This window comes from Trachymyrmex cornetzi, unplaced genomic scaffold, assembly GCF_001594075.2.
Source record: "Trachymyrmex cornetzi isolate Tcor2-1 unplaced genomic scaffold, Tcor1.1 scaffold1836, whole genome shotgun sequence".
In the NCBI taxonomy this organism is placed as follows: domain Eukaryota; kingdom Metazoa; phylum Arthropoda; class Insecta; order Hymenoptera; family Formicidae; genus Trachymyrmex; species Trachymyrmex cornetzi.
The window spans coordinates 1-62,938 of record NW_017296459.1 but is presented as its reverse complement, the minus strand read 5'-3'; the positions used below and the strand labels follow the sequence as shown (position 1 = coordinate 62,938).

Here is a 62,938-nt window from a genome sequence, read left to right as displayed (position 1 = left end):
TCTCTCTCTCTCTCTCTCTCTCTCTCTCTCTTTCATTCCTCTCCCATTCTCTCCTCGTCCCTCTCGATTCCCTCCCTTTGTTTTTATTCGCACCCCTGCTCCGGCAGAATGTCAGGGTGCGTGTCTGCGAAGAGCAAGCTCTAGCCACGCTAGCCCGCAGCGCTCGATGTCAACTCGTTGCCACGCATCTGCCTAGTCGGCTGTCACGCTATCGGTGAGCCTGAGAGAGCGAGAATCGAAACGATCTTACGTGTACGGTATACGATGAGGTCGAACGGGTTCTAAGAGTTTAAGACCGTTGTCGAACTTTTGCGAGATCATCGATGCCCACTTCAGATTTTTTCTCGATTGACCGTTACAAGTGGAATCGAGGGGTTCGCGAAGTGGCTACGAGCCATAACTTGCTGAAGTATTATAATGCGTACTCTAATCGTCTCGTTGCGCTCTCATAAAGTTTCCTTTGATTTTTAAATCAAATCGATCTATTCTTAATTGATAATAAAATAGTAGTAGATTACCTTGATTTTAAACACGTATTTCATGGTCAATTTACATTTTCTTGGGTTATTTAAATGAAAATGGACGGGAGACACAAAAGAAATATTAAAACGTAACGGGCATACTTCTTTGTTTACATTTCCCTAACGACTGCGAGTGACTCATATTTATATTGCAAATATTGCACAGTTGTTAGTGTAAAAAATTATCGCAAGAATGTCTAACCTTTTTTCTTTACAGGAAGATTATCAACTTGTTGCGGTGTATTCATTTTGCCGACGGTTAACACGTCATCGTTTAGAGAGCATATTATCTTATCGGAAAAAAAAAAAAAAAACGGTACACAAGACAACGTACGATAAAAAAGTAAAGTCGTAAATAAAGTTGTAAATAAAAATAGTGAAGAATATTTTAAGAAAAATATTTTATGCTTAGAAATTCTTATGCGATTTTACGACTGTAATAAAATAAAAAGTAATATATTATTCACACAAAACACACACACACACACCAATATGATATCGATATTGTTCCGATATCAAATCATTCTTCTCCTTTTCTCAGATTCATTGTATTTATATACTCGCGAAAACATTAATTACAATTACGCGTGTTAACTACCAGAATGAGATAATTGTGTGAAACTTTACAAGGTACTTCCGATACTCACAACGTGCGTTTTACTATTATATATTAGAAGAAGTACGAATATACAGAAAAAACTTTAGAAGTATTCGATTCCGCAAACCGCAAATTAGCGTAACGGACAAAATCTCGAACAACGAAGAGTTTTATACAATTAGGCAATACTTGTACAAATATCGAATTTATTTTACATGCAATCGATAAATATTAAATTGCGCATTTAATTATGCACGCAGTTATTCTATATTACTCCATATTCTCGATCCAAAAGTGATGAGCGAATTACGTTCAAAACAACAAAATAATTAAGGCGCAATGTGAGATACATTCGATTCTGTCATTAAATAAATAATTCACATTATCGCTACATAGATAAAACAATAATTCATAACTCGTCCTTTATCAATAAGTGGAATGAATAAATTGCGCAAAATATTTGCTTTGATAAATAGTTAATATATTTACAGTCGTTAATTACAAGAGTCAATTGATCACGTGGGCTAATAATTGCTGATTACTCATAGGAAACGCATCGCGTTTCGATGGGTAATGCGATGACACATGGAGTGACACGTCGCTACCTGCCGGGCTCGAGTCTCTTGCTGGGCGAATGATAACACAGCGGCGACCTTGCGTACTTCGCAACGGCACTTAGCATATCAAAACAAACACCACAAGACCATGCGCGCGAGTTAGTAAAACCGTCGTTTTAAAATATATTTTTTTTGTGTAACACATTTTATAAATTAAATCGTGGAGAATATACTCTTATTTCTAATTAAATTTTAATTAAAAGGTTATTACACACAAGCAATTTATTTTTGCAAATTTATTAGTCGACTAGGAAATTAATTTTGTTCCATTAAGAAAGCATTTTAAAATAGAAATATTATTAATTAAATCTCAATAAATGAGAGAATTTTATTTCAGTTTAATCTGTACAAACGTATGTTATTAATATCAAATTCTATAATTGTTACATACGAATTATTTAAATTTTTTTAAACCTATTGTTTATATAAAATAAAATTGATCTCGTTTATCGAAAAATCATTACATTTAAATTTGTATCTAAGAGAGAAATGAAATTGTATGATTTGTATATATTCTTTTCTACTTGAATGAGATGATTCTGAAGAAAAAGCGCGAAGATTCGTCGTGGTGAATTGTAGGGTTAAGAAGGTCCGGTAGAGGGTTAATGCCGTCATCTCTAACCAGAATTGACACGGCACTCATCCCCCTCGCAACGTAATTGGCCCCTTTGCTTTCTAGTCTGATGCCAGAAGGGATTTCTAGAAGTCAGTGGGCAAATCCTATTTCGGCGGCGTTTATATTCGACAGAGAACCCTGGGGGCCGGTGTTTATTGCTGATCTAATAAAAGTCCCTCGCCTGTCGATTGCCGTAAACGTGAGTGTACGTCGTTATATGGCGCCCCATAATTGCCACAATAAATTTGCGCAATCCCCGTCAACGTCAGTTATATTATCACCATGTATTGTTTTAGGAAGCCGGGATATAAACGGCTTTATCTCGGAATTTCTAGTTTACATACCTATTAAAATGTCATTTATTTGATATTTCTTTTTAGTACGTGAGTAAAGATAAATTATTAATAGATTACGGTTATTAATCTGCTTCATGTAGACACGATATATATAAAGCAGATTAATAACTGTAATTTATTAATAATTTTATCCTTACCTGCGTATTAAATGTAAATATCAAATAAGTGACATTTTAATAGGATAAACTAAAAGTGGATAGATTGTTTTTCGAAGTCTCAAATTACACGTAGGTACTTACGGCATTTAAGAATTATTAAATTATACGACATTACGATATAACAATATTATAATGAATGCTTATATCAGTTATTATTTAACGTAAATGAACTATAACTAGACATGTTCGTCGTCAATTGAATCCGTAATTACATCTTACTATTTTACGTAACTTTAATCGATACGCGAATACAGTTGAGATTTATCGTAGACGAACGGCAGGCGCCAGAGGAGATATGGCCAAGAGAACAAAGAAGAATTGTTCGGTCGGAAGAGACAGAAACGGAGTCGATGAGAGGGAAGCCAAAATAATTAGCGGGAGGCATCGGGAAGGTCGGGCGGAAGGTCGTGGCCAGGAAGCGGCGTGGGGAGTCCTGTGATCTTAGGGAAGTCACGGGTCAGCTATGTGTGCTTTGCCTGGTTTTTGCTGGCGAATATTACTGCGCGCAATTAGCCGCGGTTCATTAGTTACTGTCCAATCAATCAAGACACCCGACGGAAGGAAGAGACTTCCTTGTAAACTCATCAGTTTTATAGAAAGCGCGTCTTGATATTTCCTGAAACCGTTTTCTGTACGACAACCATGTGAAATGAAATTTTACAATGAGAGGAAGAAAGCTTCATGCAAGACAATATTTACAGAACGACTCTTGTTATTACACGTCCCTTTTTATAAAAATGGAAAAGAGTTTGAGTCTCTTTGACGCTTTGATGGTGAAATAGATAAACCTTCCAGGCGCTATAATTTTTTTAATGTATAGAATTAGATCTTGATTAATTACAAGGCATCGGCTTCGATTCACCTAATTTCCGAGAAGGATTCGATTGAGGTCAAAGACCAGATCGTGATGGTCCTCAATATTATCGGTAGCTTTCCTTTCTACATATAGATCACAGCAGATGAAAAGATATTACTATTTTTACTTGCACATTAAAGGAAAATTACAAATGTATAGTTACGAAATTTTTTATGTTCTACAAAATCAATTATAATAATTACATAACATTATGTATATGATAAAACTTTAACAATATTTTTCCATGTATGTTTTAAAATTAGCGGTATGAAAATCATGTTCAAAAACACAAGTAGATCATACTTGAATCTAATAACGCTATAATTCACGGCATCTATCTTCCTCAGTTTTCTGGTTGACCCTTTCCACGGGAGTTTAAATGAAACTCAGGTAATCTGCCGGGTGCCCGGACTCCGTAGGTTCATTAGTCAGGAGACTAAACGCCGTTGCCCCACTCTTGCTAAGTAAGCTGTAAGGTCTAGGGACGAACCGGAAAGTCGAGTGTCTCTTGTAACGATGCGCTCGATCGATTATTACTGCATGATCTTGCACAATTCGCTATTTCGCCACCGCGAGCTTCGGTTCTCACCTGACGCCGATACCGATAAATTGGCCACTTAAAAATCCATTAATTACAACGAGAAACGCGTGAATAGAATTTTGGGCAAAGTGACTTCCGAACAGGCTGCTCATTCATAAACGTATCAGACTCTTATGAATATTTCTTCCAACTGTTTACGTACCTTCCGTTTTTTATGTGAAATTAGTCTCTCACAGAAGTTTTTATTTAACGCTATTATTTCATTGTTTATTTATTAATACCGTTGTTAAAGTTAATATAAAACAACAAGTATCTAAAATAAGGCTTGGAAGAATCTATCAATAATAATAATAAGCGAGCCCATTTATTTTCGTGTGAATTTAACAAATCATATCAAAAAAATTAATTAATATACGTGTCGACCCCTATATTTGGGTCCTTATCAATATAAAAATTAAATCCGCTTACAAAATCCAACTTTGCGATACGTGACGATGCAGCTCGTTCTTCTTTATCCATTCATTTTTTTTCCATTTTTTTTTTACTATCCACACCACAAGACCTCTATGTCGGTTTTCAATATATGGCTACATTAAATCTGACAATTTGATGAGCAATGTGTTCTACTTTTTAACATAATGTATTGGACTCCGTTCTCATTTTATCTAATTCGGAAATTAGATAAAGAAGAACGAGTTGCATCGTCACGTATCGCAAGGTTGGATTTTGCGTGTATTATGTAAGCGGATTTAGTTTTTATATTGATAAGGACCCAAATATAGGGGTCGAAACGTACATTAATTAATTTTTTTGATACGATTTGTTAAATTCACACGAAAATAAATTGTGCATCCGAACAACTGATGTTGGCTTTGATGAGCTTGCTTATTATTATTATTATTGGTTAATATAAAATCAAGTACGCGAATTACTAGCCGTTTGCAATCTTTAGGAAAAACTACGAAAGAAGAAATTTCCTTCTTGATAAATGCATCAATATAAAGAACATAGGAAATGAAAAAAGCCAACGCTGTTATTAATGCATAAATCAAATATACTTGTTCATATAATGTTAATAAAAAACGCAACGTTGCGACCATCAGTTTTTGATCCTCATCAGTGCCACGAAAAAGAAAAATAATTAATAGTATTCAAACATGATCATAATGTATCTGCTCAACAAGTAAATATTAACAAGTCGAATAAACACAGTACAAAATTAGGAAGACGGTAAAAATAATTTATTTAAAATGCGCTGTACGTGTTGAGTAATTACAGGTGTTCGATGTGAGTAACAAAAAGTAACAAAAAAAAGTAAGTCAAAGCAATCATACCAATCCGATAGTCAGTAGTTAAAAAAATTAATTTTTTAGTCAAAGTAAAAATTAAATCGCTAAATAGTAGATAGCGATAAACAAACGTATTGATGACAATCTGCAGCGCAAATGATAATACAACAAATCGATGAGCGAAGTAACGAAACAATAAAATTCAGACATTTCGGATAAGAAAAGCATAAATATAAAAAAAATATATATATTAATTTTACTAGCAGCGTTGGCTCTTCATTTTTTACGTTAATTTATTCTCAGAGCCCCCCCTCTATATTTTATACTTTTGTCAACATAAAGACCATTAGGCGCGTAAAAGGAACGCGAACATGAATCAAATCCTCACGAATGACGCGAGACAATCGCGAGTCCACTTTCGACCCGTTGAGGAAAATTTTTTGTTGCCCGGCAGTGGGATGATTTAGACGGTGCTGGTGAGTGGCGCCAGGGGAAGGATTGAGGGCGCTCTCCGACTTCTTTTCTGGGCCTGATTGCGTAGCCGTAGAAGCGTAGCTCTGTCCGCGGCCCTCTGAGGGATTCGAGGAACGGGACGGCGGGAAGAGACAAGGTGAGATAGAAGAAGAACTTTCAGGGCACAGAGGCACTGGCGCCGCGCGCGGCAGCCTCAAAGGGATCCTCCGCACGCCCATCTGTCTCCGCTCCGCCCCTATTCCCGCGCACCATATACATCATGTACGACCGCGACGTACCCACACGACCACCGGGATCCGACATCGTGTCAGGCCACGTCACACATCACCGCCGCTGCGCGAGTGTCCCCTCGAGGGGTTGCTTTGCTCCGCGCCCTCCACGCGCTGCTACCTTTGTACCCTACCGGTTTGATCATGCCCTTCCGCGCATTGTAGATGGGCAGAGTTGCGATGGTGTAGCACCGTCAGACGTGTTATCATCACACTCGGTAACTTCAGTGCCAACTGAGTTTATTCGGTAACGCTCGAATCGATGTCATACTATATTTTCAAGCTAGATACAAATCAGATTCGCAAATTTTTATAATTTATCATGAATATCCTTAAAATGAAACCAAAAATTTCAATTAAAGAGATGTTTAAACATTTAAAATTTTTTCACTTATAATTGTTTTACATTTTTTAGTAATTTGCCTCCTTTTGCTAGTATCGTATATGCGTTGGTTTTGTGAAAATGAAACATTATCGCATTTTATGCTGTCTGTGATTATATTCGCATATAATGACAATATAATATGCGAAAACAAATAAAATTTTTTTTTTAACGATAGCTTTTTTGGATGTGCATAAGTTTTTTTTTATATAAACAGGACTATATACAGTGCTGAGATGTTTATAATGTGAATATAATTACTCAATTTATCTTATAACATGTTTAAATGTCTTAGGTCTATGTAATCCTAATTATACTAGAGACCTGCTATGTGGTAATCAATGTACTTAATTACAGGAACACTCTTACGCGCAATTCGCGTGTATCGTATAATCAGACGGTGTGCGGACTTCTCACGATATGATTGATTATAGTTCATATAACTGCAAAGATTCAGCTTTTTGCGTTTCTATGCAGTTTCATGAGGATCTCTTGATCGAAAAATTAAAAACGCTAATTTTATCGTTCAACAGTCATTCTAATTGTAACGATTTTATGTGATACTGTATACATTTCTTATAATAAAGTATTTTAAAATTTGTACATAAAATTAGAGACTATTTGAATTTTTAATTATATAATATAACACACAACAGAACGTGTCTATCTTTTAGCATAAATTATACCGCAATAAGTTTTCCTTTAAATAAATATGACTTCAAGGTCGCACGATTCACTCGATTCCATCTGGATTATTTTTTTAAAGCAGGCGAGCTGTCTACAATAAAAACCTTCAACCTATGGAATTAACGAGCCTAAGTGTATCCAACGAGGATTAGCGATCCGTCGATGGCAGCGAAGGGTGGGCATGGACGAGACACGAGAGGAGAACATAACGCCCACGGCAACGAGTCGTTTTACCGAGAAGTAGAGAGCTCGGTATAGTCAAGAATTTCCCGTGAGGCTCGCGTGTCCCGGATTTCAGGATGGGGCCCCTGCGCATCCTCGAGCATCCTCGATCTCTTCGGAAGAAGACACCTTCGGGGGGTTGACTAGTCGGGCTAGGATATATCCAGGATCACGCGAACCCCCTAAGGCACTAAACTGGCTAGCACGGAAACATCGGCTCGCAGATTTTTTGCGCTCGAGTTACAAGATCCACAACACAGAGCAGTTGTTAATACGAAAAAGTGCATATAATAATTTGAAAAAGTATTTAGTGTGGTTCTATTATTTTTATCGTTAACGTTAATTTTTAAAATTAAATTTTTGCTTAGGGCAGTAATATTAACTGTTCCAATTTAAATTTTCATCATTTTTACAGTTAATATATTATTTTATAAGAAACTTATATTCAAATAATAAAATAGAAAAGAATATATAGAAGCCAGGCACAGAAATTAGTGCACAAAGTTATTTATAAGTTAAATATAGTGAATTTAATAAAAACGAAAAAATATAAAAATATTTATAAAAATATAATAAAAATTTATATTTTGTAAAATATGTTTAACAATAATAAAATATGTCTAACAATAATAAGTAGTATAGTGCTAAATTTTGTTAAAAGCTCATCGATTTATATTTTATTATTACGAATGGAGATCTAAAGATGTCTCGATAATGTAGCCGAATGTAATCAAGTTTATATGAAAGCATGATTTAGAAGTGTTATTTTATGTAAATTGCAAATTCAACATATGCAGTGAAATTTTATAATATTAATGTTTTTTATCAGCGCACTCCTTATTATTTATTAAAATATATTTAATTCTATATTTTAAAGATAAAAAAAATTACGCTCCGTGCACGCATTATATCTATATCTATACAACATTTGTGGCGTACCATTTACGTAGCGCTCATTTGAATGGATGATTCAACCTTCGGTGCACAGGTAGCTGCAGGGACCGTCAAAAGTTGTCTAATAAATTACTGCAAAGGAAAGCACCGTATGGCAAATAATGACTGCGCGGGACAAGCGATTCTCTTAACGAGCGAGTAACCGATCTTTGAGATAGAGTCGCGGGTGCTACGTGATGATCCCGGATGGATTTAGCACCCAATAAAAATGTGTAAATATTTGATGCAAAAAGAACGTGTCTTCCCCTTGCCACGGCTCTTATGATCCAGGGCCACCCCTGACGAGATTTAAACCACCACTGCGCGGGTCAACCGGTCTCCGATTCTTCGCGGCGGCCTATCTTTGTAGTCCGACGTATCCTCGTTTGTGAAACAAGCCGGCTTACAGGTACCGCGAGACAAAGACCCCGTGTAGCTTGGTGATGGGTATTTAGGGATTCGGTTATAATTGCTTTCGAGATTTCTGAACCGGTGATATCCCGTGTTCGAGCCCGCTGTCCACGCGGCTTCGTTACGCTTGTTCGGCAAAGATGAATCGTCTTTACCGAATAAAAGATACCAAAATGCTGTCAGGTAGGACATACAAAGAAAAATATTTGCAGATATCGTATGCTTGAATGCTACTTTATTCACTCAAGATACTTTTATAATAAATTTATTAATTGTAATTTCTAGTATACATAATTTTCTCCTACAAATGTTTTACAAATATTATTAACTAATTCGTTTATGTGATGATACGATTTTATTGAATAGTCGATTTTTGAGAGTTTCTTAATTCTTTTTCTCTTTATTTTTAAAATATCTTTAGTGCGCAAAAATAATAGAATTGTTGTCGCACATCTTCATCAATAATACAAATGTTTATAAGGAAATAAAAAGTATCTACCACAAAAATTAATAAAATCATAACATCTTGTAATTTACAGCCTAACAGTTTAAGTATATAATTCTGGAAGCAATTTATTTCATAAAGAATTGTTGAAACAACGATTGATATCGTAACATAATGATTAACATCGTTGTTCAAAATTTTACTTGATTAAAATTTTTTGGTCACAGTCTATTTATTTCGAAAGTAGCCAAGTATTACAAACTAGCTTAATTTTCATAGCCCTACTTTACCTTTTATGAAATGTTGTACCTTGTTTCCTCTTCCGAGCGCCAGGCGCCAACGTTTCACGCCTCCTCAACGGTCGTCGTTTGTCTTTTTTCATTCCTTTAGCGATAGTCGTGATCGCCTATTCTCTGTAATTCTGTGTGAACATTGCCGTGCCTCACTTTGTAAAACAATTATTGCAAGAGGATTTGTGACGTAAACATAAATTTTACGATTATTTAAGATCATACTTCAACAAATAAAACTCCAAGTTTAGTATTTTTACTTAGACACGTACAAAATTTCAATCAAACATTTATCAATTTCAAGTTGATCAATACTTATTATCTCTCTGTTTCGACATACATTTACGTTAAAATACATAAAAATAAATATGTTCGGCTTATATGAAACGAGACGGTGTTTTGTGTTGGCGTTAAAATACGTATCTCGAAACCGGCCAGCCAAAGTATCAGACACACTATGTTAATAAAAATATCGCGCTGGCGAAACAAATTATCTTTCTTAATATATAGTTTCGCATTGGTTTACTGTCTTCGCCCGTGTTATCTTTTTCTCTCCTGTTTGGCACTCGTTTGCAAAGGCACTCTCTTTCTCTCTCTCTTGCTCTCTCTTTCTTTTTCCTCACCTATCCGCTTCGGTGCAAGTCACTCCAGAATAATTTATAACCCGAAGGATCGGCTAAACGGACCGACTAACTTAACTAAATGCCGTGCTAATTTCATTTAACGCCTATGCCTATGTCTTGTACGCTGACCACGGGGAGTTGTTTATCAAGTGGTCCGTGTACCTGTGTGGGCTCAGTCACCTCTTTCGCATCGACTGCTATTTAAATACGTTTCGATTAGTAGTTCTATGTATATAATAGAGGCCTTGGTATTTTTTCTTACTTTTATCTCTTTCAACAAGTTATAAATAATCTTTTTTACATAACTATATGTAACTAAACATTTACATCCTGTTCTAACATACAGTATCATAATAAATTTGAATATTTTAGAAATATTTAATAATATTTTTTATTTTAATATACAACTGTTGTAAAAAGTTTAATTTTATTATTATTCGGCGATCATCTATCATATATGAGATTTGCTTATTTAGTAAAATACCTTAAAACAGTCAAACTTTTTTCTTTAATATCCATTTAGCTCAAAAAACCCACCGTTGGCGTGAAGATAGTACTCTCGAGGTCTACAATCTCTTCATTCCTTTTTGGGCGGGTCTTTCGCGGAGACTTAGTGCCACTTCTCACGAGAAACGGGAGGAAAAAAGGTGCAGCCGATAGTTTCTTTCGCCACAGCAATGAAAACCGATTCAATGGCCTCATTAATGTAAAGTTTTATCGATTTGGGCCAAGCATAAATTTCGTGGGATGACGGTTTTTTTTTTCTTTTTTTAAAGAAACATCACAGAAATGTGCGATTTGACACCCAAATGCGCTTCAGGAAATTACGACGCTACCTCCCAAACAGTCAACGATATTAAGAGATTAGTTCAGCTACCGCTTCTCCAAAGAATTTATGAATCGATCATAGGGCGATTATTTTAATGATAATGTCTTGTGTTTAGAAAATACAAATAGTTTGGCGTTTTATGATTTCTTCCTAAGTAGAGACGATTTATTATCTCAGAAAAAATGAAACAAAAGGAAAATTTATGATCTGTAATTAAATCGTAAATTTAGCTTTATAATTTAAACATAAAAGAATAATATAATTACTTAATGCAAAAGTAAAAAAATTATATTTAACTAAAAATTGAACAAGCTACCTTTCTGAGTAGTGATTTAAATTGAATCCGAAGAGAGAGATGAACTTTCTAACTGAAAATCTGAAATTGATGGCATAAATCGACAGTAAACTCTAAGAGGATCCCAACGCTAAATTGCCCACCGCCCTCTTCGAAATAATCACTCTTGAGAAAAGGGACTGACTTTCGAAGATTCTTCCTTTTTTTTCCCCTCGAAGGAAACGTCATCTTCGGAGCCGTTTCCTGTCGACGACTAATGCGCCGAGTCAGGCGCCGCGTTGCTTTCTTCCATTCATGTTTTTCACGGGACGATTAATTGCCAGCGCTTGATAATATCAGTACGGTAGCGTTCTTTTGATGCTACTCATTCTCAAGGCCATCTCTAGAGTTAAAAAAAATTAGCTGCAAAGAAAAAGCAAGAAAATTTGGAAGAACAGAAAAATTTTGAAGTTCTTTTAATCATTTACGAAAATTGTGAGAATAATAAAAAAATTATATTATTCTAAAATAAATACTAGAAATTTAAAATGCCTATTACGGTCGAAGCTGGATCTTCATTGCTTTAAATAATTCAATCTTGAATTACTAGTATACACTATATATGTACTTGCATATATACCATATTGTAGTCTTTTTCAAACTGCGCGCCGAATTGTTTTTCCGGACTATAAACGCAATTAAAATTACCTTGTAATTGCGAATTAAATTGACAAGCAATTTAATAATTCAATGCTATCATCAAGCATCATATTATAAGGATGTTAATACGCTGAAACTGTTAATAAATTTCTGGCGAAAAATATTACCTCGGCCGGGACTTGAACTCGGATCTCTTGTATTCCGTACAAGCATCCTAAGCTATTAGATCACCAAGTACATATATAGTGTATATTAGTAATTCAAGATTGAATTATTTAAACAATGAAGATCCAGCTTCGACCGTAATAGGCATTTAAAATTTTTAATATTGTTTATATTACGTCGTCTAAAATAAATGTTTATTTTATGAAATTTATATCTTTATTATTTAAAAAAATATTATACATATATTTTTATGGCCTGCGTATATAAATGTTATAAATGTAAAGTTGGATTGGACTATGTGAGTGTTTTTGCTAGAATATAAATCTATAAATATTATTTGATTATTACCGGTTTTATAATATTTAAATATCAATACCGTAAGGAAGAGGACATTCACATTTCAATAAAAGTTCAAACGACACAAGTACTGACAATGAGAGAACAAGATCGACCATACCAACAGTAGCAGAGATATCTTTCGACTCCGTTGCAACTAACTGAGAAGGCTTTATCTCGGCGAGGTGGATAAAGGATGGTGATTGCTTCTTTTCCTTTTTCCCGTTCTCTCATCGAGTTTCTGCCCCTCCCCCCTTTCGCTCTCGCTCTTTCTTTCTCTTCCAACAGGACGTCGCGCATCTCCGCCGTCATTACACTGCATGACAAGGCGCCTCTGTTCCTGCTCCTCAACTTCTCGCCACTTTTTCTGCTCCCTATTCTCGCACCATCTCTTCACACGCTTCTGGACGCGTTACGCCGATGGGAAGACAACAGCCGAGACGCACAATGATTGTCGCGGATGACGCCTTGTATACGAAACGGCGACTTTCCGACCTTTCTTACGCATCTCTATTGTTAGAATCAATCGATGAGCCGGCTAAGCGTTGAAAAAATTCAAGCTGTTCGAATATATTCGCAAGATTCTTGAAATGTTATGCATGTCTCAGTTTCTTCATTTTTACATTTAAGATCTTCCAGTAAAGTTAAATTATATACATGTATAAAGAGATTGAAATGTAATGACTCTAATGAAATTTAGAGCTTTGTGTTCTAAAATTGTATTAAACATAAAAAAAAAATATTATTTTAGACCGTCTCGTGCAGAGTTTATCTCTTTTGTCTATCTATAGTGATTAGTTGATCGAATTATCACGGAAGCTAGTCCCCGATAATAGCCTCTTCTTTTGACGCATAGACAATTATAAGTCGAGGATCATGTCGTGCGGTTAGATCAGTTTGACTTTCATAGAAGTCTATCCGAGAGGAAGTCGGCACGGCAGGTCCTGCAGGTTTACGAGGTCCACACTTGTGTACTAATTGATCCGCGGCTGCCCGTCTGTTCTACCTGCGTGGATGAGAGGGCGGCACGCGGACGGAGGGACGGACAAACGGATACACGCAGGAGTGGAAGCCCGAGTCTACGGCCGAAGCCAAGTACCAGGAACTGGGTCCTGGCTGGCAACACACCACCACGTAGGACGATTACGTGCTTTAGAAGAGGCGCCAGTCTCTCTCTCCCATCTTTTTCCTCCTTTTCTCCGTAGTTTTCTCGTATTCTGCAATTCTAGGCGGAAATGAAATTGCTTTTATTAAAAAAAAAGTGAAGAACTCATAAATTTCCATATTGATATTTCCTACATGATCTAACAATGAATAGACCCGAAAATCTTTCCGTTTGTTCGTATAAGAGATATTAAATTGCGGGAGACTTAGTATTTTTATAATTAGAGTTTTTATCACTTTGCCAACTCTCAGATTACATAATAATAAACTGACATCCATTTTTAGTAGATATATCGAATATAGTTAGTAGATGTACTAACAGTGCTATGATCAGAAGTTACTGCAAGCAGAACGTTTCCGCCGTGTCGCCGCGGTTTCTGCACGTGGCGGTCTTTTTCTTTGTTCCTCCGTTGGCATCCGGACGGGCGAGATGCATGGAAGAAACGGGAAGGAAATAGAGAATAAGGTAAAATACAGAGGTGAAGAGAAAGAGAGACGAAAATCCGCGGGTCGGCAAACGCCAACAAGTTGGCTGTAATGGGTCGCCCTGATCGGACGGTGGTCTCTTTCTCCCTCTTCTCTCTCTCTCTCCCTCTCTCTCTCTCTCTTTCCCTCATAAAGCCACGGGTCGAGGAGAGCGAATCCGTTGCATGCCACAAATTGACTCAAATATTTACGCAATTGGCATGATAACCGCATTACGTGATTATGTACGGTTGTTGCGCGCGATCCCGATGCTCACCCTCTCGTCCCATCATCAGCACTCTCCGCCACCTCTCTCCTCTTCACCGTGTCTCTCGTGGCCCACCTCCACCTCCTCCATGACCTCCCGTATAAACGGCAAATCAGGGTTATTAAACGACCGTTCGCGGGACACGCATTGTTCGCGCTGGCCATGCAACTTCCGCCTCGAAGACCTTCCTGCTAACTTCGCCCCCTTGCTCCGCTTCGTTTTTCCGCCTGCACTCGCTTCTCCGCGGCAAACATTATTTTTCTGCATACGAGCCTGCTCGTCCTACAATGTTCTTTTTAAAGACACAGCCGATTCTCGGGATTGTGTTCGGTATTTACGTTATTATATTAATGCAGATAGGGGAGGATATACGAAAAAATTTTGCTAAAGCATCTAAAAATTTAAATAGATATAAATTTGCAAATAATTCTGTTGGATTTTCAAAATAATTATGTTGAAAGCTCAAAGCATGGTGAGTAATGCTGCAAAAAATTTTGACATTTTAGCAATCAGTTGGAGTTCTACATAATTATTTGAATAGTTGAACAAAATGTATTTTCAGATCTGTATCTAGCTAAATTTTTAGATACTTCAGCAAAACTATTCTTTCCACTTAAAGATCTTTAAGTATCAAAATAAGGCAATCTATTACTGCGTAAATCCGTTTATATTGATACACTGATCTGTCATTTATTTTTTTAAAGTAATGTTATAATCATTTGTTTAAGTTCATTTATTGTGTTTATTGTGAGCTATTTTAATAAATAATCTTTAATAATTATATATAAATTGTATTACAATAAGTAAATTAGCTTTATTCCTGCCGATTAATAATACTGTTCCTTGTTTGAAATTAACGTTTTACGTTTTGCAACAATAAATTATTTGTATAAATATCTATTGGTGGGATGAGAGAGTAGCTACAACATTCGCTCGCCACCTATAACGATTGTGCTTTTAACGTGTCATTTTCATTCCCGAACGGTGCAAAACATCAAGGCCGAAATGTAATAATCGGTCATTTGAATAGATTACTAAATACAACTGGGAAAATACCTACTCACGCAACATTGTACAGACTGCTGATCGGACTAAAGTCGACGGTGACTTGCAAAAAAACTATCACGTGATATTTTTTATTTCGCAAAAAGATACGATTAAACAGCGCACATATTAATGATGCGATGCGTTCGTACTATATTATAATCTTGAAGATATATGTAAATTACCGGTTGCAGAACTGGATCTAAGACACGTTCAATTGTATTGATAAAAAAAAAATAGGTGAAACGTATCATGATATTATTAAGAAAAATAAAGAAAATAGAGATACAAAAATGCATTTAGCAAAATAGGATTATTAGTAAATTGACTGATCAGAATTTATCGAAAATATTTATTCGACGAGATTCACGTTGTAGTCAGCAGATTTTCAGGATGATTCTAAGAATTGTATGAAAGCGGCCAATATCTCACATCCCTATCATCCCTGCAAAGCATGGCGGCTGCACCTTATAGGCTAATATAAGTTTTGCTCGGCGATTTCGCTTCGATAGTTGCTTCTTCGAAGATACAGTTACTTCAGCTGTCGATCTAGCGTCGATCCGTTACGTAACATTCTATGGAAACGTTCACTTGTGTTGGTTCGGGTCGGCACGGAGCGCGCTTTACGTGCGGTTTCCGTAAATTGCTACGTGCGAACCCGGCCGATCCGCGTCGCGCACGATGTACATACTCGTCGACGTGACGGCGTTGGTATCCTTAAGATGCGATCCCGCATTTAGGAAAAAAAGCGCCCCTCGCGCACAAGTTGGCACGCCGCGCCGCGGGGGAAATCGACTGCCGGAAAAATCGCCGCGCGGAAATCGCACGTGGCCGATGAAAGCGGCGGAGAAAATGACGTTTCGTGCACGTGCGAATTATGCATCGCGTATGATTATTATGCAAAAAGTGCCAGAGAAAAATCGGAAACGCATGAGGATGTTCCGCCGAAGGGATCATACTTGATCTCACGAATAGGTACATTCGGCGCACAATAAGTAATTAGCTGTTTTAAATAATGCACATAATAATTATTTGGAAAGTTCACGCCGATATGCATAGTAGCAGTTCTAAGGGATATTGATGCGCAGTTTAATTGCAATCGAGAGGGATTACTTTGAGAATTACGTATTCATTATAAAATAATTATTGCTATTGAGTAATACTTATTTCATCGTATGGTGGAAAATATCAAATGCAAAGGTCACTATACGTTCAGAAATTAATTTTTTCAGCATTTTTATTTATTTATTATATACCGCTGATATTCTGGAAAATGCAATGTTTTTTTATATATACAGGTTGTATAAGTTGATAAAACTTTCTTCAGTTTGAAATTATATATTGAAGATAATCTGCATCTTCTTACAACTGAGTAACTAGTAGGTACTACCTGTTATAGAGATAAACGAACCTATACTTGTATTAAATCACAAAATCATTGTAGCTAAAAGCTATACTTATCTTAAAAAGTAAACAGAACTATACATGCTTAGTTATATTTAACTAAAAAAGTGAAGCTATAAGATATACTTATATCCCTTGTATTCGAAACTTTTCTTAATTCATTGGTCTATAGAAATTGATTTATTACAACGCAAATAAAAATCTATAAATATAAAAATACAGTTTAATTATTGAATATGCATCTATACAATAGAAATAAGTTATAAGAAATATGACGGAAGAAAAAGAAAGATTCTTTCCAGTAATCATCCTCCCACCTTATGCTGAGATTTAGGTTATCATGGTAAGAGAGTGAATCGTTTCGCGGTTACCGCATAATGAATTAAAATTGCTGGTTGCGGCGACGAGACTTAAACACAAAGCATCGCTTTAAAGGCAAGAATTATTGTAATTACAACAATTTATTGTTACGGGGTACAATGGCGCAGAATATTGGTGTTCAATGGATCGATGGCGCTATCTAGCGATGTCTTTTTCAGACATGTACATCAAATGATCTAACTGGCGACATCTTGCGCTCCAATATGGGATACTCGATAATTCCGTTGAATTTCTATACATCGATATTTTATTTTAAAATAAAAAAATATTTTTATATTGTAAATTTAAACAAATACTTGCATTACTTACATTTACGTTAATATCTTACGATATTATTACCTAATCCATTTTAATAGAAAATGTTACAAAATGAGAAAAAAAAAATATATATATATACCACAGAACAACAAGTCACAACACCGCAAATTGATGTTAAAATAATCGTTACCGACTAAAAAGTAACTTTCAGTAATCAATTTGTAGTAATTTTAACGTCATTTTGATATCATAACGATTTATGTTTTGCTTAGGATAAATTATGTCAAAACATAAATATAAAAGTTGAAAAGATATGAATATTGAATTTTATAAATTTGTGATGAATTTAACTAATGTGTGTTTCAAAGTAAAATAATTTTTTTAATAAACTAACACAAAATGCACTAAAAAGACGTTTCTCGAGACATTTTCAAAAAATAAATCTAACATTTCCAGAGAAGAATTTGGCTTGAGGCTGAGGCTATTAATCTTTATATGATACAAGAATCGCAAGAGATTTTATCGACAGTGAAATGTGACAAACATTTATCCAGTGATTTCAAAGAGAAGTCTGAGAATGAACCCGCGTTTTAGATAAAACCCGTTTACTGGCGTCTCTGTGTGCATATAGAGGGAAGCCTAAGAATGGACATGCCATAGTGTTTCAAATGGAATCTGTTTACTGGCGCTTTACAAAACGTGCACATGGAGAACTATGTAGCCACGGATATTCCGGCAGGTAACATATCCACGATCTTTAAATTTGTTCTCTGTTTGTACACAAAATATAATTACGTAACATTGTTGATCAGTGTAATGCAAAAATAATAACTAAAAATTAGAATAATTTAAATTTAAAAAAGATATTAAAAATGTGAAATATTCGCAATAATAATAATAATTGGAATTATAATTTAACCAAAGAATTTTCAGACAAAATTTGTCTTTAGAGATGTAGTTTAAGTTCTATTTCTCATGATTTAATAGTGTAATCAGTTTATGAAAGAAGATCGTATTTATATTAATAGTCTTTGAATAGAATAGATATTAAATGTAATCCAGAGATATCTTTGATGAAAATATATTTATAAAAAAATAAATAAAGTCAGCTTTTTATTGAAACAATCACAAATTATTTAACGCTTCAAAATAATTTCAGATCGAGTAAAATCTGTTACCTATATTTAAAAATTATGCGAGCAAGCTGTCCTGCATTCCGCGGACTCGATTTCACCTCGATATGTTATATACTCGGTATCCATAATTTTAAAATAATTGGTTAATTTGACATCCGAGACATTACTGTGTCTCTTGATTGATTAACAAGTTGCAACTAACGTTTGTATTTATTTCTCGAAACTTTAAATTGATCGACAAGTTGCAATTGGCAGCCGAAAAATTCAAGCGCTATATAAGATTAATTTTTATAAAAATATTTACCAAAAGTTTAAAATCGCGTGGGAGTCTTCAATTAAATATTTTATAATTTCCATTTACGTTTGCGTTTACAGTAAAAAGTAATCGTGTAAAAAAGTGCTTTTAATATATGTTTTCTATAGAAACACTATATTAATAATTATAAGATATTAAAACACTTGATAATTTTTTTACATTTTTTAAATAGTTTGAATTATTTTATAATTTATCATTTTTATTTTTATAATTTAGTTTTTACGCAATTACCTATATTTTGTGGACATATTACGAAATAGAACTATATACGTAACACGGAAGAAAATCCAAGACCGTAGATTTGTTACTCTTTAGATATGTCCATGTTTACCCTCCAGACATATCCATGACTGTACAGGTTAATGTGTACGTGTTGTGCATATATTAGATGCTCTAATAAATAAGTTCCATCTAAAACTCGTGCACGTCCATTCTCAAGCTTCTCTCTTTGCAGGTACTAAAACGATTCCTTATCACAGTCCAGCCCACCTACGCTTGAATATCTCATGTCTGGGAAATGATCACATGTTCATAGGAGATTTTGCTCTCTCGTTAATAATAACCGTTTTCACCTCATACAAAGTCTAAGCTGTTTCTAATAAGAAACGATGCTCGCGATCGTGATAACCGGAGGTCACCACGCATTTATTATTACGAAAACTATATTTTGTCTATGAATTGCCTACCACTTTCCTATTTATCAGTATCTGTCGTTGTATATCTCTCATCAACATCTCGTACTCATCACATTAAACGATGCCTCGCGGTGTTACGTGCAGTGCGTCTCGAAATTTATTTGTCGGGGAATATGCATTTATGTATATAGCTATACTTTTCTTTACTAAAGGGTGCGTTCCATTTGACGCTCACACGCTCGCAAATATCATCTATCCTTGTTTAACATTTGATAAACAACAAGGATGAAATAATTTCACTGCGTTGTGAGCGTAAATGCAACTCAACCTAAATATTACGTCGATTTTCAGTTGTTACATGCACGTTTTCGGGAATTTTATAGAATATTATTATTTGTCGCACGACTGACGCGAAGATAAGGGGATTCGCATATGCAATTTCAGCGAACAACTGTCGCGCAAGTTGCCATGCATCGAAAAAGTTGGTCTCTTATAAGTATGGGTTCGTCGGCAATTTTCCATAAGTCGTGGAAATTACAAACACCCGTAAAAAAACACAGTGTATCAGATTAAGCAAAATGCATATAGAAAGAGGGAACGGAACAAATTTTCTCTGCAATTTTTGCAATCTGTTTCTATCTTAGTCTATAATTTCGGTGTCAATATATGTTATTGTATTAGGTACGCAGGTATATTTTTCCTTTATTTTCTCTTATAGTTAATTAATTTTACTTTATTACTTCTTTGTTAATAATATTATATTTATATTATATTTATCATTAATTATGATAGGTAAACATCTTAATTTAAATGTACCAAGGATTTTAAAAGTTAAACGAAATATAAAATTAAAAATATTAATTACATCTAAAATAAATTGTCTTTTTGTACATGAGATATATAATATGCTAGTAATGCAAAAAGTAATGTATAAAACATAATATATACTACAGAATTAATCGTAATGAAAAATTGTATTAGTTAAGTTTTCTATTCGGGATACTATAGGAACAAGAGAAGGAAAAATAAAAATTTTCCAGATTTCATTGCCTACGGATAAATATTCTCACATTGATAAGAACAATCAGAAAAATTGTTTGATTATGAAATGTACAATATTATTAATCTGCATTCTAGACAATTAGTATATTTTCTATTAGTAAATTGTCAAATTTTGCTAATACATTATAATTTGAAACAAATTAAGTCTTACAATTAATTTAAAAGATTGATTATTTATTGAGATCTCCATTTGGTGCAAAAAAATTGAAGAACGATGAAGCCACTTAATATTTACGTATTTATTAATTTTAATGATTTCCCGTCACCATATAATAACAAAAGCTGTATATTATTTAACTTCTTCAAAGCGACAAATAATTTCTGGTTTTTTATTATTTTGTTTGTGTGATTGCTGATCCAGTCCTTTTATTCCTCTGCCACACTTCATTTTCGATGCTTAAATTAATTAAATAATTATTAATAAAAAGTTCCAAAATTATTACATAAAACTCAGCGTGTTTCAAACAAACATCTCAATCTCATAAACAAAATATATACACATATGTATATTCTAATAAATTTTAATATTTTTTAAGTATTAAATTATATCAATTAGTAAATTAAATATTTTTTTCCACAATCTGGTTTTATAAAACTTACTCATCGCTACCATCTCTTGAATATCCAGCTAATGCTCGCCACAGTTCTTTTGGACCTTCGATTGCTAGAGGAAAGTTCTGCCAGGACCATTCTTCAACTGACAAGAAAAAACAAGGCGTAGGATTACTCAATTAGATATAATACGAAGAAATGTATCAATGAAATTGCTAACCTTTTGAAGGATAATCTATGCGCCTTTTAGTTAAATCGGAGTAAGTTTCCTGTTCGTTTTGCAGCAATAGAGGGTTGGTTGACTTAAAAAATGCAATTCAGGAATTATTTAGTATAATTATTATACAATAATTATTACATAAATGATCTTAAAAATATACAATAATACAAAAAAGATTGCAATAATTACGTCAGTTCCAATAATTAGATACCTGTTTGTACTGATTGCTTCTACCAATTCGGGGTATATGCTTCTCAGCTTTATAAAAGAAATCTTCAAATCTTCCGCTTCGACCTACTCTCGGCAAAGTTGGTATTTTGGCGATTTTCAAGAAGAATGCTGGTACTTCTTCCGCAATTGTGGTATTTTCACATATTAATAACATGACGGCTCCAATGAGAAAAGCTGAATATTCACATTGCACAAAAAATAATATTGAACATTTTAATATTTAAATAGATAAGGCATTATTCTTTAGACGTATTATAATTAGACAAGCACTAAACATACATATATCATGTTTGCAAATTTATACGACATGTAAAGATATTATTTTATTTACCATTAAAAAAGACACCTCCGATTCGTCGAGCACACACCCTCTGCAGCATCATTTCGAGAAAGTAACAGTTCAGTGCCTGTAATGAATCAAACGGAGTTCAGTCTTCAAGAGCAACTTCACCCTTTGCACATCACATCGATTACACGCTTTAGAATCAGACGCAACAATTAATTTAACAGGTGAACGTGTTTTAATTGACGTGGCATTCTCGATCACGGTCGACACATAAATGACTGCCATAGAAATCTGCCGATTCTCGCGGAAAGGATGCGCGTCTCGCGGGTATTCGGCGAACACTGAGCGATTTTTCGCGTACGCGTATGGCTTCTTCCATTATCTCGAAGAGTGGACCGGAGTGCTCGAGGACTGTGGGCGAAGGAGAATCGACGAGAAGTTTGCACGTCGTGAAACCTCATCGTATTTGAATCACGCTGACTGTTTGTCCTCTTTCGCGTAACACGTACAGAAATATTCAACCGTGCACTCGTGCGAGTAAAATGCATTCTATAGAACTGATGCCTCGTAGGATGTTTGACACTATGCAATTGCATGAATAGAAGTAAATAAAGAGTTTCCGTAATCGCCAACGCGCGATTGAACGTCTTCAGTGAGAAATTGGAAGTTCTATATATAGATATTTAATTTTTTCGAATAATAGAGAAAGTAACGGCATTGAAAATTAATCTATGGAATAATCCAGACCTTAAAAATAATTTTTTAAATAATATTGTTATTTCAGATAGTTAATTAAACATATATAATAATAGCTATTTTAGTTACAAGCGCTGCGAATAAAAATATTTATTTTAACTGTTAAACGATTTGCTTTAATATTCTGTAAAAAGAGCATATATTATATATTCAGAGATATAATATTTGCTCTTCTCTTTGAAAATCATGAGAAAGATATTGGTTATTCTAATTTAATATCACGGAGATATAATGTTAAGAACTGTAGATTTTTTTTGTAAAAATCGAAATTTAATAGAAAGATAGATCCATAATGACGAATCAGTATAATAACGAATCAGCATAATAACGAAAAATATTTCTTTACCTGAAGATAAACTGAATACAATGAACTTAACTCCATTAGGCTCAGCGTATTTATACTTGATTAAAGAGTAATTAAATATTTAGTTCATGTACGTCTTGTAAATTAACACCAATGTGTTTGTCTTTAACAGTACCGAGAATAAATTTCTCGGCTGGCTTTTATCAGCGGAATATTTATCGTCCACAAGTGAAGTACCTCATACTTTAATTTGACATAAATTCTTAACAAACTCTAAAAGAAAAATCATTTTTGCGCATTTTAACATACAATGCAATTTACATACAACCAATTTTCTGCAGAATATGATTATTGCTACATTACTTACTTGAAAATTAAATTTAATATTGTAAAAGCAAAATTTTTTTATCAACACGATTTTGTTACTGCAGTTGAATACTTATAAGTAGAATATTTATGTATAGTACATAAAATATTGTACCCATATTTATAAAGTGATAAAATCAAATATGTGTCAATACTTTTGCGGTTGCTTCGTATTGCATGTTTTTTCAGCAGTAGACAATAGACAATAACCCTTATTCGAGCAGGTGAATGGCACGTGCTTTCCATATCAAATTGCTTCTAATTTATAATTAACTGAATCGCAATGAACTCTTATAGTTATTCAAATTACTCAAATTAAACATTTCGTTAAATACATGCTTTATTACTTTAGATATTAGACTATTTTATAAGAATAGTTGGTAATTACTTTATTACATAATTGTTTAAAAAATTGTCGCTATATTACTGTGTAATAACTTAAATGAAAATAAAGATAAATAATTATTATAGTTAGTATTATAAAATAAATATTAAACCTTTAACATGAAATCGACAACATAAATTTGAACTCTTCCGTCAGCAATAAGAGTTTTCGAGAAACAGCAAATTTTTCATTGTTTCGGATATAAAAATCTAAAGAAATTCTAGTATACTTGTCAAAACAATGAATTTTTATCATCTTGGAAGTCGGATTGTATTTCATTTTTTTTTACAAACTTAAATTTAGCTATCAAAGTATTAATGGTGCTTTTAAAAACTTTAATTACCTGCTGAGAATTAGTTAATATTTTTATGCCTTTGTTTGTGTATTGAAAGATAGAAGGTAAAAATAATTTAAATACTAAATAGCTCTTGAAATCATAATACTTTATTTGGGATACTTTTGATAAATAAAGCTAGATCGTGAAAACTTAAACCATCGTAATTACAATATTGTTTATGTATAAAGTTACGATTAAATATATGACGCGTAATGAAACGATTATTGATAGAAGACAATGTGACGAACTTTTAAGCGCATGATTGCAGGTACTTTACAGGAGTCGGTTAGTTACATTGTTTCATGAGTCGATCAGAGTTGGCGAGAATCATGGATTATCTCGGTCGGTTTTTCATCTTCAGTTGGATTCTTGATGAGACAGCCAAGCAGTACAGGTTTCACTGGCGACTTCGCAAATCGCTGATAGAGCGCGGCTGGTAACTTCATAATCTGAAAAAAAAAAAAAAACAATTTATTGATTATTTTTTGGAAAATAATAAAAAATAATCAGTCTCAATATAAATTGATGCAATAAAATTCTGTAAACTGCAGTTATTTGTAAGCAAAAGGTATTTTAAGATCGATAAAATTCTTTGAATAATTTTTAACGTAAAAAGGAATTTATCAGATGAAAGAGGCACAGGAAATACAGATCTGATTTAAGTATTTTATATATATATAATATGCTATATAATAAAAATATATTAATTGATATTCTAATGTAAATCATTTAAAACAGATGGAGTTAGTTTTATCTATTTATGTTAAATATTAAAGTTTAACATAAATTTATTTCAAGCTTTAAAACTGGCCTTTTCTTTATAAAATTAAATTTTGTTATAAATATTTTATAGAGGTACTTACCAGTCACCGTGTTAGATCGTTTGCCGAATATGCTACCGTTGAAAGGTGGTTTTTTATACGCAGCGTTTGCACTGATGACGAAGGCTACCATGATAACAGCGAAAGTCAGGATAAGGCGAATGGAAACCATGTCGACGCGTTGATCTATTTTCGTCTGAAATAAAAAATGAAGAATTTAGTGAATATTTATAGGAATAATTTTTTATAATTATTATCTCATTTTATTTACTGTCATAAATAAATCATCAGTTTAATAATTAGAAATAAACAATAATAATAAATTTTAAAAAAGTTTATAATAAATAAAGTTCAATGTAGAACGAAAAAAGCTTACTCTTCTTTGAAAGAACGAAAAGAACTTGCGTGATTCTTAGAAGATTCGGTCACTGAATGTTACGAGCGACGCAAAAGCTGTGAGCTTTTATACTCGGAGAAATGACTCGAAGACAAATGTCTCTATCAAACGCAGTCAACCTACGTTATTTGCTAGTAACGTCACAAGTTCGTCCAAGAGGGTATTGATTTATCATGAAATATCAAAATTCGTAATAACTGACGATGACCAACTTGTATAAAAATAACACATAAAGTCACGCTATGAAATTGAAGAATTATTGAAAAATCTGAAATACTTTAGTTTGTGAAATCATAGATTCGTTCAAGTTTTACAAAATTTATACACAGAGGAAGAAAATACATAATGTGAAAATAAGAAAGACTATATGAATTTATATTTACTTATAATTATTATAATTAAAAGTGACGTTTTTACCTGAATGAACGGGGTGTATCCGAGAGACAATACTCGACTGATGCCTCTTCGATGGTTAGAACGGCTTTTATAAGAGAGTAGTCTATGTTCTAAGAATGTAGTGTGTGAAAAAGATAATAAGCTATCAGAAAGTGTAATGTGATTAAAGACCATCCTGATTGCCTTTTACTTCAGGGAAATAAAGATGTTCGAACGTATTACATAGACCATATATAATCGTGGAAAAACTTAATAAAGTATCATAGTTTAAGATTAATATCTACTTTTATTTAACACTATGGTTTTTATTAAACAATTGAATTAAAATACTTTACTGTAAAATACATTATTAACAGAAATTTAAGTTTCATTATTTTATTACTTATGAGCTTCTGGATAATAAAAAGTATAGTTCTTTTATTATTTATAAGAAATTAAAAGTTTAAACAATATATTTATTAAAAAAGTAATTTTTTAATAACTAATTTTTTTTTAACACATTGACATCTAATATGATTTAAATATATAATTAGAAAATATGAAGAATTACAAATTGTTTTAACTATTATTTAAAAAATTATCTTCTGGGTATATATGTACGTAATTTTGATAAAAAGAATAAAACAAATTATTGATTAGTAGAATAGAGGTAGTTGGATAAATAAAATTCTCTTCGTTTTTTTAAAATTTAATTTTTTAAATAATACCAATAAATGGTATTAAAATAGTATCTATATCTGTTATCGATATAACATCTCTTCTCAGAGTTAGCCATCTAATTTAAAAGTCCTAGGACTTATACCCTTCATCACAGATAAGTTATCATCGAGTACTATTACTTTTCCTAAGTATGATATTCTCATCGCATCGGTCGATAAAAGGCTTTACTATATTTTCAGCATATGATATAATAATTAGAACTTTCAATATTAATTTTTCAATATTATTTTTCCATTATAAACAAAAAAGATTATTTATTTAAAGAAGATTATTTTTCAAATTAACATTGTCGCAAATTTGTTATATTATTAGTCATAAGATACTTCAATTTTTGTTAAAAAAGGTAATAAAATAATAATAGAATTTTTAGATTTTGTTATAAATAACATATTTATTATTACATAATTAAGTAGACACAATAAACGTTTACGACATATATGTATATAATTAATAATATTGACGTGAGTAATATAAATATAATCAAAAAGGTTGTGTTTTAAAAGGAATTGAACTATCCGCATGAGTCAATGCATGAATATTTTAAGCAGTTACTTTATTTAATTTAAAAATTGTTTAAGATAATAGCGTTTCATTTAATATAACGCTATATCATGTTAGTTACAAAAAGTGATTTTAGCAGATTATATAATTATGATATACATGGGTAAAAATATGAGAGAAAGTGATACGACAACATTGTATTTTCCTTTTATGTTATTACAATATATATGCAATAGAGTAATAATAGACTAATACAAATATTTATATAAATATAATTATTATATGTATATATACAATTATAAGTAATCATATAAATAATTACATATACATTATAGTATAAGATAATCAATTATTAGAGCCAAATTTAATCACGCTCTCGATGATCAATCGATTTTTCAGTATTATTATACATACATAATTAAATTACAATTATAACATTCTTCTTAGACATTCAACAAGTAACATTCTATTTAATCATTATTCTCGTTCTCTTCATTTGTCTGCTGCTATTAAAAAGTTCTCAGAGCTAAAATGTGCGTGTGTTTATCGATTGAAAACTGAGAGCGCGATACGATTTAAAATACATCGTATAGGCATATTAGAGTCTACGTCTTATTGTCGCGTCACAACTTTTTCTTCTTAATTTGGCACGATAAACAAACACGTCGTCGATTACTCGCTGTACGATCAATACAAATAATTATTTATTTTACAAGGTTAATAGTTTTCCGATTGGAAACACACAGTCGATGACGATCGACGACGTATTGATGCCGGCCAAGACTTATCGCACTAAACAACGAGTAAATTATCTGTGCTTTATCAGTATACACTTATCGTTTAAGTAATATCATATAAAGCGGTTGCCAAGAAACAGTAATTTAACTACAAAGTGTGGAAGACGTGGATTTTGTTTCGTTTGCTTATTTACATATTGTATATATTATATCGTTGTATAAAAATTATTAATTGCTTTATGTAAACTATAATTAGCGCGAGAATGCACGTGCATATCGTGCGCGCATATAAATAGAATTTATTGCATAATACACATATCACACATCGATGTCCTGCTCACACGTCGCAAGCCTTTTGATTAAATGTTTATTATGTCTTAATATAGACGTATATATAGATATAATTAATTTGCTTTAATGAAAAATAGCAATTTTAAATACATAATTAATAAATTTGAAATGATTAACTTCATGAAATCAGTTTTTCACTGTTTAGATAAAGATTATCTATTAGGGAACAAGTATCCATCTTCCATTTATAATTATCAATTAGGAAAAGATTATTTGTTATTAGGATATTTTTATAAGCCAATTAATATATGAGAAACATAAAAGATATACAAAAATATTTTTATTTAAATTACGTATTATACCCAGTAGGATAAAAAGGCAATGTCTACGATATATTATAGAATATTGTAAAAACGTAATAATAATATCTATTAGGATACATTATTATAGTTTTTAATTTTTAGTTGTTTCTTAACATGTTGTAATAGTAATTAAACGAACGAAATGCATTTAATTGTACATTTTCATAGTGATCATGTTTCATTGCACTAGATTCCTTTGGAAAATTACATATTATCTGAAATACTTGAAAGAATTGTGTATTAATTAAATCACGCGAAATCGATGAAAATTCCAGCGTCGTATTTTTTGAATAAAAATAGAAAATGTAATGCAACCCCGTGTGAACTGGACCTGTGTAGAGCTGTCTTAGGCCTAAAGCGCGATTATAATATTAAATATTAAGTAAAAAATCTTATCATTTATATTAATCATTAACTTAATACTTTGTGATTATATTATTTTACACATAATTATATTCATACGTGCAAAGTTTGCCACTAACTTTCTTAGTTATTCTGTAATAATTTATTTTACTTTTATATTTTGCGTTAAACTTTTTGTACGGACTATATAAAAATGAGAGTAAAAATCAACAAATAAATATAAATATGTGTAAAAATATAAATACATATAAAAATAGAAGAATATAAAAGTATATATAAAAGATATATTAAAAATATAAAAAGATACAATTTTATTTATAAATGGAACATTATATGTAGAATATCAAATTAATATTTTTATATAGCGTTTGAATTATTAGCCTAACAATAATATTATGTAATTTTTAGAATTTTGCATGTGTAATAATGTATTACAATAGATAACAAATTAGTTATTAAAAAAAAAAATTTGTTAATTTCTCTTACGTATTATAATTATTATTATACGTTAAACTGCTGGGACAAAAATTAATTTGAATAACAAAATCGGAAAGAAAAATCATATATGCTTCAGATTACTTCTCTTCGATTACAATGAGAAACACTTTTACGTAATAAATTAATTATAAACTAACGATCTATGCAAGATATGAAAATTCGTGGTCTTCACGCAAACTCTCTCTCCTGTCTGTTATTTTTGTCTATGTATGTTCTATAATTGTTCAGCTTTTTAACTTATTTAACATTGACAGACTTCCTTATAAAAGTCGGTCGCACGTTTCTGCATGGCAATTTGGATTGTTTTCACTATGTTCACCTAATGTTGGGTTGTCCTGATCCTGGTGGGAGAAACCTTCGTCAGTCTGCTCTCTGGACAAGTCTAGATTATCGGGAAGTGGCGAATCACGTTTCTCCTGATGTCGTGGTACCGACTCTATGTTCTCATCCTTCTGCATATCTTCAACCAGTTCCAAAGGTCCGTCGTCATAGTCGAATTCATCTGTCTCACTCTCTTCGATATTTCGTTTTGCTCGTGGATGACTGATCAGAGTGTCTTCAGTTGAGTCATCCATGCTGGATGACTTCTCTGGGTTTGAACATATTTCGTGCAACTGTCCATGAATTATGTTGGCATCTTTGAACAGTTCATTACGGATCTCGCATAGGATGATTACGTCGAGAGGTGACTTTATAATCGTACTCATGATATCGCTCGCCAACTCCTTTACCAAAAAGTTGAGCCGCCAAGTTTCGTGAAGGCGCATAGTGTTCGGACTCAAGGGTGTTAAAGCATCACAATAACATCCTATACTTGCTTGGAGGGATGATCTCAGAGCAAAACAGTTGACTTCCGACGCGATTGATAGTTCGTAAGCGCACAGTTTCAAACAGTGGCTCATAATAGCAAACGACTGATGCTCGTTGCTGACGGACTGGAGCTTGCAGTTTACCTTGGGATATCGGGGAAATAGGCGCACATCCCTCTCTCGCTCGGATTCAGTCTCTGCCCCGGGATTGCAGAGCAGGGCGCAAGCGTCGACCGTGAGAGGCCTTGGTACGCTCGTAGCGCGGCCCACCAACGCCAACACCAACAGGAATATCCAACAGAACGTAGGCGTCATCTGAAAATGATGGCTAATCAATATTCTGAAGGGGATGCGGCTCCGCGTTCCGATGCCGGCTTATTGGAAGGGATGTATGGCTAAGGAGGAATTCCAGGAGTCTGACCACGCTCCCGCATGTATATATTCCAGAGAGTCAGAATGGGATTTCGGTAGCCGCTATGTGTATTGGATAAACGAGGATAGAGATGAGCTTAACAATTGCGGCATTTTAGATGATATAATTAACGTTAATAGACGAATGTTGTGGGTATTGAATAATGCTATTTTAGCGTCGTATATTACTTTAAGAATTTCTCATTTTGATTTTCAAAATCAGACAAATCATGACGATAAGTTTAATTTAATTGGAAAATCTAAATTGCTATAAAGAATATCTTTGAAATGGAATAAAATTTAATTGCACATTCTACTTACTTTTAACGTGGAAAAGACGATTAAATTTCCGAAACACTTTCTCCAAAACACTTCCTTTAACAGAGTTTTATTAGATCGTTTAGAAATAAAAATCTGCTACTGAAACGAATATTAATGTTCCTTTCAGTTTAAAGAATCCGTTGAAAGTGACTTTATTCACGAAGAAGTACACACATCGACGTTCGAAATACAAATATCTGTTACAGCGCTCAACTCTGATGGTTTTATAGTTTCATTCCAAGCAGGGCCGATCTTAGCATAAGTAGAGCCTAGTGCAAATAGATATTCTTTTTGAAAATACAGTATTAATATTTTCTAACTAGCAAAAAGTAAGAAAAAACGATTACAAGTGCTAGGAAAGAATATAACCCATTTACAAAGTAATAAAAGTAATATTACTTTGAGATACATTTTATATTACTAAATGATTTCTTCATCTGTCTATATTTATATAAAAAAATAAAGTTCTATATATTTAAAATAGTATTACTTGGAATAACTTTTAAAAAAATTTTTCAATACAGTACATTCTTCCGTAATTACGCTGTTATATCTTCAATAACGTAATTTATAGAAAATCTTTAAAAATTAAATTATAAACAATTTTTAGATTATATGATAAAGTCGCTTAATAATATTTTCTAAAGTAATATACGAGTGGCATAGTTTTTTTCAGTTCTGGAAAAATTTCAGATTGGTATTCTGAACTTGGTGCCTCAAATTCGGTTCCCAATACAGAAAGATTATTCGCACAGATTAAAAGTCTTTTAGGATATATTTAATCATAACAAACTGTTACTGCTCGCTTACAAAAAAATGTCAATATATCATAGCGAGCGAAAGAAGGCCAGAACATGATCGTTGATACGTGAATATTTCATAGTTTAAATTAGAATCATAAAAACATCAGACTATTTATCATTAATAATTTTTTAGATAACAGTTGCAAACGATGCCAAATATTCTAATCCGTTTTAAATCTCTTTTTAACTTGAATTACGAAATTACAGAAACACATTTTAAAGAAAAGTATTCTTATCATTATTTTTAGAAAGTATAATCCTAAATTAAATTAAAAAAAAAGTATTAAATTAAGAAATATTTATTAGCTAATAATTTTGTGCTATAAGGGCTATATGTTTTTATAATAAGACTTTATGATGGCTTGAAATAGTCGTAATCTTTTTATATAAAGAAAATAGTAATATTTATATGTTTTTTAACTAATTTTTTATCTGTCATTAACGAAACATTAATGTATTAGAGCTGGGTGTGTATTTGAAAAATAGTATTTGTAAGACAATTACATTTTGTATTTTATACTTCAAATACTAAGATTAACAATCAACTTATTATTTGAATTACAAAATACAAAAAACTTTTAATCTTTCAATTTTAAATACAAAATACGTAATACTTTTATGCGCTTCGCTGAAATAAAATACAAAGTACACTTGTGTTGCAAATATTGTGTTTTAAATAAAAGTATTTCAAATATATGATGCCCAGCTCTGAATGTACGTAAATGCTTAAGATCATGAGATGTTACTGGTCACGCTCTTTATGAGATAGAGAGTTAATCGTTCGTCTATTGAAGGATTATAAAAAATAACAAGACATGACCAAAGACATCTTATAATCTTAATAAGTGTACATTACTATAACGTTTCATTAATTATGGTTAAAAAGTTATTCGAAGCATGTATATATTTTAATGTATAAGCATGTACATATTTTAATGTAAACGCCTAAGTATACGATAGATTTTTTTATAAATAACGCGCACAGTCTACGGCGCTAATTCCCAATTGCTTTTTTTATTTCGTAATATAATTGTTCTTTTAGGAATCTTGTTAAATGTTGTTAATATTTGAATAATATTCATATATGTCAAGCACTACTAATAGCAAAATTCTCTGACGTGGATACAAATGTTTATAACTTGAGAAAAACACTAAAAAAAGAAGTGTAATTAAATTAATCAATGAATCATTAAAATAATTAATAATTATTTTAACTGAATAAATTATTGTTTGTCACTACTTACACGTACGTATAAATGTATCTCCGTATATTTTATTCTGTAAAGCGAGTTTAAATTAAATAAAGTTTAAATTAATAAAATATGTTATTGAAAATATATATTAGATATAAAAATTTTACGGCACATGTATGTGTGTTTCGCACATGTGTGTGTGTGTGTGTTTCAGATTTCAAATAATTTTAAAATTTCGAATTTTATTCATCTAATTGTGTCGTAATTTGTTACATTGCATAATAAATTTTTATAATATACTACAAATTACAAAGTTAATTTATTTTTCACAATAACATATATTTCACAATAACAAAACGCGCTAGCAAATTTCGGTTTAATCGTTTAAAATTAAACGAGATTAAACTTACTGATTCTATTGTCAGTTAAATTGTTTGAGTTCGAATACATAAAATATAAATATATATATTATAATGATAGCAGTCTGTAATCAAATAATACAATTAATTTATAAAAAATTACATCTATTTACATTCAATTATATTCAATTATTATACATCGTTTTATCATGAAATTGAGATTTTAATAAATAATCATATTTCTATGTATAAATGTATACAAATCTTTTTAAAAAAATTAAAAATTTGTAGCTTACTTATAAAGGATTTAATTTATCAATTTCTATCCGTTATATTTAAATTTATATTTCAAATTTATATTTTAAACACAATAAAACATTTAGACGCTATTAATGTGATAGTCTAAATATTTACAAGTATGTTTTACATTACCATAGAACAAACATTACAAAAGTTGTAGAATTTCGTAAGCTTTAATTTTGATTAGTTCGAAATTATTTATTATTATACCATTATATAATTTATTATTTTGATTTTACTATTATAATACTTGTTACTTTTTTAAATTTTAAATTGCGTAACTGTACAAATTAAATTTTGAAAATAAATTAAAATTACATTCCGTAAGTTTAATATTTTAATATTTTAATATTTTTAAAGCTGCTAAATTAAAAAATTTACATAATTTAACAGATAAAACATAAAGTTATTAAAATTATAGTTTTAAGAGCAAATACGAGATATAATTTATTATTTTGCCAAATAATAAAAATAAGTATTTAATGAACTAAACGAATTATGCTTTTTAAATGCACAGAAAAACTTATATATTTTATTATCAATAAAATATAGCTGTATAGTATCGTCAAAAATTATATATTGTTATATATTGATTTTTATGGCATCGTTAGAATAATAAATCGAGAATAGATAAATTATTAAAAATAGACAGTTTTTACATTTGAATCAGATAAATTAAACGTGACCTCCACTTGCCCGTTTAATATTTTTTCAGATAAATAAAGTAACGTACATTTTTTAGTAAGACATAACTGAGAAAAAAGATTGTATGTGCATAATTAAAAGATTGTAAACAATATTATATCTTATAAAAAATTTTCATTTATGTTTCCAGTTCTTTATTTTATTCTTTGCCTTTTATATTTAATATATCTACAAAAAAAAGTTCTTGTGTTTGACGATGTCGTAATAAATTTGTGAATAAATAAATTGTGAAATTAAATGCGCGTAGAAATGTGTTGTACATCATGAAATTCACATGTAAAAAATAATGCAAAAAGGAGCATAAATAGTTATTAATTATAACATAGCAATTTAACTTTTGACAGGAAATAAATTCTATAGAAATTGCCAATGATTAATTATCGAAGGTATTGGAACTTTCTAAAGACCCAATAAAAATACCTATTAAAATGTACTTACTATGAAATGTTTAACAAAATATGTTACATTTAATATGAGAAATTTCTACAGAAGAGGGGAAACGAGATATCACAGTAAATTAATGTTAACAAATTTTTAATAGTATAATATGTTTAGACAAATCCTTTTCCGAACGTTACACGGATTGTCAATTCGATTTTAGTTTCTCAAGAGATGAAGAATGGAAAGATTGTCAGAGCATTTTCGTGGTTGAGTTGCTCTCTTTTAAAGATGAAAGGTGGATGTGGGATCGATGCTGTCCGACTACGTGGTTCCATTAAATCGGCGACCTACTCCTTTCCCTGCCATAGTGCGAAACAACTTGGATCCCCTCTTTAAAACAGTCACCTCGAGTTGATAGTTGCTGCTTGTAGAAACTTCATGCTAAAGCTTTTCAAGCGGTGATAATGTTCCTTCTTGTTGATACATCATGACAACCGAGCTTGTGAACAGCGACATTGTTTCACACATAACTACTGTCTTCCACTACGACTGTAGGAGAATTCATATATATGACTATTTAATTGAAATCCGGTTTAATAACGATAATGTTATGGTTCAGTAAGATTAATTTTATAAGTATTACAATCTCCAGATGATAACATAATCAGTCAGATCAAATTTAACGTATTAGATTTTAATTGAATTATTTGTTTGTTAAAGAACTTAAAAGATTGAACAATGTTATTTTAATAAATTATAAAGATTAATGGAATGAAATTATTATTGGAATTAATTCGGGGCGCGCGCAATAATTTAATCATGTCACATAATTTACTTATCATATTTGGAATAATTACATTTAGCGGTAATTGTGTTTTATCGGCATATAATCGATACATTTACATCATATTATTATTTCAAAAGAAAAGAATAATTAATTAGATACAAAAATGCAATTATTACAAAACAATCGAATTAAAATATTAATATAAAATTTTTTGTGATATAAATATGTATGTATGGGATTTTTCATACACTTTATAATATATTCCTTAATTAAAAACTATTATTTAAAAATCTGTTTTGATACTCGTACAAATTCTGATTTCGATTTGTTTGTTGTAACGTGAAACATTGACACGGTATTGGAGAATAGTAAGTTCTCATGGGTCATGTTACATAGGTTGCACCCACATAGAAGATTTACACGTCTACACGAGACGCAAAGTATACCGATATCAATGAGAGAAGTACGCGTGGTACACTAGTTACGATCCTGGCCCTTTCTGGGTCTCGTCCTGTCCTCCACCTACAACGAAGGACGGAGGACGGTATTGATTAAATTCACCGACGGCCATTTTGTCCCAGCGTTCTATTGGTTGCCGTCCATTTTGTCCTTTCCACCCCCGCCGGTGTAACCATAATCGTTTCTTCCTCTTTTAGTAACGTTGTCCCTGTTTGCTACCTGTTCACGTTCTTCAGCCCCGATCCACCCCCGTTGTCGGCGGAAGACGACGCAAGCGTCGCGACATTTTCTGCGGAAGAAATCGGACCATCAGCAATTAGATTCTTCTATGGTAGTTCGTTGCGCACCCTAATGAGCGTTCCGTTTCTGTTCTAGATGTACCTGGAGATATCAACTTAACATTTCAACATTGTCCTCTGATTGGTAAATCGATGACACGTTGATTACTATTTTAGAGAGAGATTTAGTCTATAAGAGAATTATATAAAGTGATCTGTTTATTGATGTTTGATTTTATTTAATTTCTGGCTGACAAAAAATTTTGAAAGACTAAAGAGTGAGAGATAACTGTTTCTCTAATAACATTATTTTATATTATTTATAATAATATTATTATTTCTTTTTTAGTTTTACCTTCTTCTTATAATTATCCTTTTTTAAAATTCTTTTTTAAAAGGCTGCAAGTAGTACTATGATTTTATAAGACAATAAAATGTTTGATAAGTTTAACAGCTTGAATATTATTTTATTCTTAAGATTATAAACGAGCTAAAATTGCAACGTTACTTAAAACTGATAACTCTATGTTTTGTATAATACATTTAACATTTTATCGAGCATCTTCAAGTGCAACGATGTAAAGGGTATATGACATAACTGTTGAAATATGCATGCCTTGGAAGTTTATTGACATATCTCTCAGAATCATCTTGAACGTCAATCTATCTCCATCTTTCATCAGTAGTCTGGAGGTCTGGAGATCCTAAGATTCTTGTTTGCTGAACTCTTTTTCGTCTCAACGACCTTAGGTGAATTGAATAATACACAAAAGTATAGTAACAGATAGTTCTGTCACGGAAACCACACGCGAATACGATAAACAAAAAGGTTCCTGGAAACACAAAAAAACAAACAAAAAGAAAAATTGGCATATTCGCTTTCCTTTACACTCTTCTTCCCTCTGACGTCAAAAGTGACGTTCGCTTCGGGATTGGTGAAATGGTGACACGCCCTAGTATCCACCACTATGTTTTACCCTTCAACTCCCACCAGTCGTCTGGACACGGCCACGCCTACGTAAAAGCACCCCCGATTGGGGAGGGTGGCTGCGTAGGTTGCGCGAGATGAAACTGGGTCAGGCAAGCTCGAGGCAGGCCGAGTCAGGCCGAAGCTCGAGAGTCGTCCAGGCGTTTTCGACACGAAGCAGTCCCTTGGAAACCACCCTGAAGCCCGTCGTCGCTTTGCTACTCCGTCGGCATTTCACCCCTAAAACCTACGTTTGTTCCGGAGCAAAATCTAACCTCCGCTGAGACCATAAGTTAAGCCATCCGGCCGCATAGAAGATCCGGCGAAGAAGAAGGCAGGATTAGGTGAGTAGATGAAGGTTGTACTCTAATAAATAAATCATTTCTTCTTTCTATTCTGCAATTTTTTGTATAAAATTGTGATGTGTGTTATAAAATTACTGAGGAATGTTTGACTTGATAATGTATTATTTTGTATGTTAAAAAAAAATTATAATGATTTATAAAATTACAAGACATGGAATTGGAAAGAGTTTGTACATCTATATTTAACAAAATTATTGGAATCAAAGCAAATTAGTCAGCTAATAATAACAAAATTTGAATGTGTATAATAATTTAATAATGACTGTTAATGAAAGAGATTTTTTAAATAATAAACAAAAAAATTAATAAATAGAGTTGTAAAAAATTTTGACATTTATATATGTAAAGATAATTTTTCAAATCCTTATTATAATAATCTTTTTTCTGCAAGGATATATCATTTGCTATTTTGCTTTATAAAAATTCTTAAATTTCGAAAATTTAAAATTAAATTGTATCTACGGAATCGTCAGAAAAAAAATTGTAGAAATAATTAAAATGCAAAATAAAAAATAATATTAAGAACACAATACACACACATGATTTTTTGAAAAACGGATATTTACGTAAAAACTGAAGAAGAAATTAAAATGTGAAATAAAAATAATATTGCTAAAACACACACACAATAATGTTGCGATTTTTTAAAAATTATCAAATTAAAACACTACTTGTTAACAAAAGAGGTTTATCTATTTCTTAAACTCTGTTCGAAAATTTAATATAGCTTATATATACGCGTGTTTTTCTTTACTTTAAAATATAAAAAGCGTTTGTATATTGATAACAAATAAATAATGACAATATATCTTAGTATTTAGTATCATACACTCTTTCTTCCAATACATTCATTAATCATGCATGTTTCATAAACATTCTAATCTCTTCTTTACATTTTCTTCTAGTGCATGTTTTAATGTTATATAAAGGAATTGGTGGATCTCTTTCGGATTTTTTCCAGCTGATTTCTCATGCTTCCAGGACCGCTCTATTGATTCAGAGAGCAAAGCGATCTCTGATTGCTTGAGAAATTCAAGAAGGCTACCCTTTTAAATAAACTTAGAACACAAAGAGCGATTTATAGTCTGAGTTCACTCACTCTACGGTTAGGTATTTTTAGAATAGTTAATAACTGCGTTCATAAAAAAAGCAGCTTTGCAACTATTATAAATCTTTAATATGATTGGTTCATAATATTGATCCGTGAGAAAATAAGAAAAAGAACTAGTCATATTAAGTCTTACAACAATTACAAAGTTGTTTTTCTGCTGAACATAGCTAATGATAAACCAAATTTTATTCGTTGTTTGCTGTGTTCTTCAATTCTATGCCTCACGACTTTATATATGTATCTTATTATATTGTATCTTATTATAAGTTCGAATTCTTTTGTCTTCCATCTGCGATAGCACCCGTTTGAATATGATTGATCTGTGCTTTTTCAGTATCGTATTTTTACTTATTAAAATTTCTTTCTTTATTTTTTTCTAAAATTCACTTCCATAGACAATAAAAGCACGACTTTTAGCATATTCAAGGATTTTTTTAACCATCTTATGCACATGTTTTTATGCAATCACATACTCGATGTTATGTGCTGTTATATTATATTATTGTATTTTTTAAATATTTTTTATTAACTTTATTCTTTATATTTGAGTAATAATTCAATCTTTTATTTTTTATAATTCTTTACATAATAGTATAATTTTTCTTTTTTTAAAATTAATTTTTTATTAATTATTATTTAAATTTTCTAACGTTTATTTCTTTATATATTTTTATGTATGGTTTCAGAGAGCCTATTTTAAGCGTTACTGCTTTTGCTTCGAAAACACATGTTTGATTGAGAAAAGAATAAATATGGATCGGTTAGCATGGAATTTGCAATATACTTTTCGATATGATTATGAAAGTGCTAAAGCTTTGTGTTCTAGGAATTAATTAAAAAAGTCCACAAACTGCTCTCTGTCCATGTTTCTTCGGTCGCTCAGCCTATCGTGGTTACCACGACAATTTTCGCTTAACAATTTCGCAATCACGCTGAAACTCGCCGAAGACTCGACGCCGCAGTACGTCGTGACTGAAGCGAAATCTATTGTTGATTGTTGTAGGAACTGTTGAGGCGAGGGACACAAGCAGAGACATGGACAATGTGCAAATGATCGGCACTAAAATCACAGCGATCAAGGAATACTTATATGTAAGGCATCCACATTGCACGTCATTCATTACGTCTGCTCATTTAGATGCTCATAGAGTTCGATACGTTGACAATGTCTTTATCAAATACCTTTATTTCATTATGATTATGTCCTTGTTTTTATATTTGATCGGTGAAACCAATTGAAATTTACAAAGGAATATAATTCCTCAGATTCCACTCATCTTTCGAATACGTATTACATTTAAATTGTACAACACAAATCGAAACTTTTCATAATAGTACACGGAAGTTATATATCTCCAATGTTTATATGTCAGTGAGTGAATTGTACATATTGCATACCAGTCGATGGACATAATGTTGGTGGAAACATTGTCGACAATGTCTATCTCTCTGATTTCAATCGTAACTACAACTAGGGATTTTTAGGCTAACCGTGTTAATTTTTTAGTTTCCAGCATACGATTGCCGATATTTATAACAATTAATGGTTAATTTATATAAGATTTTTTAATTTAAATTAAGTTGATTAATACTCTAATTAATAAAAATATACTTTTAATATTTGCTAGAAATTAATCCAATTAAATTAAAAATTACGTACGTGTGCAAAGCGTATCATAAAAAGAATGTTGTTACTTTGGATTTCAGAACTTCGCACGAACGCATTCACCTACCAGACTAATGAGTTCCGAAAACACTTATTCGCTCTCTAAAGAGCATTGCAACTTAAAGTACTCGGGTAAGTGACACAATTATGAGAGCGTTTTTAATTAATATCTATTAGAGTATCACTGCATGATTTTGGTAAAAAGATAAATACCTCGCGGACAGCTAATAAACGTGTGGTGCATGAATGCCGCTTCTCACTTATATGTTAAACTACAATTGTAATAATAATAATAATAATAATAATAATTGTAATATTTCATTAGCATTATTTGGTACTCAAAATTGATACATAAAATAAAAAAAAAACAAATTACATCAATACATTCTATGTCACGCAAACGCAGGTTTGGCTTTTTGAAAGCAAAATCCAAGAGTCACAATATTGTCCTAATTTCGTAAGGCCTGTCGGTCGGAAGGGTGCATAATAATAGAGGATTTAGAATTATTCTAAAGAGGTTGGTAGGTGCCGAGTGGCTGAGGACAGATTACACGCCACAGAGAGACGGAAGGGTTTGTCATCCTCGTCGTTCGGGAAGTGTTAGCGACCGATAACGACACGCGCGTGCCGCTTGTAGAATTGTGAATATTTCAATGGATTCTTGCTTCGAAGAATAATTTTTATTAAACAATTAACGATCGTAAATCTCGCGCGAAAACGAGAATTTAATTAAAAAATGTAAGTGAATTACGTCGTAACGCGAAATCTGCGGTATTACTATAAATTAAGGTCGTAATCCGGCTTATAAATCGGCGTGACTAATTGCCACGTGTAACTACCCTCGAAAGGCACTTTGATTAAAGTCGAAACGCGAGGGTCTAGACACATCTGGTACCAAATAACTATACAGTAGATATATCGATTCCGAGCGATACATTTGAGAAAATCAATAAAATATCACGCGTAGAATTAGAATACGAGTAAAATTATCGCATTTAAAACTGTATATATTTGTTACATATTCGAACATACAGCGTATTACATATTCTAACGAAAAGTATTAATTAGTAAATAGAACACAGACACCAATTAGATGATGCCTATAACGTAATGAAATCTTGAGCGACTGCTACAGGCTTATTTGTATCTCGAAAAGTGCTATAAACCTCGAGAAAAAAACGGAGATCTTTGGACATTAGATTGATGGAGCTGGATTAGTTGAATCCGACCGCTGGAAGCCGGGGATTTTCCTTGTCTAACCATAGGCTCAAGGCAATTCACCATAAGTTTTCGTACGCCCTTCTTTCTTTAGTCTGCTTTTATTCAGCGTCCTTATGATCATGATTGAAAAAATACTCTTATCGATCGAAGAACGAAACTTTTCAGAAAAAATAGTACTGGTCAAGGACTGTCTTTTGAAATTTTTATTTTTCGAAAATATTTTTTCTCGAATATTAACTCGAGCTTAAGTTAATTTTTGTTATATATGATCAAAGATTTAATAAAATTGTTATTTAAATTTATATTAAACTAATAAAGCACAATAACGTATAAACTTAAAAAATTCTGGCATTTCTTTTATATAAAATGTTATCAATATATATTTTAAAATAATAAAATACAATATATTTTTACAATATTAAAAGATATAAAAATAAAAATGTAATTGCATAGTTTGTTAAGAAATCTTATTCGTATCTTACCGTCTTAAAATTCTAAATAATAATTTAAAAGCAAAGTCTCATAGTATAGCTCGGCTGTTTATCCATGGGATCACCTTAATGCAATAGGAAAACGAGGGGATGGTTCACTTCATGGGATACTTTATGGTTACGCTACGATAGAAAGACAGTTCAATTTACCGAGGATTTACCACGAGCGCATTAAAATGTTGCAACGACTTTGTTCTGTCTTCATTGAATCTGTATGATTCAACGATCCAACTAGCACACACATATACATATGTATTATTAGGGAACATTGTAATATGTCTTATATACTTTGCTTGCAATTGTGAAAATAATTTTGATATTTTAAATAGCATGTAAAATTTCAAAACCATATATTTGAATATTAATATATAATTTGATTACTAATTTTATAAATTTAATAATAAATTAAGTAAATTTAGTATAAAGATAGTTTTCAGAATTTCTGATATTAATTAAATAAAGGAATAAAGCTTATATTGAAAATTATATTTATTAAAATAATTTGTATCGTGCATGATAGCGCAATAAATTGCATGCTATTGTATTAATAGACAAACATAGTGTCAAGATATCAGACAGGTTCGCTGTGAACAGAGGAGAAGAGAGAAGAAAAATATACATAAGATGGTGTCATCCCACCAAACAAGTGAGAGTGTGTCAATATAGGTCTATACTTTCAATTGTTTGATGAGGTGAAATCATTCAAATTGCGCGTTGTCTTCAAGGATGCCATGCTATCAAAGATGGTAGGTTGAATGACGGCCGAAAGGAGTCTTGTCAATGCGGTATTAATTGCTATGGTAGAAGAGATTTCACTTGATCCCAACAATTAGAGAGTTATCGTAGTTATTGCATTGTATTGCACTTGAATTATTATATAAATATTATTCTATTCTATTTCTAAAAATTATAAAGATTAAATTTGATAATAAAGTATATTATACAACAATATTATATAATAATATATAATTTGTTTTGAAAGCTCATTAACGATTCAATCAAATCTATGCATGCATGATTGTGCCGCTCATTACATGTTTTTTTTATTAATGGTTATCGTAAAATCATTATTTAACAAGTGAACGAGACAAAGAAATCGCGCTTGCAATTTTTTATTTTGTTCACAGACATTCTGCCGCATAATGCAGAGGGTTATCCGGCGACTAGAGAGTTCTTGATGAAGGTGGTGGACATCCTGTTAGATTTCGTCAAATCAACGAATGATAGAAATGCGAAGATCCTCGACTTTCATCATCCTGCCGACATGATGCGTCTGCTCGATTTAGAAATTCCCGACACCGGATTGACTCTCCAACAACTCTTATTAGATTGTTCTACAACCTTGAAGTATCAAGTGAAGACCGGTAAGAATATTCGAACTATTTCTATTTTTTTTCATATTAAAACAAGTAATAAAATTTCGATCAAACAACTTTTAATTCATTAACCATGTCTGTGAATGAGTCGGCTATTAGCAAAATACTTATAATTTTGTAAATAAGTGATATTATAAGTGTATAATGTGTAATTTTATAAAATCTAATAATTAATATTTAAATCTTTTCAACAGTAGAGAATAAACTAATAGAAATTAGATTATATAGACATATAAATGTATAAATTACTTTACTGTTTTAATTAATGTTAGAGTCTTTACACTAAAAAGTAAATGTATATGCTCTGAAGAGAACCAGCCGTCACACAATTATTAAAAAGTTTAATTATAACTAACTTTTTTGGAAAAAATGACAGAGTAAAAGCTTGAATTTTTGAGAATAAATAAATATCAATATAAAAAAAATGAACAATTTTGAATTACTTTGCAAATTCAAGTTTATTACAATTCTTATATAATATAGAATATTTCGATTATGGTTATCCAATGTACGTGTTTGTAGGAAGATTTTTATTTTATTCGAAACGTCTTGAAATGTTTTGGAACTGAAGCATTTAGCGACGTTACAGAAAAACAGATATACTTGCAGGAATGATAAATATTTACGTATCAAACAGTCATTCGTCCGTCGCCGACTTTTATTACCGAAGAGTCTTTCTATTTTTTGTATTTCTATAGCTTTCTAAAATTATTTTATATGCACGCAAAGAAACTCTTAGTAGACTTATTTTTTACTGTTACAGTAAAAATATTTATGCGTCAAAATTATTCAAATTTATGTCAACGCTAAACACAAAATACACGACGTTGAGATAGTGGACCAAAAAATACTGCAAAAAGTGCAAGCATCCCTATCAAGAGTAGCATTTTAACGCCGTGTTATCGCACGTCTCTATCCCTTAGGGAGATAAGCCACATAATTTCATATTCAATTTAGCATACGCGTTCGCAAGGGTGAAGATAAGGTAGCGACAGACACTGCCAATGAAACTCGACAGCTATCGGCCAACCCTCGAAATATAGACACCGACGTCGTTTGTAATAAATGGACAGACGCACACGATAACTATAGAACAGATATTTCCGTGCCACCTCTTTTATGTCACATCCCGTATTATTGGAAATAATGAAACATTTTCTAGAAAAAGCTGCTATGTATATTTTTACTTCATTATTTTTACACTTCTGCATAAATTCTTTTTAAAAATATATAAGTTAGTTAAAAAATTTATTTTATATGTATGTATATTTATGTAAAGTAAAACCTTCTTTCAATATTTAATGATTAATTAGATTTTGTCACAAATATTTTAATAACATTTTAATAAATATATAAAACAACAAATTTAGAAAGTATATATAATTTAATTTTTCTACGCGCGCGTACATTATTTAATCTTTATAAGAGAATGTAATTCTTTTTAATTTTTTTTGAATTTTCTTGTCAATTTCGCAAAAATCTCTTATCATAAACTTTACACGATACAAAATAAATTATTCTTCAATCTTTTTAAGTAAAGCTAAGTTCACTTTAATAAAACACGAATAGCGAGATAAATGCATCCAATATACATGGACGAGTTTTAACTTACAGAATTTTATTTTAATAACGTCGATCTATCGATGCGACTGAATAGCAATATAAAGGCTGGATGGAATACCAAAAGTCAACCGCGAATCTCCCAGCGTGCGAAAGTTCGCTATCTCGGTAGGATTCGATTACCAGCTTGAATGGATGGTAATGCACAATAGGACAGACCTAACTAAACTTAGCCAGGAATCCCGTTTGTCCGCAGCCCATGTAAAAGGAAGCGAGGGCCGCGTGATCATCCCCCCGTTATCGAAGGGCGCGTGCACGATACGTGCCGACAAAAACTTGTTATTAGATTATATACCGCAAGATTCGGGAGCCCTTCACATATCAGGTTTGGAAAAGTGAGGGAGGGAGATTTACACTCGGCTATAGAAAAACGTTCTAGCCATGAAGAATGTCAACTGATATGTATCGATGTAGAAGTCGTTCTTTTAGAAGGACGGATATATCAGAAATACGTTGAAAGGTGTCGATAACGATATGGTATCGGGAATGGTTTATGAAATCAAATAATCTGTTAATAGATATCAACAATAATACAATTGATAAAACAATACAATCTAGATATTTAAACAAACATTAAGGGGTTACGCTTAGTCAGAAATTTTGAAAAAATCGATTTTTCAAAAATTATATTTTTCAAAGTATATGTGCTACATAATCCTGGAATAGATGACTGTGTTGAAAAATATTTAGTGTAGACTGCACTTGAAACTTCGAACGAATTTTTCTCGAAACTACTTTTTCAAAATCGCAAGATATCTCAGATACTGTTGCACCTTTTATATAAATCTATACATACACTCTCTCTCTTTAAAAAATTTACGAAAGTTCGTTTTTTTCGTGACTATAAGCGTAGCACTTTAAGGATAAAAATGTATTTGTAACGATAATATATCACATTGGAAGATATTTTTATTTAAAAATTGTAAATGACAATATCTCTAATCAATTTGTGATTGATTAATAAAATTTTTATGATTCGTATCTTTATGTATAAATATATTCAACACATATTCATTGATAAAGTATCGTAACAGAATTCAACACAAAACGTATGTTCGATATACTATAATCCACAAAACTTGTATAAACCCTAGAAATCTGTGACATATCGAAATTCTAGCTGCCTGAAAAGAAGCTGAAGGTTATCGGCTTGAATGTAACTTTTTTTCTAGGTCACATAACATACATACATACCGAATATTATTTGCAGGACACTCGCGTAATCCATTTCTGTCATCTGTATTTTTATTGTTATATATGAAACAGTATCGAATTGGATGATCTTTCTTTTATTCACAGATTACAATTGCTTGTGGAATGAAACAATTATAAAAGTGTAACATAAAGTCACAAATGATACAATAATACAATAACTTAAAAAATAATTAATAGATTAATTTAATTTTCTTACATAACTATAATTCAAAATAGAATTGTTTAAATTTTTTTTTCGTATTATAGTAGCTGTGATATGAAGATACCAACGTTATTGCTAACATAAGTTTGCACGTGGCACTATCGTGGCGAATTTCAATAGGATTGATGTAATTAAGAGCCATTTCTACATGATTTTTCCTTAGTAGAATGGAGGGGAAACAGTAAATAGGGGCGAAACCCAGCTGCTGAGGGTACAACGTGATATAGGGGTAGCGGTATTTCGCGAAGCTTTTGCACGGCAGCGTCGAACTGCAGCGGAGGAATTTAAATTGATATCGATAGTTCGTTGTGGAATGCGCAAATCGGTTCGTCACGGAATGCGAAAAACGCCGTATCACGTGGGAGCTATTCCGACGATGATGGTTTTTGTTAAAAAAGATCGAACGTACCAAGCATTTAAAATACGCAGCCCGCATTTGTTCCTATGCATTTGGCAGAATAAAAGAACATTGCACCTGATTTCCTGTAAGTTATCCGATTGGAAAGAAATAGTTTTATAAAATTTATCGCTATATAATAACGTTATTAGATATTAAAATATATAATTAGATATTATACATTTTTCCCAAAACGTAAAATAATTTACAGAGTATTCCCGTCTTTCAGTAGAAACATTTATATGTTTTAGTAATAAAATGAAAATTACAATTTTTCACAATATGAACAAAAGACGTAAAAGAAGCATATTACAATATAATATTTTGCAAAATGCTTTATAACATATTTTATAATATAACAGCAATGCCAAACACAATGTTACCTTCCATATGAGCAATATGATTGATTGCGCAATATTAATGTTAAGCCCGAGTTACACACTTCGCTCCATACAAATCCTGAGTCCTATAATATATCACCGCAGCCTGCTCAAAGCAGGTTCTCCTTGAGTTCTCTCTTTTTCCCGACTATGCGAGGGCAGGAGCAAATTAGTCGGAAAATGATTCCCTGGATAGCATAATCGCTACGAAGAACCAACCGCGGTTGAGACAAATCGTTTATTGTATTGCAACAGAAAATCGAAATCTATAGACACACAGTCAACGTTAAACATTTAGTTAAACGCAAACATATGATTGCAAAAAGAAATAAGATATAACCAAACATAATCTCTTTGAATTTATATTGTAAAACAGTTTATTACTCAAAACTTATTACATCAATCTTCGTTTCATCATCATTCTTATCATCCATATCCAAAAATTATGTAGAAATTATATAAATAAGAAACGAAAATATCAGCTAATAATATGAGAGTAGTTAATTCACTGTAGTTTCTACAAGAACTTGCTAGAACTTTATACAATCCTGAATTCACGACACAAATCTACATAACGCAAAGCGGCTTATCTTGCACCAGTTGGTCGTACGTGTTTGTTTTTCCTGAACGGTATGTACGCGTGCAGTCGTTTGAGAGCCTCTGCAAACAATCTAGTCGAGCAGCGACGCGTGTGACGCGCAAAATGCGGGCGCTTCGGACCATCGAATCCTGTTCCACCCTTGGCTAGAACGCTATTCTGTCGCTTCTGCCAGACGGGAAGAAGAGAGAAGATCGTCTTCTCGCAGACCCCTCGACCGGACGCGTGCCACGATCCACGGACCGAGATAATTGCGAATAACAGTACGACAAACGGCAAATACCACCATCTGATATCGTGTCTGAGGCGATTTTCGTGTCAAACCGTTGATATGTGCTTCAATCGATGATGGTCTATGTAGCTATTTACAAAGATTATTGAAGTAGTCGAAACTTCTTTCAAGATGGATGAGAAAATAATGTCTATCAGGTGTTTGCAATCGATATAAATTTTCAGAGCAGAAGTGGCATAAATTGTTAGTATTACAGAGATTATAAAAAGTATAGAATAAGTGATTATTCGAACAATTTCGAATATAGTACAATTCTAAACAAAACAAAATTTGGATCCAGTTTTCGAAGTTTAAGTTCGATAACTCTCTCATTGTGTGAAGGATATTGAAGGGTACCAAACAGGAAAAAATTAAACTTGAATCTTCGAAAATTGAATTCAAATCTTATTTCGTTCAAAATTGTACCATGTCCAAAATTGTACCACCTTCTCCTAAATTAATTATTTAGCAAATTATAAAGTATATATTTGATAAGATGAATATCATTCGTTTCGATTTATAGTCGTGATAATCTTTTTTAAGTAATATTCATACTATTTTATGCATAATCGTTTTCCATTAATGGAATTCCTTTAATGGAAATACGTGGTCCGCGTTCGTGAAGAGAATCCTCCGACAAGAATTGGAGATTATCCTACTAGGCCTTTAACGTCGGTTCGACTTTACCACGCGGCGAATCCCAGGCTGTTGCCGTCAGTGAAGGGCAATGTCCGTAGCTTGTGATGCCACGCGTCAATCATTGCTTAACATCAGAAGATTAAAGTGTGATTAAATAGACAAATAACGCGCTCACTTATTATTTCTTATAAACTTGTAATAATATTACCGGTGTTAACAATTTCGATTTCTTAGATAAATATTATTGAATAAATTAAAAATAAAATATTTAAAATAATTTTTGCAATATAAATTTGAGATATTTAAGTCCGTTGAATGTTTTATACAACGCCTCTCATATATCAACATGCGTGAGATAAAGCATAAGATTATCGAGCACAAGGGTCAAAGTTTTTCGATACCGGATATTCGACGAAGTGAATCCATCATATTTCGAGGATCAAGGGATTTACGCTATCCTAAAAAAGGTGATAGTATTCGTAGGGTTCTTTTATGTGATGTCTGAGTTCCATTGATTGTTTCCGGGTGAAATATGGAAGAAAATAGGAAAAAACGTTTTTCTTAAATTTCGATCAATCATTTTCCTCTCCTTTGTTTGTAGCTTCTTCGTTTCATTTTCTTTTTTTTTATGAATATTTTTTAAATACTTTAATTTAAACTAAACGAGTTTAACGCGGAACGCAAATAGCGGATTAAAAGGCTGAAATGTCTAGGTATTTATGTCAGAAAGAGAGAGAAAATAAAGTACTCGCTCCCCTAGTTGCATCAGAAGGCTAGGCTCCCATCGAATAGAAGCATTAGGCCTGATCCTCGCGCGATGTTCAGCCGAGCGGATGACAACGTACTCGGGAAGAGCTTAAATCTCTCTCTTGCCGCCTTTCCTTTTGCATGCCTTGAACTTACTCGACATTACAAGGTCGTGTGTAACACAATAACACTTGGACACGTGCCATGTCAAAATTATTAATTACTTTGCTATTAAGAACCACTTGTCAACAATCACTGCAGTCACGATCGGCAGAATGATTAATCGGCAAAGTAGTAATTAATTTTTCGTTACATTTGCATAATTTTTGACATGGATACGCACTTTAGTGAAATTTCGATCAAACGAAATCAGACTGCGAGTTTTCTCTAAGGGAAAAAACTTTTTTCGTCTTGATTTTAGGACATCCACATTTCTTCAACCAACTATCATGCGGTCTCGATTTAATGTCCATGGCTGGCGAATGGTTAACTGCGACAGCAAACACAAATATGTTTACCTACGAAATCGCTCCTGTATTCATTCTAATGGAGCATGTTGTTCTACAAAAAATGCGCGAGCTTATAGGCTGGAGCGGCGGTGATTCTATTCTCGCACCAGGAGGATCTATTAGCAATCTTTACGCCTTTCTTGCGGCCAGGCATAAGATGTTCCCATACTATAAAGAAAAAGGACTCTCTGCTATTGGAGGACAGCTAGTTATGTTTACGTCCGATCAGGTTCGTGTTTCAATTTAAATGTTTAATGATGTAATTCATGGTTCCCATATTTTCAAAAATTTTCTTATACTTTATAAAATTCAGCTTTCAATAATTGTTAGCAGAAAATGAGAACTATAGAAAAATTAGCATAATTTCTATCGAAATTACATAAATTTCAAAAAGTTGATTAATCTTTTATACGTCTTTATATTAAGAGAAAATTGATAGTTCATCAATAGCGTGGATTATTAATGCCTGCAGTGCCATTATTCTGTGAAATCATGCGCGTCCGTTTGCGGCCTCGGTACGGATAATTGCGTGATGGTGCCTAGCGACGAACGCGGTCGCATTATTCCATCGAAACTGGAGGAATTAATCCTGGAGCGTAAGGCCAAAGGTCACATACCATTCTTCGTGAATGCCACTGCGGGAACAACAGTTATTGGTGCATTTGATCCGATCCCGGAAATCGCTGATATCTGTCAAAAATACAATCTATGGCTGCATGTCGATGTGAGTAACACTTCTCGAAAAAAAAAAAACAAAAAAAAACGAAATATGTACATAATATTTAATATATATTTATCTTGTATTTATACATGACTGTGTTTTAAAACAGATAATTTTTAATGTTTGAACATTTTAATAATTACAACGTAATATGGAGCAATATCTATTTCCAAATTTTTTTTAATATTGAGCATAAATGCAAGAATGTATATTAATAAAATATGTATATTAATTGCTAATTAATTTTGTATATTATATACAACCCATCTGGTAATAATTAAATAGTAAATAATAACAAAATAACAAAATAGTAAATAATAAAAAAGAGATGTCAATTTAACTGAATAACTTCGAATTCCTACTTAAGCAATACCGTTTCAAACTAGATGTGCTTATGCAATCAAGCCCATTCAAACACGATTTAAGCTGTAAATGCCAAACGAGTAAGAACCTTAACCTAAATAATAGATGTGGGAAGCGGCAGAAGTTTCACCAGTATTATATCCGCGTTACGGGGGAAGTTCAGAAAATACCAGATCCATAAGTCAGATTAAGAAGTGCTTAATGAAATCTCACATTTCGCATCTTTTACGTTAATTTTTCTCATCATTTTTTCATCATCGAGTATTTAATCTATCATCAAATAATCATTTATTTCTGTTTCAGGCGGCTTGGGGTGGTGGACTGCTTCTGTCGAGAAAATACAGACATCCGAGAATGACCGGCATCGAACGGTGAGTGCTAAATTTAATATTAAAATTTATTTTGATTTATGTCTTCTATTTTAAAGTTGAACCGTGAAAACAGTAGACATAAATTTGTGTTAATCATTTTTTAATTAAAATTATCATAGATAATTTATCATAGGTAATTTGTCACCATTTTTAAATCAAATATTGTTATTTTCCTATGTATGTCTTTTTATAAATGTTATGTATCTATTTTATAAATGTTTATTGCGTTATTTACAATTTTATTTACTCCCGCTTCCGAATATCGCGCACATACGTCCGATGTAGGGGAGATTCTATCCACGAGTTTTATAGTTTATTGGAGCTTAGTTGGGCTTATGTATAATGGACTTCTCTAAAAAACACCTCGATGTGCGTATAGCATATACGGGATAAAATCAATACGCTCCTTTCAAGATGGTTGTGATTCGAACGTCAGGCGCTGCAAATGATTTTACATGAGAATAGTCGAAGGCAGTCAGCCCGTAATGTATTGCTCGCATAAACCGCGATTAGGATGCTACGAGGGGTTGGCGTCAGATTGCATTAGAGAATTTTTTATATTAAAAATAATTTTATTATGTGCGGGAAATTTGGACAAGTATTCAAAAGTAATGGGAAATATTATAACATATATTTTCACATTATAAATAGATAACATATTTTTCACGTAAATTAAATTTTAGATTTATTATTAATCATTAAAAATTGTGGAAAAATACGGCGATCAGCCGAATGTTTTAATAGACGGAATTCAGTGCAAATTATATTTACAAAAAAGTCTGCGAGAAAATGCGCAACTTGTGATTCACCTTGTATATCTGTGGACACGAATTCAACGGAACCCTTCGAGCTGTGATAGGGGTCAGGGGTACGGACGAGACATGCATGGGGTTGGCGAGATTAATCCACGATTTGCATCCAGGCGCATCTGCTCCCTCGATTCAGACAATCCCTGACCTGAAAATCGGTGTGAGAAGTCTCTAGGGAATGATTTATGTACAGAAAGAGATAGCAATTCATCTATCAGAATATACCACAGTATCTTTCAAGAATGTCAATAAGGATATTGTATCTTATCTACGTTAAAAGATACAATAATAAATAACTAATAGATATTTCTTAAATCGACAAATTTTCGTATAATTAAAATGAATTTTTATACTTATTTTATAAACTCTTCAACGTATATTTTGCTGCAAATATTTCCAATTTATCTGGAGACTATCACAGTACGAGTTTTTTTTTTCGCTATCTCGATCGTAGATGAACGTTTGCCATTTTTCTGCGTGGACTGTACTGCGACGGGAACTTCCTTCCTGGAAGTCTTGATTAAAATGGCAAACGAAAGGCGCGTATAGAAAGATCCGACGCATGAGCAACAGCTGGATCAGTTCCCTGGAGCACATTTGCAGAACAGAATTCTCCTCTTATATCGACGCGCCGCGGCCACCATCGTGCCTTCCTCCGCAAGCCTGAAATAAAAGCCCATGGCTTGACAATGCCGGATTAAACTCGTACAAAGAGAACTGCCTCCCTCGTTCTCGGGTCGGTCCTCTTTCCTCCTCTTCTGTTCTCTTTGCATCCGCGTCCCAGATTACACAGAATCGAGAAAGAACGCTGTGATTTCACCTTCATGATAAAGTTGAAATGATCGCTCTTAAAAAGATAGGTCGGTGAAAACTGTGCGGGTGTATGTGAAGTTCAGAGTTCAGAGTGTAGCCATTTGTTAAAAGTAGAAATTCAGAGCACTTGTTCAACTTTCTTCAAGTCAACTCTGAATTCTTAATTACAAGTTTCTAGTTTCTCTTAATCTCTTTTGAGGAAGTCTAATTATTATTTAATCCTTATTATTATAGAGATATCTTCTACTTTCTACAGAAAATGTCTGACCTGTATTTTCATGAGACTTATCTTCTCTCTATCGTTAAAAGAATATACTTGTCGATAGAGATTAATTTCTATTAGCATTCCTTTAATCATTATTGAGTCGGAAGCGTAAATTTTGCGCTACTGAACATAGAACTTTCACATATATATACGTGCATTACGCTAAGGGTGTGAGTAATTAACATCCCCTGTAATATATATCAAGCGGCTTTTGGGGTTGGCACCTTGGACGAATTTAAAAGTGAATGGAGGGGCGCCGTATGCGCCAGTTTCAGCTGCGAATCGCATTAATCACTTGCTTTATACACGCTTCTCAAGTAAGGCCTGTGCGTCTTATGTGAAGAAAAAAGTTTGTACCTAATTCTTCTTTTCTATTATACTAAATTGATACTCCTGAATTTTCGTAAAAAGTTCATATTAAGTTTTACGTAAAAAATGTAAAGTGCTATTTTTTAATTTTAATTTATTACTATAATTAAAATATAAAAAATGATAAATTACGAAATAATTCAAACAAATACTTTCTTGCCTAAATTAATCTTTTCTTTTAAACAAGTTTTTTTTATTGCATCAATATTTATTCAAAATTAAAATAAAGAACGTTGTAGAATATTTTTATATTATTTGCCAAATTTAATATACAATAAAAAAATATAAATGATTATAAATTCTCGCAGACCATAACAAAAAATAAAGGTAAATAAAAATAGAAAATGAACGTTAAGATTAATTTTTGTATTTAAAAAATATTACATAAGAATTTTATAGATTATAAGAGATCGAATTCTACTTGCTTTAAACAAATTGAAGGTCTATTTGACTCAAACGAATAGATATGTGTGTCGATCTGTAACATAAAGAAGGATGCACACGAGTGAATAATGGGCAACGTCTGTTAATGACACGAATCGTGCTTCAAGGGTGCTTCAAGAGTACCCTCGTATCATTCACAGGATGTTCAGGCAGCACGCAGGACTGGCGCGCGATAAACATGTCACTTGCCAAGTATCAAATATTTATCATAATGCACGCAACTTATGTACTTGAAGCAAAGTTTTACAAAAAATAACACGTACCTTTTCAGTTTTTCATAAATCCCACATAATTTCATCTATGTATACATATTTATAACAAATATTTATCACAACACTTTGTTTTATTATTTGTCATATTTTTCATTGGATTTAGTTCTTTTATGCTTCAATAACATTGCGCAACACTAATCACTAAAACAAAACCACAAATTTGGGTCAAGGAATGTGAATGTGGAGTCTCACATATCACAATGCTTTTTCAAGGATTAAGAAGGGTTAGAGGTTTTTACCGCCGGAGTGGGTCTCCGAGGACCAGGGGGTTAAATCCGGTCCCGTGGCTATATTAATAGCTCTTCTCTCGAATTGATAGACCCCCTTCCGTGGGCACGGCGGGAAGATAACTCATATTTTATCCCCTATTGGTTCCCGTGGGAGTGGATAAGAGTTTGATGACCAGCTGAGGTCGGCTGGCTTTTTCAGTCAGCTCGGTGAAGACTCGCTTCGACAGGTTGCTGATAAGGCAAAAGAAGAATAATTTTCTGCACTTATTCGTAAAATGTACGGCTTATTTGATACACTTTGTTATCACAGAGACCTTTACTATTAATGAGATAAAATTTAAGTGAGTTTTTCTTAGCATAAAGTTACACTTTGTACATTTACAAAGAAACCTAATGGTACCTTTAATGCTTAGGAGAAAAACTTAGATACATTATTATTTACTTTTATCGCATAAATTTCACATTTAAAAGTACAAAAATTAAATATCTTTTAAAAGTATAAAAATTAGATATCAAAGAAAATTTGAAATTTTTGTGAAATTCCAACAATGTATGATTTTTCAGAGCTGATTCAGTGACATGGAATCCACATAAACTTATGGGAGCTCTGCTTCAATGTTCCAGTATTCATTTTAAGGAAGACGTAAGTTATGAAATTAGACGTTATTAATTAGATAATATTTTCATTAAAACAAAAAGTCTTTAAATTACAAAAATTATAAATAATTATTATCAGTAATCTAATTCAACAGGAATTACTATACAAAAATATTAACACTATTTTCTTATTTGCGTCATTTATATATCATTCCGATTTCTGATTTATTTTTTCTTCTTTAATATTTTATTCTCACACGACCGTGATGTTAAGAAATAAATATCTAAAATAATAATATGCACAAATAAACAGTAACATTGCACATGCACGTTTAAGGCGTCGCACTTTTAGAAATCTTCCCTGTTTCCGAGAGCACTGAAATTCTTGCATCGCGTAAGGGCAACGAGACAACACTAGTCGCATTCCAAGGGGTAGACCTACGTGCCAGGACGCTTGGCACTACAGGAATTTAATTAAACTAAGAGATAACATATGTTGCCGTCCGTCTACAGCGCGCGCTGTCGGGGAGGGTATATCTCCCCCACGCGACTCAGTTATTGCTAACTCCGAACTTCCCCTTCGGATATTAAAATTCCGTGCACCGGCTGCCGCGAGATATCCGGGGGAGAACGCGTCGTGCTTTTGTCGGACCGCGTTGCCATTGACTTTGAAGCGCGATGTCCAAAGGATGCTTTGTTAACATTGACAATTGTGTTATTTCATCTGTTGATATAGGTCTACAAGACGCGTATATGAAAGTATTTATTTTTTTATATATAATAATTAAATAATTATTCCCTACTACTTGTCAACATTAAAAGACAGTAAGCAATAATAATAACAATGCTTAAACATGGAAATTGAAGGATTTTTTCTTAGCTTAAAAATACAGCATTCGTTAGTTACGTGAATCAACGTTATATACAATTATCCAAGTGACGTAGAACATTCATAAATAGTGAAACGACTAAAAAATAATCTTGTCTAAAACAATGGTGGTCAATAATGGAGTGCAACATTGGTGCGGCATATCCGCCATTTTGTAAATTCAATATCCTGAGTATTCCTCCTCACGCGCATGTGTTGAAGTGTCGTATCGACCCAGACGGACTCGCCCTCTTCCTCCTCCGGCGACCTGTCAATCGTAAACCACGCGAAACAATTCCGGAAACGCTTCGTTATCGGAAAAATGTTATAGACACCCGTCTCTCGTACGTTTTGAAAGCGAGAGCTGTTTCCATTTTGCAGGGGCTACTGATCAGCTGTAACCAAATGTCCGCGGAATACCTGTTTATGACGGACAAGCTGTACGACGTGAGGTACGACACTGGCGATAAGGTCATTCAATGCGGGCGTCACAACGACATTTTCAAGCTTTGGTTGCAATGGCGCGCCAAGGTACAAAATCCATTGCATCGTTACAGAAAGGCGATTTTATGCTTTTTCATTAGACGTCAACATTCTTCTCGGCATTGTTCTCAGTAACATATTATAGGCTGTATTTCCACAGCGATTGAAACTGGGAAATGAATCTATTACTTTATCATTTAGGGAACAGAGGGTTTCGAGAAGCACATGGATCGACTGATGGAACTGGCAGAGTACATGGTTAGAAGGATTAAACAAATGCCCGACAAATATTATTTGATCCTCGAACCTGAATTAGTGAACGTCTGTTTTTGGTATCTACCTACGCGCGTACGAAATATGCCACATACCGCGGAGAGAATAAAAATCTTAGGCGAGGTGAATTTAAAGACACATACAAAGTATAATATCTAATAAAGCCGAACAAAGTTCAATTTTAGAAGTTTTCTTCCGGAGAAATTTGAGAATAAGAGAGAACTGTTTGTGTCTTCTAGATATGTCCAATTCTGAAAGGTCGCATGATGCAAGCTGGCACTCTGATGGTTGGTTACCAACCAGATGATCGACGGCCCAACTTCTTCAGGAACATCATTTCCAGTGCCGCTGTAACGGAGGCCGACGTCGATTTTCTCCTGGCTGAGATGGATCGATTGGGCCATGACTTGTAAGAAATCTGTCCATATATAGGCAATATAGGCATTAATCGTACGATGTGCAGCGATTAGCCGACTGGTACACCATATCCGTGAATTGTCTGACAATGAGTGCATTTTCCGCGACACGTTCTAAAAATGTTATAAATTCGAGGCTCAGGTCATAAAATTCAGAATCACCAATATGAACGTAAGGCATACGAAGAAATAGGCGGTTTTATTATTACGATGGGAGAGAATATCTCTGGTTTGATTTTCTCTAATTTTTCCGTTAAAATGATGTTACATTTTAATAACGCAAATGTCGCAAATTATTTATTTTACTTGAATAAGGTTTTATTTATTAACCAAGATTATAATATAATTTTTTGTAAACTTCGTTTTACACGTAGTGTAAAGATATCAATTTCCAATTAATTTAGTATCTATTTAAATTTGATTAGATTGAGCAAGGAAAACATTTCTTGTGAATTTTTTAGACTATTATACATTTATCCGTAAACATTCATTCATTGTTTCATAACATGTTTTATAAAATATAATGAATCGATATAGTTTATATACTACAGTTTATTACTATAGTTTATTAGTTCATTAGAAGAATAATTTAATTTGGCTCATTATTGAATAGAAAAGGCGATGATATATTAATGAAGGATTGATGTGTAGTTAAACGCTTCTTTATTCTGCGACCAGTTTGCAGCAGCTACCTGCACGTCGAAAAATATAAGTAGTATATAAGTTTTCTAGATTTAAACGAAATACACGGCATATCCAAGAAACGAAGTTACGAGTCAAGTTACAAAGTTAAAGATGCTTCCGGCCGTAAGCTATGCAGATTTGTTATTTTTTTGCTGCTCGATGCGTGATAATATTTATGCAAGTGATAAAATTTATCGATCACTCATTAATCGAAGCAATAATAGTGTACATCCGCTTTCTAAATGAAACATTTAAATACAAATTTTCATCTTGAAACGCGGATTAGGATGTTGTTCAAAATTTACATATCGAAAACTTCTTTTTAATGTGTATACTACTTTTGTGCATGACATATCAAATTACTTTTGAAAGATTTAGTATAAAGTTACAAATGCTTCTTTAAATTTATAAAAGAATGTTTTCTTCTTTCAAATATTTTATATTTATGAACATGTTAAATTAAATATATTTAATTTGTTAACTAATTTTTGTACGGTTTATTTGAAGATTCTATACACCATTTGTTGTATCTTACGCTCTTATTAAGCCTTCCTTTTTGTCCATTAATTATTAGACATCTCAAATATTTTTGAGATCCTTAATAGTTCAAATTATTAAATTATTGTTACGTAGCTAAAATTGTTTGACAAGCTTGTTAAAAATTATACACAATTAATTAAAGTTGAAAAAAATTAATTTCCACGCATTCATATAAAAATATTTATTATAATTTAATCAGAATCTGCAATTTGTCCATAATACACTGGAACGAAAACAAGTCTGTTTTCTGACTGTGTAAAAATCCGTTTAGAATGTAAATTGTAAGCAGTGTGGCTAATCTGTCGGAGCTTAAATGTTGCTCTATCCCCATTGTACGATTTGCAACGAATCGTCAGCCAATAGCTACGGAATAGAAAATTTCTATCGTCGTAGCGTTAGGGATAGGTAGCACAAATACGACATTATTTCCCATAGAAAATAGGTTTAACACCGGATGTTATTCTGTTGAAATATTGACAAAGTTTATAATTTATCGATTGTTTGCGAAGATAACGTTACAAAATGGACTTCATCTATTATATACAAAAATATATGTATATTATAATTTACTGTTAAACAGTTCTAATTGAAAGGAGAGTATTAATATATATTTAATATAGATATATAAAAAAAGTATAAATATATAAATATATCAAAACATATATTTAGTGTTGAAATTTTAAGAATACAAAACACAAACCCATGAAAGTACATGCTTTTTCGAATATTCGTGCGAACGATTGTCATTTTTTATAATTAGTTCGTCGATTCTGTTAGAAATTTGTAATATTATTCAAACGTCATAAACACACTATTGAAAGTAATGATTGCACATCACAATAAATTGTGCGATGCAACAATCATTTTCAATATTCTCTTATATTAATTTCCAAGAAAGTATAATCTGTAATTTTCTGATATTTATTGATGATAACTCATTTTCTTTTATTTCGTGAGCATTATTTGAAATTATACAAATAATAGATACGTACTACAAACACAGTAAATTTATTACGAATGACGATCACAAGCGTTTCGATCTGTTTGACACTTGCAATAGAACAATTCTATAGATTTCGATTCACTCGCCAATACGGAATAACAAGAAAAAGACGTTTAAGTAAGTAATATGAAATATCTAGATGTAACTATACAAGAATTATAAGTGTATTTATGTACACACGCATCTTCGAATCACATCGTGTTTCTTTCTCCGTTGACGACTGCCGTGCCGTCGCGACAATTAATTAAGTTTAAACAAATGTATTTAGATGGGGAACCGCAGTTAGTGCCGGGATTAAATTAATACAGGATTATTCGAAGTAGAAAGCAATCGATATATCCTGTTACTTGTAATTTAATGCCAAAGATGTTATTCCTATGTACTTAAATGAAAGCGCTTGTGGCTGATGGATTATAGCGAGTGATGTCAATTCAATTTGAAACGTTTGTAATGTGTAAAATATAAAGCGCATTATATATATATGCTGAACTCTGCCTCAATGAGACAAGTAAATATAAAATTCATTAAAAGGAAAGTAATTTATTGTAGTGTGTTGATACTTTTGGGTAAAAAAAAATAAAAGATTTATTTTTCTCTCTCTATTTAAAATATATTCATCCTTTATCTGCTCTTATATAAAATTTGTATATAAAAGGCCATTAATAAGAATTTTTATTGCTATTTGAAATAAAAATATAAACATTTTTTTAATATGATAATTTTATATCACGTAGAAAATATAAAAGTTTTTATAAAGTAGTTTTTAAACAAATTACAGCTAATATTGCCAAAATTTGGAATACTGTAAAATTAAATTGTATTTATTGATCCAGAGTTCAAGCAATTCATTTGCAATCACTGTGCGCCAAAGAAGGGACAAAATGTATTTTTCGAGAAGAAAATTAATTAAATGATTCACATCTGACCAGCAAACCGATACCTGTAAAAAAGAATTCTATCAAATCATTGTTAATTATTATTCATAATTCTATCGGCGTTGCGAGTTTTTTTAGACATAGTTGTTGGTACTGCCAACATAGTAATCAATGCTACTCATAAACGAATCTCTCTCGTGGTCTTACACACGTCTTATTAATTCCCGTGTAAATGATCGTTTTTTAAGCGAAGAGTGATATATTTGTACGGAAATACTCGTCCCTGTAGACTCCTAATTAATTTGCTTGTATAATTAGCAGATATACTGACACGTTTGGTACCGTATTTTCCGTAATATTTTTATGCATATTTGCGGTTTAATGTCAGTATAATAGATATTAGTAATAATATTAATGTAGTAAAATATTAAAATACCAATTTATTGGATAAATTATACTAATAAAATTTAGAATTGCAAATGTTATATTAATTTTCTGTAGATAATCAGTAAATCATATTATAAAAAAATTTGTACATAAAATGCCATTTAACGCGTGTGAATATTTTACATATTGTTGGTGCGATATAAAATTTTTAATGTAAACTTTTTTTTAAATAAATATCATATTTAATTATTATATAGTATTGTGCATATACACTGAGAAAAAATTTATTAAATCTTAACATTTTTTTTTCAATAGTACTAATTTAATATTTACTTACGTTAGTAAATAAATATAAATTGACTCAATAAAAAAGTGATAATTTAAATTAATGATTCTCGTATTAAATAAACATATATTTAAATTTAATAAAAATCTAGTATATTTAAACAAATATTAAAGTTTAGTACATTTTTTCAGTGTAACATATATATTTAAATATCATGTACATTTTTAAAAATCCACTGTACGATTTACATTTTTGCATAATGCGCACGCCATCTCCTGTATTTATAACATATATGTTATATTGCACATATTAAATCTCAACGTTATTATTGTATGTTTAAAGTATTGTGCTAATATTTATAAATTCGTTTTGCTTTCTTCGACGGTCTACATCGACGAGAAATACGTACGTATGTATGTATTCAACTAAATCTTTTACTTCAATTGTGTTAATGAAGTAAAATATTGTCTCATTCTGATAAACGTCATTAATATGACTAAGTTCCTTTACCGGCGATTTATCGCGCCGACTTTAGAAGTCGTCAATCTCATTAATTATTAGTCTAATTATTAGTCTAAGTTGATAAACGAAGCAAAGCAACAACAAAGTCCCACGTCTTCCAAACGATGAGAGTATTGATTAGTGATTTAGCGAAGAAAACCTCGAAATACTTTTTCGGGGAAAGCTGTCCTCGTATACTGTAATGAGAAATACATTTATATATATATATATATATACATACATAGAAAAAATATATATGTACATGCGTGTGCGTAAGATGTCGTTGATACGTGAACGAGAAGCGAAAGTCAAGAGTATGTGCGGCGATGTAGGATCTTTGCTAGCACATAACTATGTTGTTCGAATACCGCCTGCACCTAATTGCCCTTATTATCCACTGTATATCAATGTCTAATAAACTGCTGTTATCCCAAATTATTAGTATATATAACTCGTATAAATCTCTTGTTTCTATTTTCTTTTTTTTTAACTTTTGTGAAGATTTTACACATTAAATAAAATATATCGACACTATATATTATTTTTGCAAAATTCCCATAATAATTGAAAAAAAAAAAATTAGAGATTTTAAGAAGTTTATTTATACCAATTTAATGTAAATATAATATACCAATTTAATGTAATCAAAGAATTTATTAATTAAAGAAAATGTGTGAGCTGGAACATGTATTATATATATGTTACACAACAATAATCAAAGTGTTTTTATCGTATTTAACAAGTTTAACTGATCGATATTCAAGGCAAAATTAAAACAGTCGATTAAATGATTTTCATTGCATTAATGAACGGAACTAGTTAAACCAGAGGCTCGCCGCAACGAACATCGTAAACAGGTATATAAATTACTTCCCAATCTAGCTTGGTGGGATCTCACGCTACTTATCAGATCGTCGTTGCTGTCGTTAGTGGCATATGCAACAGAAACCGACTCGACAGACAGACGTTCGTAGTAGCTGCAACCATGAAATCTTTCATCGATTACTCGGCATCTAGTGATTTCCCGCTTGAAAATTTACCGTACGGAATCTTCTCGACAAAAGATAAGGTGAGCAAAACTTATTACATCATAGATCGTGTACAAATCATGCCACGTCATACGATTTCAAAACAATTCTAAATATAGGTATGTAACTAAGCATTTTCAACTTCATTATGGTTTAGGAAGTCATGAATTATATTGTGACGAAATATAATAATCTTTTATGGATTTTTGTCATATTTTTGAAAAATTGTTGGAAAAGTTGTACAATACAATATTAGGTTGCATATTTCTTCATGAGATAACTAACAGCAAAGAATGGAATGTTTCCATTCCATTCTTGCTCGCATTCAACGCCGTCTAGCAGAAATTTATATTATGGTACCATCGGCTGGTACATATAGTACTGTCGTTCGATAATTCTAATATCTTCATAAATTCTCCAATAAATTATATTATTTTATACTATGAAAAATTGTCAGATTTATTAGATATTAAAATACAAAATTTTTATAATAATACTTTATTAATTATATAACAGCTATATATTATTATATTATGAAAGATATATATAAT

The 62,938-nt window shown here is 32.1% G+C and overlaps 4 protein-coding genes across 7 annotated transcripts; 1 reads left to right on the top strand and 3 right to left on the bottom strand.

The window, feature by feature from the left end:
• Positions 1 to 20,881: 20,881 nt before the first annotated feature.
• On the bottom strand, positions 20,882 to 22,302 carry Eth (ecdysis triggering hormone). Its single transcript, XM_018504861.1, has 5 exons — positions 22,020 to 22,302; positions 21,669 to 21,862; positions 21,458 to 21,539; positions 21,286 to 21,382; positions 20,882 to 21,081 (listed from the first exon to the last, which is right to left on the bottom strand). The coding sequence occupies exons 1-5, from the start codon at positions 22,069 to 22,071 to the stop codon at positions 21,018 to 21,020; spliced, it is 489 nt and encodes a 162-aa protein (XP_018360363.1). The 5' UTR covers positions 22,072 to 22,302; the 3' UTR covers positions 20,882 to 21,017.
• Positions 22,303 to 24,216: 1,914 nt separating this feature from the next.
• SIFa (neuropeptide SIFamide) lies at positions 24,217 to 25,789 on the bottom strand. 2 transcript variants are annotated; one of them, XM_018504859.1, is made up of 3 exons: positions 25,758 to 25,789; positions 24,986 to 25,139; positions 24,217 to 24,571 (listed from the first exon to the last, which is right to left on the bottom strand). In XM_018504859.1, exons 2-3 carry the CDS (start codon positions 25,113 to 25,115, stop codon positions 24,480 to 24,482), a joined length of 222 nt encoding a protein of 73 aa, XP_018360361.1. In that variant the 5' UTR covers positions 25,116 to 25,139; positions 25,758 to 25,789; the 3' UTR covers positions 24,217 to 24,479. The 2 variants fall into 2 exon arrangements, with proteins under 2 accessions (XP_018360361.1, XP_018360362.1); XM_018504860.1 differs by lacking the exon at positions 25,758 to 25,789 and adding an exon at positions 25,320 to 25,368.
• Positions 25,790 to 29,231: 3,442 nt separating this feature from the next.
• Positions 29,232 to 30,818, bottom strand: LOC108759415 (uncharacterized). The gene is made up of 2 exons (XM_018504858.1): positions 30,750 to 30,818; positions 29,232 to 30,332 (listed from the first exon to the last, which is right to left on the bottom strand). Exon 2 carries the CDS (start codon positions 30,330 to 30,332, stop codon positions 29,469 to 29,471), a length of 864 nt encoding a protein of 287 aa, XP_018360360.1. The 5' UTR covers positions 30,750 to 30,818; the 3' UTR covers positions 29,232 to 29,468.
• A 6,292-nt stretch (positions 30,819 to 37,110) lies between these two features.
• On the top strand, positions 37,111 to 57,326 carry Gad1 (glutamate decarboxylase). Of its 3 annotated transcripts, none has more exons than XM_018504855.1 (11): positions 37,111 to 37,325; positions 39,461 to 39,549; positions 40,165 to 40,255; positions 42,963 to 43,199; positions 49,702 to 50,018; positions 50,262 to 50,513; positions 51,177 to 51,244; positions 55,011 to 55,089; positions 56,293 to 56,442; positions 56,596 to 56,790; positions 56,907 to 57,326. In XM_018504855.1, the coding sequence occupies exons 2-11, from the start codon at positions 39,493 to 39,495 to the stop codon at positions 57,078 to 57,080; spliced, it is 1,620 nt and encodes a 539-aa protein (XP_018360357.1). In that variant the 5' UTR covers positions 37,111 to 37,325; positions 39,461 to 39,492; the 3' UTR covers positions 57,081 to 57,326. The 3 variants fall into 3 exon arrangements, with proteins under 3 accessions (XP_018360357.1, XP_018360359.1, XP_018360358.1); XM_018504856.1 differs by lacking the exon at positions 37,111 to 37,325 and adding an exon at positions 38,411 to 38,456; XM_018504857.1 differs by lacking the exon at positions 39,461 to 39,549.
• The last annotated feature ends 5,612 nt before the right edge of the window (positions 57,327 to 62,938 follow it).

What these genes read in the sequence shown, in the direction of transcription:
- Eth (XM_018504861.1), bottom strand. Translation starts at nt 22,071, where the DNA reads ATGATGCTGCAGAGGGTGTGTGCTCGACGAATCGGAGGTGTCTTTTTT. An exon ending in CGGAGGTGTCTTTTTTAATG is followed by an intron (nt 21,863 to 22,019) that starts GTAAATAAAATA and finishes GTGAATATTCAG; the next exon opens with CTTTTCTCATTGGAGCCGTC. An exon ending in GAAGCAATCAGTACAAACAG is followed by an intron (nt 21,540 to 21,668) that starts GTATCTAATTAT and finishes GCATTTTTTAAG; the next exon opens with TCAACCAACCCTCTATTGCT.
- LOC108759415 (XM_018504858.1), bottom strand. Translation starts at nt 30,332, where the DNA reads ATGACGCCTACGTTCTGTTGGATATTCCTGTTGGTGTTGGCGTTGGTG.
- SIFa (XM_018504859.1), bottom strand. Translation starts at nt 25,115, where the DNA reads ATGGTTTCCATTCGCCTTATCCTGACTTTCGCTGTTATCATGGTAGCC. An exon ending in ACGATCTAACACGGTGACTG is followed by an intron (nt 24,572 to 24,985) that starts GTAAGTACCTCT and finishes TTTTTTTTTCAG; the next exon opens with ATTATGAAGTTACCAGCCGC.
- Gad1 (XM_018504855.1), top strand. Translation starts at nt 39,493, where the DNA reads ATGGACAATGTGCAAATGATCGGCACTAAAATCACAGCGATCAAGGAA. An exon ending in ATCTATGGCTGCATGTCGAT is followed by an intron (nt 50,514 to 51,176) that starts GTGAGTAACACT and finishes TTTCTGTTTCAG; the next exon opens with GCGGCTTGGGGTGGTGGACT. An exon ending in AGAATGACCGGCATCGAACG is followed by an intron (nt 51,245 to 55,010) that starts GTGAGTGCTAAA and finishes ATGATTTTTCAG; the next exon opens with AGCTGATTCAGTGACATGGA.